At 39.5% G+C, this 72,089-nt stretch overlaps 1 pseudogene; it reads left to right on the top strand.

Annotated features, from left to right (window-relative positions):
• The first annotated feature begins 21,115 nt into the window (after nt 1–21,115).
• LOC114205829 (CBY1-interacting BAR domain-containing protein 1-like) lies at nt 21,116–46,022 on the top strand (annotated as a pseudogene).
• Nucleotides 46,023–72,089: the final 26,067 nt, after the last annotated feature.

The following is a 72,089-nucleotide window of genomic DNA, read 5'->3' as shown; positions in this document are numbered from 1 at the left end:
ACTGGAAGCTTGTATCTCCCACTACCTTTCACCCAACTTTTAAACAGCAAAAATTGGAAGCCAGAGTTACTCTAAGAAAATAACCTTTGATCTAGACATATAACCAGAAATACTATCTAAATAAAGAGTAAAATGGGCACCTGAGTGGCTCCGTTGGTTAAGCAACTGCCTTCGGCTCAGGTCATGATCCTGGAGTCCCAGGATCGAGTCTCGCATCGGGCTCCCTGCTCAGCAGGGAGTCTGCTTCTCCCTCTGACCCTCCCCCCTCTCATGTGCTCTCTCTCTCTCTCATTCTGTCTCAAATAAATAAATAAAATCTTAAAATAAATAAATAAAGAGTAAAATGAAGATGTTTTTCAGACAAATAAAAACAGAGAGGAAACTAACAACAGATTTTCACTAACAGAACATGTAAAGAGGAAAACAACAGGATAAACAACATGATCCCAGAAGAAAAATTTTAAATGCAAGAAGAAATTGTGAACAGTGAATACCATGGTGTTATAAACATATTTAAATGATTATTTTCATTAGAAAACAGTAATAATGCCTTCTGATATGGGTATAGAAAAATCAAGATAGAACTAAAGTCTTAAATAATAATTGTGTGTAAAATGAGTATGGATAAAAGTTTATACATCTTAAATACACTATTCCCTTTGGGAGAAAGAGATTAACACTAAATTTGTTAAATCAAAAACACATGGTAACATCTCTAGGGTGATTGTGGTAGGCAGAACAATGGCCATCCAAAGTTATCCATGTCCTAATCCCAGGAACCTGCAAATATGTTACATGTCAAAGGACAATGGAGGTAGCAGATGGAATTAAGATTGCTAATGAGCTGACCTTACATAGGAGATTATTTTGGATTATCCAGGTCGGCACAATGCAATCACAAGCATCCTTAAAAGTGAAAAAGGTGGTAGAAGAGTTGGTGTCTGAGTGATATAATGTGGGAAAGATTCCACTAGCCATAGCTGTCTCTTAAGGTGGAAGTGGGCTGTGAGACAAGGAATGCCAACTATCTCTAGAAGCTAGAAAAGGCAAGAAAATAGATTCTCCCTTAGAGTCTATAAAAGCGAACACAGCCGTACTGACACCCTGATTTTAGCTCAGTGAGACTCATTTGAACCATCTGACCTCCAGAAATGTAAGATAATAAATTTGTTTTGTTTTAAGCCACTAAATCTATGGTAATTTGTTATGGCAACAGTAGGAAACTAATACAGAGACAACTTGAAAAATGTAAGAGGTTATCAATCCTAAATTTGTGAAATTTAGAAAAAATATACGATACAAAATATACAGGAAAAAAAGCATACAATACACAATACACATGATAATATATACCATACAAAATATTCAGGAAAAAGAATAAGATAATAAAATAAATAAGTCTAAAAAAGTCATGAAGTGAGACAGGTAGAAAATGAGTAGAAATAGCAAAAGCAGGGCAGAGACCCCAAAATAAGATGATAGGTATAAATCCATATGTATGAAATCCATACTCAATGTTTATGTAAGAGACAAAATTTATCATACTGGACTTGACAAAATCCAGCTATATACTGTTTTCATGAAACACCCTGAAAATTAGACTTGCTTTGGTGGTAATTTTGTAATGTATATAAATATCAAATAACTACATTGTACACCTAAAACTAATATAATATTGTAAGTCAATTATTCCTCAATTTTAAAAAAACTAAAGTTCTTTGGATATACAAAATTGACAAAACTTTGGCAAAAATAATCATGAAACAAAAGGAAAGAAGACAAATAACTAACATTAGGATATAAATTACAGATGCAACAAGAGAGATTTTAACAAATAATAATCTATTATGAAATCAGTGTGCCAAAGAAATTGAAAATTTAGGTTAAACTGAGGCATTCTAAGGAAAAAACAAATGACAAAATCTTACCTAAGAAGAAGATTTAGGTTTGAATGTTTCTTTAAACATTAAAAATATTCTTAAGTAGAAATTTTCCCATAAAATAAAACCACCAGGCCTTCATAAGTTTAGAGACAAGTTCTCATAAAATTTCAGAGAACAGATAAGAGTAACAGAGATACTTCTATATTTTTACACATTTTCAAAGAACACACACAAAAAAACGACTCCCCAACTTGTTATGAGGGTAGTAAAATCTTGACGTCAAAATCAGACGACAACAACACAAGAAGGAAAATTCATAAGCTGATGTCATTTATGTAAATAGATGCAAATTTCTAAATATATACCAAGTTCAGCAATGGATTAAAAAAATTCACTATGATAAATTAGGGGGCATCCAGAAATGTAATTTAAAAAATATATATATTAATGTAATTACTACACAATCACATTAAAGAAGAAAATTTGTGTATAATCTCAATTACCAAAATTATAATCAGAAAAATGTAACACACAGTCTTCATAATAAAAACAACTTTTAGGGAACTATGAATGGAAGAAAACTCCTCTATCCAAACTATCCATACTACCTTTAAATAGATATAATTCTTAACAGTGAAATATTGAAGGATTCCTTTTAAAAAAGCAGGAGAAAAACAAAAATACCCATTACTGTCCTATTCAATAGACAACTCTTCTCTTTTTTTTTTTAAAGATTTTATTTATTTATTTGACAGAGAGAGACACAGCGAGAGAGGGAACACAAGCAGGGGGAATGGAAGAGGGAGAAGCAGGCTTCCCGCTAAGCAGGGAGCCCAACGCGGGGCCCGATCAGGACCCTGGGATCATGACCTGAGCCGAAGGCGGACGCTTAACGACTGAGCCACCCAGGTGCCCCTCAATAGACAACTTTTTCAACTTTGGTTGCATTAAGACAAAAAGAAACTAAAAAAATAGAGAAAAGAAAAATATATCATTATTGCAGATCATATGACTGTCCACATAGAAAACCCAAAAGAATCTAGAGACAAACTATTTGTATAAATAAGAGAAAACATTAATTAATTATGTTTCTGGACACAAGATAAGTATATAAAAATCAGTGCATTTTTGTACACCAGCAATAAACAGAAAATGCAAATTTCACAAAGATCCCCTTTTTAAAATAGCAACAAAGATGAAAGCCACATAGGAATGAATCCAACAAAAGATTATGAATTCCTTGCATAGAAATCTATAAAACAATTCTAAAAACTATAAAAGACTTATGTCAGTAAAGATGTAAAGATAAATGACATATTCATGAATAGAAAGACTAAATAGCGCAAAGATTCTGCCCAAATTGATCTGTAGCTGCACTGTAATTCTACTCAAATTCTCAACAAAGACCCCAAAAATAAAACACACACACCTATGAAAAGAGCATATATGAAAGAACTGGAATTGCTAGTCAATTGGGATACGATGGGTTTTTCAATTAATTTTGTTAGGAAAATTGTATTTCTATACATCAAAAAAAAGTGAATCCCTACTTTTTATCATACCCTGATAAATTAAAAACTTTAAATGTAAAATATGAAACTTTAAATTATTTAGAAGAAAAGTAATGAAAATTGTAGAGGTTGCTTTTAGGCAACAGGCTTGAGGGAGGGAATGGAGAAAGGCCCACAGAGACCCCCTGGCTGAATACAGAAGGGCCCAGCAGGTGACCCACCTCAAAATAGCCCATAGGGCCTAAGTAACCAATGGGCTACTTACCACTAGGCACAGTTACCAAGAAAGGAACAATTCCATGCATCCCCTATTTCCTCATCTTCCACCCTTTAAAAACAGCTCCCACCCACCACCTCCTGGCAGACAGCCTCTCTTTTGCCATCCTGCCCATCACCCCCTTGCCATGTAGTCAATAAACTATCTTTTGTTTTGCCTCAGATAAATTCTTTCCTCCCCTGTGCCACTGGCTTCCAGTCCATGATCTTCCCCAATCTGGGGGCATTCATCTGATTTAGAGACACCCTATTTAGACATCACAAAAATATCTTTGATTTCAGAGTGGTGAGAACTTATGAAGGAAAAAACATAGAAAAATTATTAGCATTATGGCATTTCATGTCTTCCCCGGCTCTTTCAGATTCACCCTGGTCGCCTTATGCCTTCTCACTGGTGACTTCCAGCTATGGCTGGCCTCATATTGGCGGGTGTAGCAAGAAGCGGAGTTGTTCAATTTTACCATTGAAACAGACTGTTTTCTAAAGTAGTTTGTCAGTTGCCTTCACATCAGCCTGTATGCATGAGCATTTGCCCTTCTCAGATCCTCACCAATGTTTGGTATTTTCTGACTATAAAACGCAGAAAAGGTGAGTAATCCCCAGCATCAGCCCTAAAGACTCAAAGTAGGGTCAAATCTGTCTTCCATTCCCACTTTTCTCCAAACGTCATCCTCATAACTCTTCTCCAGACCAATACATCTCCTTTTAGGTAATCAGTGTGTATACACCCTCTTCTGTCTTGAAAAAATTAACTACCGGGAATGAGTATGTTTTCAGACCTTTGTATCACAGGGTAATTGTGAGCCTGAATGTGGTACTTAGATACAGAAAGACAATGAAGGAAACTTTAAACCTGTTTCAAAAACAGCCCATAGCAGAGAAAAAGGTCTCCTTCCAATTCTCTGCTTGGAGCACAACTCACTGTTCTGAATCCAGACACAAAGCATGGGTGAGACTTCAGCAATCAGCACCAAGCTGAATCAGGGTTTTCATTTAATAGTCTAGTTTTATACAGCACGGAGTAAGAAAATTCTCCTAGATGTCAGCAACAAGTCAACTGTCAGTTCATGGGGTTTCAGTGAGTAATTTATCTTTGTTGGTGTCTTCCTAGGTATTTTCAGTACACACATGAGAGAGGAGTTCTACCCCAGGAGTTACAGCCATCCTCTGCACACTCACTCCTGAAAGGAAACTGTCAACTCAAAGAGATGACTCTTGGGCCCTACAGATTAATCCTCATCCTCAAACCAGTCTTTGAGAAGATCAGAGCCTCAGGGTCCCCTGTCAGTCCCCTCCCTCTCATTGTTCTTGGTAACCATAGGGCATTAGTTACAGGCCACGTTAGAAGCCCCCAGATGCCCCTGATTCATGGTCTTCACGCTCTAAAGAACTTAAAATATTTGGTAGACCTTGATAAACAGGGCACCCAGACCTGTTTTTCTCATCAGATGAATACCAAAACCCTTGTCAAGGTGACAGGGCTATTAAGTGTCTATTCACACAGCAATCAGAAATTGGAGCATCAGTCAGTAATCATAAAGTCAGGGGCATTTTCTCACCAAGTCAGGAATTCAGAGGGCTTTCATAAGCTAATCAGCAGGCATCAAATAGACAATCAATCTAATTAGCTGCTCACATTCGCATGGAAATAAAGAAGCACAGTGCACTTCATTAGGAACGATATTGAAAACGGTGATCTGTGCGGTATTCAGCTAGCAAATGAATATCCTTTTCTGCAAATAGGTAGGGAGGATGTGGCTGTTCTCTGTGCACCATGTGCCAGTTCAAAGATGCAGGGACCAAGAACCCAACCGATGCCTACTTTTGCTTTTCTGTGGATCTCAAAGTAAGGGAGCCAGGCAAGGGTCATTTATTGTTACGTCTGACAACAGCACATCAGTAAACTGTGGGTAATAGGGTCCACCTTAGAGGAAAAGTGCAGTAGAACAATGTGAAGGGGAGGTCATTAATTCTGGAAATGTACTCTTCTTTATGAAAACACCATCGTTTACCTCTAAGTTCAACTCCTCTTTGCCTTTAAAATCCACAACTTTTCAGGGTGCCTGGTGGCTCAGTTGGTTAAGCGACTGCCTTCGGCTCAGGTCATGACCCTGGAGTCCCGGGATCGAGTCCCACATCGGGCTCCCTGCTCAGCGGGGAGTCTGCTTCTCCCTCTGACCCTCTTCCCTCTCATGCTAACTCTCATTCTGTCTCTCTCTCTCAAATAAATAAATAAAATCTTTAAAATAAAATAAAATAAAATAAAATAAAATAAAACCCAAAACTTTTCTACTAGGAATACCTTCCTTGGATAAAATGGGCACCAAAGTACTCCATGGTAAGTATCTTAAGAATCATCTTTCTTTAAGGTAATAGCACATTTTTCCTTGCAAAGCAAGCACCAGCTAGAAAGCTGTGGGCTGCCCTCATGGCAGAAGGCCTTCTGAGACAGACTCAGTCATTCCTAACCCAGAATGACAACTGAGTATCACATATTCTGCCAGGCATTTTGAAGGCAATGAAAGGGATAGACATGATCACTCTTCTCCAAGAGCTCATCTTATCTTTGGCTAACACTAGTGAAATTAATAGCAAACATTTAAAAATAGCATGTTAGGGGCTAAATTGCTGTGTTACAGATCTTCATATTTTAGGATTTGAGAAATGAACAGAAGGAAGAACACTGATATACTGAATATCAGAAAAGCCTTCTGGAAAAAGTTAGAGGCCAGGAGCCAGTTGCTTTCAAAGCGGTATATTTCTGAATTGCCAGCGTTTCAAGAAAATTGATTGTAATTTTTAGTGAAAGTTAAAATATACTTCACAAAACTGGTATAAAATTGTCACATAAGGAACTTAAAGGGAAAAAACAATAAACTCCCACATGTTTCCTCAGTTTAGCACACTTTTAAGAGGCAAATTTCACTATGAATAATCTCCTTGGTCAATACATGTTTATGAGTGAGAAACAGTAAAAATATTCAGACACCAAGTCCTAACATATGTCAACTGGGCTCTAATTTCCTTAAAGGGAAAGTGTCCTGTCCCACAAGTCTTGGGACAACTACATCAGAGCTGGGAGTAGAGGCAAAGGGGTCTGACTAAACAACCATATACTTCAAGTCTCTGCTCCACAGTCATCTTCTCTAAAAAATCCCCCAATTCTGTTCCTCCTCTGCTGGTATTCTATCTACTTCTAACCTCCACCATACTTCTAACTCCACCCAGACCTACAACAATTTCCTACACATATTTATTTACATTTTTGAATCCCTCTGTTAGATCGAAAACCCCTTCAGAGCAAATAATGTTTCTGATTCAATTTTGCGATCCCATCCACTGATACGTGTCTGATGATTAAATTTATGAATATTTTCCAATTAGTTTTGGTTTATGTGAAAACATTGAGTTCTATGGAAGGTAAGTGCTTTAGACACTGAGAAAGCCATTATAGGAATTTATTAAGAATACTTAGTGCCCAAAAGGCTATGTATGAGATATAAAACCTCACGTCTCTGTCTCCAAGGAGTTTGTGTGCCTATGTATGACAGATCACTCATGGATTCACTCTGCAGGAAGTTTAATATGAGGGCTGGAGAGAACAAGCATTCAAAGAATGAAAAATCTGGTTTATGATCAAAAAAAAAAATCCTAAGAGGTGTTCAAGGGGCTTGTTATATAGAGAGAAAAGTTTAAAAGGCAGGGAAATAAATGAGGACATGGTATCTTAAGGGAGAGAGCAGGAACAGGCCCTCCTTTATACAAAGAAGAACACCCGAGTCTTAGAAAATATATAGTAATTCCACTGAAGATATTTAAGTTTCTACATTCCAAGAGAAAATTTTTGGATCAAAAGTGCCATAAATGAACTAGGAAATAAAACCCCCATGAGTAAAGTAATCTACGTGTTTCATTTGTTTTCTTCCTTTTTGATGTCTCACCACACAGAGCACTTGATTATATAAAGCCTGGGCTCCACAGCACCTGACAGTGGCACTGAGCAGTAGGAGTCAAGAGCCCGGCACCGACAGGCACATCAGATGCAGACCCCAGCGAGCACCCCCATGGAAGGAGGTGCTGCAGGGACTGCGCCTGGCTTGGGTTTGGATGCTAAAAGGCTTGTCATTATGATACGTCCCGAGATGAGTGACAGTTCACTGCTGTTCTGTGCAAGAAAACCTGGATGCTCTGCAGAGGGAGGCATGCGGATGAGCAGCCGCCTGGCAGACATGGAAGTGCTCCTGCAAGAGGCCTTCTGTCTGGGGTGTGTATTAGTTTGCTAGGACTCCGTGACAAAATAGCACAGACTGGATGGCTTAAACAACAGAAATTTGCCTTCTCGCAGTTCTGGAGGCTAAAAATCCAAGATCAACGTGTTGAAAGGGTTGGCTTCTGCTGAGGCCTGCCTTCTTGGGTGCAGATGGTCACATTCTCTGTGTCCTCACATGGCCTTTCCTTTGTGTGTGCGCATTCCTGGTGTCCCTCTCTGTGCCCTAATCTCCTCTTATAAAGACACCGGTCATATTAGACTGAGTTCCACTCTAACGACCCCATTTTAACTTAATTACCTCTTTAAAGGCCCCATCTTCAAACACAGTCACACTCTAAGGTACTAGGGATTAAGAGTTCAACATTGGTATAGGGGGTAGGGCACAATTCATTCTCTAGCAGGGAGGAATGAATGGTTGCCCCTCCCTCTCCACCTGCAAAATTCACTCAGAAAGCACTCTCTCTATTCTTAGAGATATATTCTTCCACTGATCCAATAAAAACAAACATGCAAACATTTTAATAATATTTTGAGAGGGTATACTACTGCCAGGCACAATTCGAAGCATTCAATATGGGTTACCGATTTCATAATCACAGTAATCTTATGAATTGGTCTCATTTATTTTGGGATTCATATATATATATGCATATTGTCATATATATGCATAAAATGTCACATAAGAATGTGACATTTTAACATTATTAATCATTTACAAAATGTAAATTAAAACTGAAATGTAATACCACTTTACATACATCAGAGTAGCTAAAATGCAAATTGCTGATAGTGCCAAGTGTTGGTGATAATGTGGAAGAAATGAAACTCACACATAACGAGCTTGTTTAACATTGTTTAAATGTTTTATATATATATATATATATATATATATATATATATTTACTGTTGCCCACTTTTTAAAACAGCTTTTTGAAGTAAAATTGATATAAACTACCTATAGTTAAAGCACATAATTTGGTAAGTTTTGATGTATCTATCCACCTGTGACTTCATCATCCAGTGAAAAGTTTCTCCCTGCCCCTCTCTAACTCGTCCCTCCTGTGCCTTCCCACAATCCACTAACCTCACGTCCAGGCAGCCATGGTTCTGCTTTCGGTCATGATAGAGTTGCCTGTATTTCATATGGATGCAATTTACAGTATGTCCTCTTTCCTGTCTGACTTCTTTCCCTCAACACAATTACTTCTAGACTCATTCATATTGTTGAGCAGGTCAGTAGTTTATAGCTTTCATTGCTGAGTAGAATCACAACTAGTAGCACCATCTTCCCACTACCACATAATGGATAGGCAACACTTTCTTCTTGATCTTGAGAAACATACTTTATCTTGTTTGGGATCCATTTTATGCTATCTTCAAGCATTGTTTCACTGTCCCTTAGAAATTCTAAAGAGTTATTCCTATCCCCAATAATAACACCACAGATAAAAAATTGTTAGATCTACTCCTATTAGTTAATGTAGTAACTAGGAATCAAGAGAGCCTACGTTGCTGCTTAGTGTGTTTTCAGTTTTCAAATATGTATGTGCTATGGAGCGAAAGGATTTGGTGTAGAGTTTTTACATTTACACATTTTTATTAATGACCTAAAATCTTCTTCCTCTTCCCCAACTCTGTTTAAAATCACTGTGCTTTTCTTTCTATCTACAGCGTAATTTAACCTCTCACTTGAATATAAAGCATAATTCAATTGAGAAGTGTGTTTATATCACATGAAACACAATAAAGCATGATGAAGTATATCTTAAATCATTTGTAAATGAATGGCTGCGATATTCCCAGGGTGTTCTCTGTTCTCCCACAAAATAAAAGCAACTGTGGTTTTTTATTAATATGTGGATCCCAAATGCCTTCTTGAGATATTTAAAAGCTGGAGGAGATGAGCACAACCTAATGGAACATTATAGAGAAAGATACTGAATGGAAGATGTATGCTGAAACTGGGAGAGAATTTTCAGGTGGGGAATAGCATACAACAGCTCTTATCTACGTAAGAGCAAGATGAAGTGGGAAAAAATGACTCAGGAACCTCAGAGAGGGTGGCCAAAATTAGAGCCAAAAACAATATCCAGGTCTCCTGACCCCACAGTCTGTGCTGCAGTGGAGGGTAAGAGCTTGAGAGACAGGAAAGCTGGGCGTCTGCTCTCTTGGTTCATAGCTACCATTAGGAGCCAGTCAGTCCTTAGTCCTTCATTATAAGGAATTACTGTTCTGCCACATTAGTTCTCTTGGTACTTCAAGTATTATATTTTCCCCCTAGTAGCTGTTTTCATTTTAAATCAAAATATATTTTTCCATTATTTCATGTTTTAATACAAGGTTACTCACATTTCTAATGATGGTAAAATATCATTTCAACACTTCCATGTAAATAGTTCTTTAAAAATCACCTTAAATGTAGTGCCACCTATTGACTACATAAACACCTCTTTTACCTCATTATAAAAATAAGGATAAAGATAATTTTATAATCTCATATTGGACAGGAAAAAGTATTTGACAAAATTCAGCATTCATTTATAATAAAAATAAAGTCTCTTAGCAGGCCAAGAAGAGAAGGAAACAAACATGATTAAAAATAAAGTATATACATAAAAATCATGCAGCAAGATCAAGAAACAAAACAAGATTTTACTCTCTTCCACCTTCTAGCCCACATTTTACTAGATGTTCTGACCAGAATAAGAAGGTGAGAGACAGAAATATAAGACAGATGGAAAAGAAAGGAAGAAACAAATCCATCATAATTCACAGATGATTTGATTTTATTAAAATTATTAAGTGAGTTTAGCAAGATTTCTATATCCAAAAATCATTTCTACTTCAACCTTAAAAGTAATCAAAAGTATTATATATAATATCACCACAAATATGAAATATCAAATAATTATATGGTCAATGTGTAAGATTTCTGCAAATCTAATGATAAAACTTTACTGACCTGCATTAAAGAAGAGCTAAATAAAGGAGATGTGTATTGATGGGCTTCGAGTATCCATATTTAAAGTTATCAGTTTTTCCCAAATATAGACTAAATGTACTAATGTTCAAAATCCAATAAGTTTATCTAAGTGTGTAACTTGACAAAGTGAGTGGTTCAACTTGTATGAAAATGCAAAAAAAAAAAAAACAAAAAGAAAGAAAGAAAAAGAAATAGCCAGGATTCACTTAAAGAAGAACAAAGTAGGAAGACTTGCTTTCCAGATATCCTATTATGTTACAAAGCTTTGATGAGAAAAGGGAAATAGACTAATGGCAGAGAATAGAGAGCCTTAAAGAGATCTGTCTCTCCATGCACACTTGGTTTCTACAGGGGTGGAACTGCAGAGCTGTGGTGCAGGAACAGGTATTTTAATAAATGTTTCTGGAATAATTGGATAAGCCATAAGGAAAAGAAATAAAATTAGAGTTTGCTTCATACCATAGAGAACATGCTAACTTTAGGTAGATCATAAACCTAAATGTGAGAGGAAAACAACAAAACTTTCTGAAAACAATAGAAAAGAATATCTTCTTAAATTTGCATATAAGGGGATTTCCTAAATAACAATGTGATAGCTATGAGTATTCATAAATATCAATATTTTAAAATTACCTATGCCTTAAAAGATACCATAAAAAGAGAGAAAATCCCAGGGAATATATGTTACAAATATAAACATAGGACTCTTTTCAAAATACATAAAGATTTCCTACAAATCAATAAGGAATAGACAAGAAAGATAGGCAAGCAAGAGTTATGAAAAAAAACACTTTATTAAAGAGGACATTAAGGAGGGCACATGATATGATGAGCACTGGGTGTTATACGCAATTGATAAATTATTGAACACTACACCTGAAACTAATGATGTACTATATGTTGGTTAATTGACTTTAAATTAAAAAGGAAGAAAGGTAAATGGCCAATAAGAATGTGACATTTTAACATTATTAATCATTTACAAAATGTAAATTAAAACTGAAATGTAATACCACTTTACATACATCAGAGTAGCTAAAATGCAAATTGCTGATAGTGCCAAGTGTTGGTGATAATGTGGAAGAAATGAAACTCACACATAACGAGCTTGTTTAACATTGTTTAAATTTGGAAAACTGTTGGATAGTATCTCCTAAGGCTAAACTATGCATCCCCTGTGATCTGGTAATTCTATTTCTTAGTATATAGCCAACAAAGTTATGTACAGATGTTCACCAAAAAACATGAACAACAATTTCATGGCAGCATTATTTGCAAGAGGCAAAAACCAGAAAGAATTAATATGCATAAATTGTAGCATCTTCATTGAAAGGAACACAAAACAGCAATGAAAATCAAAGAACCACAGTTACACACAACTAGCATGGGTAAATCTAATAAATATAAGGCTGAATGAGGAATTAAGATACAAAAGAATACACACAGTATGAACATATTTATATAAAACTCAAAAACAGAATATATTATTTAGCACTGCAAGCTTTTGTGATTAAAAAAAAAAGGTCATTCTTAACCAAAAAAAAAAAAAAGGTAGGGGATAAGGAAATAGTGATTGTGAAGGGGCACAGGGCTTCAGGGGAGATAGTAGTGTTCTATTTCTTGACCCAGGTAGTGACTACAAGAGAATATATTCTATGAGTTGTATGTTTGTATGTTTTTAAATAACATTCTAAAAAGTTTTAAGAATCCTCTTTAATCCTCATCAACAATCACTTTTTATTGTTATGTTAATCACCATACATGGGGTGGCTGGGTGATAAGACATTGGGGAGGGTATGTGCTATGGTCAACAATCACTTTTGACCCTGGATACTGAGTTTAAGGAACCACACAACTTATTCTAAGCTATCTACTTTTAAAGATCTGAATCATCTGCTGTTCTGAATGATGTGTCTTGCAACTCATACTGGTATATTTATATCTGTGAGTTCTTGGATAAAACTGCTAATTAAGCTTCATGTTTCATTTAGTCATGTAATTAAATCTCACCCAATGGGATACAAGCTTTTATTCATATTACACGGAGCATAGTGATTCTTTTGATCTGCATTCTTTGGTGGTTTATTTTTATATTTTAGTTCAGGAAATAATTTCTTTCTCAATCTTTTGATTTGCTCCAACTGTTTTTGACTTCTTCCTCAGAAGTAATGATCATGTATCTTAGATCTTGGATCACTAATTTATCTTCCATCTTCTCTCATACTGTCATTTATTCATAAATTTCCACCTAATCTAAGAGGATTTCCCAAATGTACAATCCACATTATTATATCTACTTCATATTATTGGGTCTTTCCTTCACTGCCTCTGTGTGAATTTTGTTGGTAATTATCGTTTGAATTTTCTCATAATTGTTTCCTGATTTTTTTTAAAAATATAATTTGTTGCCCATATGTTATCTTTTTTTTGTCTTCAAATACAGAACTAGAATGCCAGGTTTTGATGCATTTGATTGAAACATTTTAAACTATTTTCCTTCTGTTTCCTCTAATAAACAATCTTTAAAAGTAAGTTCTTAATCTTCAGAATGATCTTTCCTTTCTGGGCTATACAGTACATTGTCATAGGCTCCATGTTGATTTTCTTCTGTGTCCTCATCCCTGGTAAGAAACTATTTTTCCTAGATTTAATATGTGCTAAAAATCACAATATATAAAGTTCCCCTTGCTACTGAATTGGTGAATGTCCAACTGGACAGCAACTTTATGTAAACATCTCAAGACTTTCCCTAACTCCATTGCTATACTGTAAATTATGCTATATATTGATTCAATATATAGCAAACTAAAATCCCCAAATACACTGCTATCAATGTTTTCTTAACTTAATGTGGTGCTTTTTTTATAGGTTCGTGACTGCCAAAATTCAGCATGCCACCATGAGCCCTTCCCCTTTCCAAAACATACTTCATGCAGTTGTATTTTGATGATTTCAATCTTTTACTTGATGGTGAAAAAGAAGCAATATAGGTGTGAGTTGGAGATGGAGTTAGGATATGGGGGGAAAGTGGGAAATGAGAGAGAATAGCTTTTTAGATATCATAAAAAAAAAAGCTGTCCTACAGTGGAAAGATTATTGCTTACTACAAAGTTTGTGTTTCTAATCAGGAGGACAAAGAATGCATGAAGAAGGGAGGAATTTTTCAACTACATTGGAATGGGCAGATTTCTCATGAGGTTGGAAAATGGACCATCAATTGTACTTTTCAATCTACTTCAATCAACCTAATAGTAGAAATTCCTCCTAGATTTGGCAATAGATTTACTGTCAGTCTTAATTTATCCTGTTGTGAGTTACTTTGGTAGTAATTCAGATAGAAACCAGAAGTCTCTTACCTTAAATATTGTTTCTTAATAACATTTTCATTTTTTAAAACGTCAACTGACCTTATAGGATATGATATTCTAGGAACATGGTGGACTCAGGCCAACAGAGTCCTGCTTACACACACAGCAAAATGTTGGTTCAATTACATATAATTTAGAATATAACTTATATTTGAACTCAAATAAAAGAATGTGACATGCCTATGTATCATTAAAAAAAAGAAATGTAATGAAAGCATGTAAACTAAGAAGCCAAAATTACAGTGGCCTACAAAATATTGTACGGCATATTGGACTGTTGGATGTAGGACCTACAGAGCTGGGTTTTCGAAATTGCATGAGGCCAGGGTATGTGATATTTCACACATATGAAGCAGAATGCTGGAACTGAGAAACCCCAGTGATAGTGGCAATAGTACACCCACTAGCCTGGACACCAAAAAAAGAAAACGTGTCTCAGGAGCAGTGTGTAGAAATATAAAGTATGGAAAAACAACAACAACAACAACATACAGTCCAAAAAATAATGTTACAAGATCTGTAACCAAAAGGCTTTTTGTTAGGTAACATAACCTGTGTTAAGTAAAGTTGTAAAGCCTAAATTTTTTCTACCAATATGAAATTCATATCTCCAGAGTGATAACTGAATCAAAAAATTGGTTCTAGACCTATAAAGCCCCCAGATTACCGGGAAAAAAGGTTTTTAAACCCAAATAAACATAAAACTACTTCAAGTAACAGGTCCATAAGAAAGGTTTACGGGAGCAAACATCCTGGGAATAAAACAATGCTTATGAACATTAGCTTATCATTAAACAAACACAAGCGGAAATGATCCCTTGAATAATCCCAAAGAACCTGATAGAAAAATTAGGCTCCATAAATAGCATATTCAAAGTGAATACAGAGACAGAAGAAAAACTATAAGGGAAAGCTATATTTTATAGGAGATTATGGAAAAGAAATAGCCCCTCTGAAAGCAAAATTTGAATGCTATGTCTAAGAATTACATACATAAACACGATGTTTTTCAGAGAAATTAAAGATTCAGTGGATACGCAGAACCAAAGACTAAATTGGGGAACTAGAAATTCCTCATACTGATTTAAATATGGGAAGTATGAAATAAAGTTTAAGAACTATGGATGACAGAAGGAGACATCCAACCTATACTTAATGAATGTTCTACCAAGAGGTTCGAAAGAATGTTGAAAAATCAGTATTTAAAATAATAATATCTTGGGATACCTGGGTGGCTCAGTTGGTTAAATGTCTGTCTGCCTTTGGCTCAGGTCATTATCTCAGGGTCCTGGGATGCAGCCCTGCAGGGAGTCTGCTTCTCACTCTCCCTCTTCCTCTGCCTCTAACCCTGCTTGTGTGTTTTCTCTCTCTCTCTCTCAAATAAATAAATAAAACCCTTCAAAAAATAATAATATCTTAGGATTTTCCAGAACTGGTAAAAGGTAAGAATCCTCTGTACCTTAACGAAGTCAACATACTTTAAAAAAAAAAAAATCCACAATTAACACACGTTGCCACTAAATTGCAAAACCCCAAAGACAAGCAAAGAATCTTAAAGAACACCCAGAGAAAAGGCAGAATATTTACAAGGAATTAATAATAACACCTGTCATTAGCAAAAAGAGATTAAAAAAATAAATTCATGTTAACAAAATACTATAGGAAAACAATTTATTTAGAAATTTTATTTCCGGATTATCATCATTCAGGAGAGAACAACAGAGACATTTTCAGACCACCTTAGTAATTCATAGAACCTTACTGAAAGAAACAATAAAGGAGGCAATTCAGTAAGAATTAAATTGAATCGAGGAGGAAGAGTATGATAAATACCCCACCATATTTTCTTCCCATTCACATACTAACAAATTTATTGGTGTAGTAGTAAAACCAAATAATATATGCAGAGTAGTTTGTAATAAGCCGTCAATTAATGTGAGCTATTAGGAGCAGTATTTTAAAATTGTGTATTTTAACCTTCAATTGCTGGGGGTATAAAAATATAGGGGATTTTTGCAAAGTGTTGGCCACACTCTTAAGCCCTCTTATTATTTCTAATAATTTAACTGCAGTTTCTGATAAGAGTTTTCTGAGCTATAAATTGATATGACTTGAAAATTAAGGGGATATGATTACTAAGAGGTGGATTTGTCTAGGATGATTTCAGGAGCTCTGGACTGATTCAAAAGTGGATACGGGTGGGGAATTCTGAGAGGAGTTGACATCATAGGACATTTCTGCAAAATATCTGCATTGTCTGTGCTTTAGTTTCCTCATCTGAAACAGGAATACAATGATGATATCCACCACATGAATTTGTACTTCTAGGAGAGGTCCATCTCCTTCTTTATAGCCATTTCATGTCATCAGAGTGCCAAAGATGTAAATTTATTAAGCATCACATGGCACCAAGTACAGCACCAGCTCTTTATCATACAGAGAACTTAAGGAGAGGCATCAGAAGGACTTTATATTCAAGTGTCAACCATAAGGCCATAATTTGAGTTTGGATTTAACTAGCAATTCCTCGCAAATAGATTAAAGCTTTCCTCATCTGTCACTATGTTGCTCTGCAGGATGTGCCTTTGAATGCAATTAGCAAGCAACACTTTGCCCTTTATCATAAATAGCAAAGCAAAAGGTCTTCAGTGTTAGACATTAGGATGGATCCCAGGAGTCAATAGCACTTCTGCCAGACTAAGATTTCACCCCTACACCTGTTCTGGCAAGAGGCTTTCACTTCATACATGCAGCCTCTCAATGTTCCTGAGTGACTACACAGGCAAGTACAGATGAATTCCATTATTCATGAATACTCAGCCTATTTCCCACTTTCTCTTCTTGATTACGTTTCCACTTGTAGGAAGGGAGGCTGGGAGCTGAGATCAAAAGTTCCAAAAGTATCATAGGTTTCCTCATGAATAGAGATCTGAAGGATTCCTAAAGTTCCTTAAGCCCTCCTCCCTGATGTCAATCCGTTGTGGCCAGGCCCTGCATCTCCTCGGGTAAGATCCTTAGGCATAAAGATGGTTGATCCCCACTGGCTTCCACTCACACTGCTGGCTGCCACCATGCCAGAGAACTTTCTCAGAAAACTCAACACTTAGGCCAGGTCTAAGCCTCCGTTCTCCAGACAACTGGAACCCACAGTGAATATATTCTTATTTTCTGTAGAATAAGCACTCCAGCACCATAGTAGTTTCTGTGCGATTTTCTACTTCGCAGCAGGAGGCTGTGGGAAGTTTCTGGCTTTGTTTTCATTTTTCATGGTTTTAACTATGGCATCTGAGAAGAGGCTTGAAAGAGAAGAGGCTTGAAGAAAGCAGATGACACAAGTGGAATTCCTCACCTTTCTATGCTAGAGACGTTTCCAAATTGTCAACAAGGCACATATTCCCCAGAGGGAGCTATCTGTCAGCCAGTGGGACAGGAATCAACCAACTAAGCCTTGTGGTTCAGAGGAGAGCAGCCTCTATCATAAAGGTGTTCCCCCCTGGTGCCTCCCAACCTTCTCACCAGGATTTTTAGACATCCTTTTAGCACTCTCTTCCACTGTCTGAAAATCCTACAGATGCTGCAGCTGGTACCCAACAGTTAACAATTATAGTTTCGATAGATACCTGTGCTCCTTTCCAGATACAAAATCTTATTTACTAAGTTCCATCCCAGGTAGAGTGTGGTCAATGCATCTCAAGTTCCCTTTCTTTATGTTGCCAAATTGGTAATAGTAACACATCCCATTTATCTAATGATTTGCTTATCCGAGAATCCCTTTGGCTTCTATTTCTTAATTCTCAAATTGTTTTGGAATGGAAAAAAAGAAGATGAGTTGTCCATCATCCTCAAGGGGAGCTCCCACTAACAGGCGGTCCACCAGCTGCCTGCTGGTCTGCGTGGGGCATTCTGCCGGTTGGAACAGAGCCTAAGGAGGTCGTGAGGGTTCTAAGAGTCACACCATGAAAACATCTGGCTCGGGGACTGCTTGCCTGTGTTCTGTCCAGCATAGCTGACAGTTTAAAGTGATTCTTATCTCCTTCAAACATGCAACACAAATACTTCATATAAATGAGTTTGCAGGGGAAAATCATCCTTTCATCTTATATCTTTGTGTTAAAGTCATTCCTTAGAACCCCACTGTAAACTGGGGTCTCAGACTATCAACCTTAGCATTTTTATCTCTCCTCAAGGATGTTTCTACATAGATGTTTTAGAGAGGGAATTTTTGGAGGCAAGGATACCTCACTAGTCAGAGTAAGTTTAAACCTTTCTGCTTCTAGACAGTGTTGAGTGGCTCAGATGGCTATGGCAGAAAAGGAAATCTGAACAGCGGCGCAGACTGAAATTGTCCACAGAACTGGCCAATCTCGGAGGGTTTCTCCCTCTCCTTTGGAGGGCTATTATGCCCAAATTCCTCTCTGCCATCTAGTGGTCATTCCTTCTCTTGCCTCCTTCTCTTGCTCTGCCTCTTTTTCTTAACCCGTGGCTGACTCATGTGGCACCAGCCTAGATAAAGAAACACACATGTTCCCCTATAGGCCCTTTGGCCAAAACTCCTAGAAAGATACAAACTAACCTCTTTCCAGATCCCTTTGCTTTGAAACTTCTCCCCATTCTAAATTATCTGTTAAGCTGTAGGTTTTATAAGGCACCTTGAACAGTGTTTTATAAGGCACTTTGTAGGCACTGCCATGAAAATTAATTGTTTGAGTTATCATTAAAAGGGATGCCTCTGAAACAAAAATCATTCTCATCGTCTTTTTTCTCCAGAGTAGCTTATTATCCGCAGGCTTAGCATTTGCTTTAGAACCGGGGCTCACACTGCAGCCAGTGTCCCCTTCCTCTAGCCAAGTGCCTGTGTGAACAGTGTTTAGCATAGCAGTTCGTGTGCATTTCAATAAGATTTTTACATCCATACACTGTCCCAGGTCCCTCTGAGAAGCCTGAACTGGATTTAAATGGGATTTTTTTCTTTCAGACTCTGTTTTCTTTCGTTATTACTAACACCAAGATGCACTATGAATTGGGGGGCTGGAGGGCATCCAAATCTTTTAGAGCAGCCAATTTCTGGGATTCTTTTGGAAGTCATTATTTTATTTTGTGCCTCTTAACCACTGTAAAAAATCAGTCCCTGTCAGAGAGAAGCTCTAAAAACCAGGATACAATTGGGTTGAAGAAGGAGAAGGAAGGTTTCTAGGGAGGGACTGGGAATGGTGTGACAAAGTAGGTTTAGTGCTCTGGGGGACAGAGGAAAAGCGGCTAAGGGTCGCCAAGTAAGGAAGAAGACTGGGGACAAACAAGACCAAATACTGACCTCAAAATTTTGCCCTGGAGCAGTTCTGATCCCTAATCCTTCAATTAGTACCTTAAAATTTTCTTATAGGTTCATCTTCTTAAAAAGATACAGTTCTCAGGTTTATCTTCAGCACTAAATGGTGCTGCTTCCAGAACACACACTCTGGTTTCACAGCTACTCTGTGTGACTTTGGACAAAACTCAACCTTCTTCTTAACTCACCATTTCATTGTTTCTGCGAGATCACCTGTATCAGATCTTTGTTAAAATGAAGATTCCTGGGCTCTGTCACAGACCTACTGAATCAGAATCTTCAAAGGCAGTGCTCAGGGAATCTGCATTTCTTTTACAAACAGGTAATTCTTAAAAACAATGAAAACTGGCAAACCACTTATAGCATCTAAATGATCTCAAAGCATCATTTCAACTGAGACATTGGGGGAAGCACCATCTTGTCAGTGTTACCTAAAGCCCTTCCTCCCAGGTAAGCTTTGTTAAAACAACCTTGAAATGACAACATGAGAAACAAAAGTGCCATTAGGCCCCATTTAGTAACTGCAGAGTTACTGGCTAGTTTTACGTGTTTTGTTGTTTTTTTTTTTTATTCAAGCCATTGCATACAAATTATATTTTCTAATGTGTCAGCATTTTTCTAATTCAAATTTCCACTAGTAATCTGTTTTGCTGTGAATACTGGGTAAACTTCATGCCCGGCAGCTAAAATTTTTGGATGCAACAACTCATTTACAAAATTCTCATATATTCATCAAGGAATGAAAGCATGATTTTGCAGAATTGAATTTTAGAACTCTGATGCAACTGAAAATTATATGGACCAATTTCCTCATTTTAAATTAGAAACATTAACATGACTTTTCTTTTCCCAGCCCCATTCTCAGCCCCCAACTCATCATAGCTGCCTAAGCCTACACATCCTTCAGTTCAAATGCCACACTCAGCCTTGCCAGATCTGCTCTTTCCCTCTTCGGTGCTGGGTCAGCACTTTGCCTCAACCCCTCTATGGAAGGTGTGCATATATATAATCCATGCCCCTAATGAATCCTTGAAAACAGAAACTGCATCTTTTTAATCCTTGTAACTTTCAGGCAGTACAGGGTACTCAGTAAGTGAAAACTTTTAGCTGAGAAAAACTTGGCACAGGGCATGCTGGGAGGCAGTAGAAGAATTAACATGGTCATTACTATTCATTGCAGACATTTATTTAGTTCTTGCCATGCAAGGATTCTAAGTGTTTAACAGCATTACTGCACTTAATTCTCATAACAAACCATAAAACCATACATAATTGTTTTCCCATTTTAGAGTGGAAAAGACTGAGGCATTGACAGATCAAATAACTTGCCCTCAATTACATGACTAGAAAGAGAGAGGGAGAGAGAGAGAGCTGTGATTGGAAAAGGGAAGTCTGAATCCTGAGATCCTTCTCTCATTGCCCCACTAGACTGCTGCCCATAGTGGCATGTGAGGGTCTTCCTTCCACGGCCGTGCTTTCCCACCGTGCACACCCCGTCATGGTCGAGGATGGAAAAATCAATATCGTGAAAGCCCGATGCTCAAGGAAACACACTCTTACGGGTTAGAGCGGCTGAATTTCATAACACAGCCACAGAATTGTGGGGCGTCAAGAACAAACAGAACCAGAAATGGATATATTTTTTAACATCTTTATAGATTTCTCAGCTTATGAAGCCTGAGATACATGAAATCAGCCCATCAATAGTTGTTAAAGATATAAAAATACGTAAATACTCATTTTTGGTCCCACTCCAGCAACTAGTTTGGAAGGAAAAAGTTATGTATGAGAGATCCATACGGAAATGCCCAAGTCTTTCTTGGAATAAAACAAACCAGCAAATGTATATGGAGAGGGCAGGAAACCAACGCAAAAGGTAGGCATGTGTTCACCCTCCACGTAAACTATTCCAGTTCCATGACTTAATCCGAGAGCTCTGTTAACAGTTCTCTACTGAGGATTTCAGGTGTGTTCACTTGGTTTTCACCTACCAGGGCACTGCCTCCCCACCCCTGCCCCCGGGGCTTTTTCTGTTGCCACCATCTGAGTTGTTACCCGGTTTTATCCCTTCTTCCCTTCCAAATATTAAATCCATCTCATCATGAAGTACGTGGTAGGTAGTAAATTAATCCAATCGATCAGAAACCTGAGCTTACCTGATTTCTCTCTGACCCCATAACCTGCTAAGTCACATTTACGTCACCATCACCAGAGAGACACTATCACTCCAGGATTCCTTGACTCTCGCCTGAACACAACTCAAACAACCAAGTATACTAAACTCTACCACTGTTCTTGTCTAGTCCTAACAGCAACAATTTTGTAATCTTAACACACCCTACAGGCACCTTCATCTACATTCTTCCTTTTTCATATTCCTTATTGGAAAACATCACGATACTGGTGATTTTGAAGACATTATGAGGGAACTGTCTGTATGTCTGTCTCGCTTACTATAGTGTGAGCTCCTAGAAATCAGGAGCAACATTTTTTTTAACTGCTCTTCCCCACAGGGTGCCTAACATAGTAGCTTGCTTATCTTGCTTAAAGAACTTATTTAAGAAATATATGCTAATTTAATCGAACAAAAATACAGAATAAAGACCTCTGACTTGAATATGCAGTGTTTACTTCTCCTAGCACCAGCACCACTTCCATTAGGTTTTTCTTTTTTTAAAAGGGTGTTGCTGTAGAATTCAAAAAAAGCCCAGAGCCCTTCATTACTCCTAGTGGCCATACTTTTTGCAATGTGTTATAATGTGATGTTGCATCTCATTTCATCAGAAAGTGGAGTGTATCTCCTCTCCACTTGATTCTAGGCTGTGTGACTTGCTTTGGCCAACAGAGTTCCATGGAAATGATGCTGTGCCAGTTCTGGACTACCCTCCCAAGGCCTTGCATGCTCTGCTTGCTCTTTGTGAACCCTGCAACCATCATGAAGACAAGCCTGGCTGGGGCTGCTGGAGGACTGGAAACAGTGCTCATAGCCATGCAGTTGTCCCAGCCAACGGCCAAGCAACCCCACAAACATCACTGCTTGGCTGACCTACAGCTGACTGCAGATACAGAAGAGGGCCAAGATGAAACCCACACTGCCCAACTGATTCCAGCCCGAATTATAAACTGGTCAAAGCCACTAAATTTTGGAGTGATTTGTTACGCATTAGTTACAAGTTCTAAGTGTTGATATCTAGCGATTTTAATCCTCATTTGTAGTAAACCAGAACTTAGAGCTGAGGCCTCAGAGGCCCTAACTGCAGGTTGGACCCCACCCTGGCTCTTTAACAGCCCCCTGGTATTGGGTGTCAGACAGATTACCAATGCTCCCCACTGCTTTGACTTTTGATGTTGCTCTCCAGGTTTGCTCCAACTTGAGAGTTTTAATCTCATGTTAATAAATATGTGGCTGTTCAGGCAATTTGTTTGGGTATAATTATGCCAGTCTCCTAGGAAATTACTGCCACCTAAGTTATTACAAATTCACCTTGGAGACACTGCATCTGGCTGGTTCTTGTTCAGTCAAGTGCTCCCTTGCCAGAGACCAATACATAATGCTCTAAAGCTCTCTCTGCTTAAATTCCTCTTCCTTCTTGGCATGATTCTTGCTAGCAACACCCTGCATAAAACACAGCTCTGGAGAATCAAAGGAGCTGATATGTCCAGAGGCACACTGTAGCAAGGAGGTAAGAGGTTCTTAAACTTAGAAAGACAATACGAGTTTGAATTCCAGTTTTTATCTTCCTTTCCTTCTTATTTAGAAAATGATGCTGTTTGTGCTTCTATGGAATGGCCTGCCTCACAGAAGAACTGACAGAATTCAGTGTCCAGGAACCAGGCATCTGTGATCTCCAGGGATTATTCCTTCACTGGAAAGTCTATTTCTTTGTTGTTGTTGTTGTTAAGATTTTGTTTATTTATTTGAGACAGCTAGAGAGGGAACACAAGCAGGGAGAGTGGGAGAGGGAGGGGCAGGCTCCCCGATGAACAGGAAGCCCGATGTGGGGCTCGATCCCAGGACCCTGGGATCCTGAGCTGAAGGCAGACACTTAACGACTGAGCCACCTGGGCGCCCCGAAAGTGTATTTCTATTAGGTCCTTTGAAGAATAGTGATCAGTAGCTATAATAAAGTAGAGAACTTAACAAAAGAAGACCTCTGTGCCTCCGAGCAGTCGCACATCAAGGCCAGAGTACTGGGAGATGTCTACCCCAGGTGCAAGTAATAAAAGGGAATATTATCTGTAGAGAATTTAAAAACAATAATGAAATGGATCAAAAGTCAGTGTGCTTTTTATTATTACCATGAGTCAGAACTTCTAAACAATGTTAAGATACTGCTTTTTGTGGATGTTCCATCAAAATTGAACTTAGTGTACCTGCCTCCTTATGTGTGCTCTTCTCTTCAAAGGAGCCCTGTAAGGAGGTGGCAGACCTATCCCATTGATTCTGGCAAAGCTTAGACCATTTCAGGAAACTTCCTTCAGGAGCTGCCTTCCGTTGTTCTTTTCAATTAATAGTCTCAATGGTGATAAATATGTATTCTTACAGGTTGGAAGCAACTGAAAGCCAGACTGTTCTTTGCTACCCCGTCATGTAGCCAGCAGGGATTGTGAGGGTTTGGGGCCCTCTCATGCACGGGAGAGCTAGGATGGTGAACACAGCTACCGCAGCCCCATGTTTTAAATCCAGAACTACATTTGTGAAGATAAAAGGAGTCTCGATGAAAGATGGAAAATACAAAAAACAAAAGGAATTAAATAAGCAGACTGGAAATGAAAAATACATTAGAAATTAAGACTCCATTTGATGATATTAACAGTAGACTGATAGAACAGAAAAGAACCAAAGAACTGTAAATTGAAACATACAGGTAATCCAAACTGAAATTCCAAAAAAAAAAAAAAAGTAGTGGAAAAATACTGAACCCAGCATCAGAAATATGTAAGATAATATTAAATAGCCTATCATACGTGTAATGAAGTCTTGGAAGGAGAAACAGCAAAGGTCAGTAGAAATATCCAAAGAGCTGCTGGTTGAGAATTTTCAAAAACTAAATGATTTCGATCCATAGATTAAAGAAGCTCACTGAATCAAACAGGATAAACTAAGCCAGAACGATGCATACCATACTTTTAAAAACTAAAGCTAAGGAAAATTATTAAAAGAAGCCAGAGAAAAAAGATTATATACAAGGAAAAACTGGTATTAAAAAAAAAGTTGGGGCGCCTGGGTGGCTCAGTTAAGCGTCCAACTCTTGATTTTGGCTCAGGTCATGACCTCAGGGTTGTGAGATCAAGCCCCAAAAAAGGCTCTGTGCTGGACACTGGAGCCTGCTTGAGATTCTCTCTCTCCCTCTCCCCTTCCCTTCCTTTCTCTTTCTTTCCCTCTCTAAAAAAAAAAGCTATCTTGTCACCAAAAACAATGGGGGTCAGAAGTCAAAGAAATAGCATGTGTGAAAGGTTGAAAGAAAAAGCCTTGTCAGTTTAGAATTCTATCATTAAAAAAAGGCAAAATAATGACATTCTAGACAGAAAAAAAAGTCAACATAATTCAATTTCAAAAGATCTTCACTACAAGAACTACTAGGAAAATTTCTTCAGGCTAAAGGGAAATACAATGGATGGAAATTCAGGTGAACAAAAGTCATGGTAAACTTAAATAATATTAATACTAGATACCAGTATTTTATCAATGTCAATTTTTTTCAGTTTGGTATTGTACTGTGATTATAGAAGATTTTCACATTTGGGTAATTGGGGTGCATTCTTTTATTGTTTTTATAGTTTTTTGAAAGTTTGATAAGTTTAAACAATTTAATGTTAAAAAATATATTAAAAGAAGGAACAAAGTTGGAGGATTTATGGCACCTGATTTCAAAAGCTACAGAAATCAAGAAAACTCTGGTATTGATACCTTATGGATAGATCATATCTATAAATTACAGTTGATCAACAAAACAAAATGGAGAACCCAGAAAGAGATCCCCATAAAGGTGTTGATTTATTACCAAGGTACTAAAGCAATTCAATAGGGAAGGATCATCTTTTCAATAAATAGTACCAGAACAAACAGATACCTAGAAAAAAAGAAATTAACCATAACCTTTATGTCACGCCAATCATAAAAGTCCATTTGAAATGGATCGTGAGCCTACATTTAAAAGCAAAACCTATGAAACTTCTAGAAGGAAACAGAGTAATTTTGAAACCTCAGTGTAGGGAAAATTTATTATATAGGATACTAAAAGCACTAACCTTAAAATAAAACAATTAATAAATTGGACTTTACCAAAATAAAAACTGTTGCCTTTTGGAAGACACAGGTAAGAAAATGAAAAAGCAAGCACCCAGACTGGGTGAAATATTATATACGGAAAATATTATATGTATATGACAAAGAATTTATAACCAAAATATAAACCATTCCTACAAATCAGCAATAAAAAATTAAACAATGCAATCAAAATTTGGGCAAACACTTGAAGAGACACTTTATAAATAAAAGATGCACAAATGGCCAATTTGTAAACACATGAAAGATATTCAATGTGCTTAGTCATCATGAAAATGCAAATTTAAAAACTGAGCTATCATTTATGACCACTAGAATGGCTAATGGCTAAATAAGATGGAGGCTACCATATGCTGGTGAAGATCTGGAGTAACTGGAGCTCTCATACTGGTAGAAATATAAAATCATTCAATACCTTTGAAGAAGTGTTTGGTAGCTGCTAAAAAAGTTAAGGATACATGCTCCCTATGGCTCAGCAATTATATATCCAAGTTTGTACCCAGGAGAAATGAAAATACATGAGCACAAAAGACTTGCAACAGCCTTATTCATAATAGGAAAAAACTAGAAATAGGCCACATATTCCTCAACAAGAACACTAATACATAAATTCCCTTGTACTCATACAAGGGAATACTATTCAGCAACAGAAAAGAACAAATTAATACATCAATATGGATGAATTTCAAAAACATGTTAAGAGATAGAAGTCAAGTTCAAAATGTGCATGCTATATGCAGATGAAATCAAAGAACAGGCAACACTAAAATGATGGAAATCAGGAAATTGGGAGCCTCTGGACTGGGAAGGAACACAAGAGAGCTTTCGGAGGTGAAGAAAATATGCTAGATCTTATTTTGGGTACTTGTTACATAGGTGTATGTAAATGTCAAAATTCAACAAGCTGAACAATTTAGATCAGTGTATTTTATTGTATGCAAATCATACCTCCAAAAACTAAAGAGGGAGGAGGAAGATGAGGAGGAGGGAAGGAGAGATACAGAGAGAGAAGGAGAGATACAGAGAGAGAAGGAGAGATACAGAGAGAGAAGGAGAGGTGGAGGAAGAGAGGGAGGAGGGAATGGCAGGGAGGTGAAGAGAGATCACATGCTAATATCTGAACCAAAATATGCCAAATTAATCAAAATAGACATTTAAAAATCATGGTAGCTCCACCACTGGATCTTTAAAAAAAAATAACATTGTTACACATTTTTCAAGTTAACTCACCATTACATTTCCAAGAAAATTAACAATCCAACTGTAAAATCTGCTCTTTTCACGTGTAAATAGAATAGAATCCATAGACACTGATTTTTGTTTTAATGCTGAGGTCTTAAAAATCAGATCGCTGGATGAATTTCATGCCAAAATGAGTGATTATTTCAAGGTCTGAGGATGTACACAACAAGCCCTGTGCCTTCTCTCTCAGGAATCCAGTAGATAACAGAGCTTCGTTCTATACCCCAGCAGGATGCAGAAACTTTCCTCAAGAACATAAATTCAAAGTCCTATCAAGAAGCTTCTGGAAACATCCTAGTCTAAGAATTAAAATTTCAGCTTCAGCAGGCTCTTTTCTTTCATCCTTTCTCCTCTTAGACAGACAAACAAACAAACCACACACCCTAACGAAGACCTTATGCTGTTAGAGAGGTTCCACATTTGAAAGTAAATATCAGGTTTATTTATTGGTTTAATTATTTGGAGATCATGTACTTAAACTTCATCACTCATCTTTTAGCAGATGACATAGGGAAGTTAGGGGAAGATTTGCTTGAAAAGAACAGGTGGACTAGTATATGAAATAATGTTAAGGTGGTCTTCTTTATTCTAACAACGGAAGCACCACCTATTTCTCCAGGCTGTGTTTTCTTTTTTCAATTTAAACTTTCCAAAGATGACTATTATCAGTTTCTGATAATCAGATCTATAGGCTTAAGCACCTCTGTTATTTTTCTCTAAATTTGTTTATTCCTTCTTTCAATCTATCAGGGAAGCAGGAAACTTTTTTTTTTTTTTTTTTTTGGTAATGTTCAAGTAGATGTGACATTGCATTGATTTATTTAATTTTGGTCTTTTTGGAGAGACAATGTCAATTAAAACTCCTTTCCCTCCCCACTTTTTCCCTATAGTAACAGCTAAATTCTAGAGGACTTTTCCAGTATCCAGAAATCATTAGGGAGAAGAATTCTCATCTGAAACTAGCCCATGAGCTCAATTGGTATCCCCTAAGATATAACTTATCTGTCTTTGGCTGTAGACATGTCTAGTTCTCAGAAATTGGCATGCCACCAAGCACATTTTCTGAGCTAGCCCTCGTCTGCCTCTGTACTCACTGTCCACACTACCAGTCTTTGGCTGTATCCCACACTCAGTTGCTAAACCTCTTTAGACCACCAGATATCCTCCTCGGTTAACTTCAGCACCTGCTCAGGGGTGAATAAAACTGGTTTGGTTGTATTTGTTTTTTTTTTGTTTTTTTCATTTTTCATTTTTCTTCAGGGGGGAAGAAGGGTCTTCTTAGCTTTGTCAGCCCTGTGCCTTGATGATGGGTAAAGTAATATAGTATATAAAAAGGATAGAGATTCAAGCTCTCAAAGATATGGAGTCACTATGATTATAGGATTTATCAAATGAAGTTTATTGATGGAAATCATAAGTGCCAAATGTGTGACCTTTCAAATATTATTTAGTCATGCAATACATGTTCATTGGATGTGCACTATGTACCAGGTATCAACCTAAAAGCTGGGACTACACAGAATAATAACAAGGCAGACATAATCTCTGCCCTCTTGGAATTCAATTAGAAGGGAAGCCAAAGAACGGACAAGTAATTTGGGGAAAGAACCAGGGGTACCATAAGAGCACATGAAATGGCCCTAATTCTTGGGGGAAAAGGGAATATTCAACAATGTTCTCTCCCGTTTTTTCATTAATTAATTACTAAATACTTTTACACTCCATATAATGTGCCCAGAATTTCACTAGGCATTGAGATTCTTAGATTTGAAACTCAGAAGTCTTACCTTTCAACAATAACAAAATGGTGATCCTAATTACAATGTAAGTGTCAATAAGGCTTTAATTCATACATTTGCTAATGGTTATCCCTGCTGTTCAAAAACAAATACAAATGTGATTTTCTCTGCTCAGTTGCCCTCTGTTCCACCTTTCCACTGAGATTTCTCAGCAGCATCTACTTGTGACACTCACTCAATAAAAAAAGAGTTGACAGCTGTGAGAAGTTGGACTAATCGTTTAATCTTGTCTTAGCCAGGCACAGTAGCCCTCCGGGTTCAGACTCAACCAGTGCCCAGACAAGAGTAAGCAGCAGATCAAAATGCAGCAATCCCACAGGTAAAGTAACCACCACTGTGCTCCCCCCTCCTGCTTTCTGAGATGGTAGTCTGCTTCCTCAGCATAGAGTCAAGGTTATTTTCCTATAGTAAGACCAAGACAACTCCTTTTCTGGTGCTCGCACTATTCACAGCTACCGCTGACATCCCATGGTATCTGCTCCAGAGGTCAGGCTGCAACTTTTGATTCACACCATTTGATTAAAAAAATCAGAGATGTGTTGCCCTTGGAAATAGGCTGCAGTAAAAATAGATCAAAATATCCAGTGTCTCCAGGAAAGCTCAGGTTATTGTCTCTTTATCCAATTTTTTTTAATTTGTAAAGGCAGGAAGAGCTCTAGGTCTCTGAAGAAATTGTACAGCTAAGAGTAGATTTAATAATATAAACTTTTCTCCTGCACAGTAAGAGTGACTCACAAAAATCTGAACTCACAAAGCATTTAGGGTTGTGACATCCTGGGGAAAAGCAAGAAGTTAGAACTCATATTTATCTTTCCATAATTAGAATTTGCTCTAGCTGTCACAAGGAACATCGCAGGGCTCTGAGACACCAACAGCATTCAAATTTGGAGTAATGCTGAAAATGAAGGCATATTCCACTTTCAAGCAGATCAGTTTAGAGAAATATCCCAAAAGAAGACATGTCATTCAGAGTGTTGTTTAAAGTCAATGGTTTCTCTGGAGTTACTTCTACCTCCCAGGCATACCCATCCACGTGAAAGAGATACTGGCTGCACATTAAATATCTCCAAAGACCTTTTTGGAAAGAGAGATTAATGTGAGTGGTCATTAAAAGCTGTGTCAGAGCCTCGTAAACACAGGCACCATGCAGAGTTTACAGAGCTATCCATCAATCAGCAACAATCCTTGAGGGCCTGTTCCAAAGGCAGTGGGAGCCACAGAAGGTCCTTGACCAGATGACTGGCATATGGAAAAGGCTCTCTGTCTTATGGAGATGGTGGGTTGACAGTAAGGGCAGCTGGAGGGGAAAGCCAATTAGAAGACAGTGCAATGAGTAAGAGCCATTTGAGAGCCTAACCTAGGCAGGGGACAGTGGATATGAAATGTTTGACTACAAGAAGCCTTGAAGGTGTTAAACATCAGGGCCTGAAACAGGCAGAGGTGGGTCTGGAATCCAGATAACTATGTCCTGGAAATGAGGAAGGCGGGTAAGCATCAGATAGAGAAAGGTCAGAACCTAGAGCAGCCTCAGCGGGACAATGATGTTGAGGTTTACATAATGTCAGAGCAATGTGAAGAGCAAAGAGTCTTTAAGAGTCTTTCAGAACAAATTATAGCTGGGTGGCACAGAGATCACGTCTTTACTGTCCCCCACTCCCTCATTCCATACCCCTCCCCCCACTGAATTGTTCTCCCCTTAGTAACCACAGGTCTCAAAGCAGCTTCTATAAGCCTTATTCTAATTTTTGGCTTCAGGCTCCTGCACTGAATCTAAGGCAGGGCAGAGGACGTCTGCTGTGCACAGAGCCATCCCTATCTATATAACCCAGGCACTCCCAAGGGAGGAAAAGCACAAAGTGTTTTGGAAACATAAATATGTTAAGGGAAAAGTTGTCTATCGAAGCCATGAGATGTACTGCGGATCCATGAAGGCACAATTAGCAGCTTCAGAGATTACTGCCCCAGCAATGTAGCATAGAGAGACACTTGCGAAGACAAAGGGACATGCGAAGAAAATAAATTAGGGAGGCAAAGAGGAAACTTTACCCTTTCATAGAGAAGCTCTTTTCCTATAGAGTTGGACAGAGCAGATCAAAAAGATGCTTCAGTTAATTTTGTGTTGCTGCTTGTTGTTTGGCAAGCTCCCTGGGAAGCTCCCAGGCGTAATCTGAAAGCTGTCCCCATAAACAGAGGGCAGGGAGAGACCAAAGAAAGAGGCAGGTCACTCCAGACTGGTAGGTGGCAGGGAACTTACATATAAGGCTTGTCTTGCACAGCCACACAATTAGTATCTCCACATCTGCCCACCACATCTTAAAAGTTTATACTCTACAGAGGCCTTAACTGTATTCAGTCACGTATACCATCCAGATGTTCTCAATATCACATCACTATCTCAAAACTATGTCCTTAAAGTAGCCTCTGGGAGAGAAGAAGGCAAGTAGAAACCATATTCCAAGGACAGGGGAGGGGTAAGGAGCCTCTAATTGCCCAGGTCCAGCTCATGGTTCAACTGGTAGTCATATCTTCTTGATGACCTCCCCCAATACTGCTAGGATCCATTTTACCCTCTGCAGTGTGTCACATTGTCGTTCCATTATGCTTATTTTATTGTCAAGTCACTGTTTTTGTTTAATGTAACAAATGTTTATTGAATGCTCTGTGTTACATAGTACACTGCTAGATGGGGTCAGGTGAGGGCAGAAGGTGGATAAAGCAAAGTGGAAGAATGGTATATGGGAGGAGCCACAGTGCTATGGAGGGAAGCTTGGCTCAAGGTTCTAGGTTGAGTCCTTGATGTCAATTCTTAAAATCCATCATAGCAGTCAAATGGATGACAGAGAAACAAGCAATGGTTAGAGGGCAGAAAAACAAGCTTGATGAAAAAGTATGAAAAGGTCCGACTAGAAAAAAATGCGAATGAAATAGATGGACAAGTTCTGAAAATTCTCAGAGATCAGTGGAAATGTTCTCAGATCATGCAGGGCAGATTGCAAGTAACAAGACACTCTCATGGTGGAAAGGGGAATAGACTGATATGACAATATCCCCAGCTTCTCTCATCAGCTCACATATGACCTTAGCAAAACTTACTGGGCCTCAGTCTTCCCAAATGTCCAAGAAGGAAGGTAAGCTGCATACTTCCTGTCATGCCAGCATAGCACTGCCTTTTATTACTCTGTTTGTAATGCAACAGGGCTCCGCTCTTCCTGACAACATTCTTAGTGACATTCATTCTCTACTCCCCAAGGATATTTTTCATTTCATCTTTGCCATAAAACATCTTTTTCCTGATAAGTGAAAAGATCATATGATTCTCTATCTACTCCAGGTCCCTACCTGAGATCACTCATAAGCAAAATCATAAATTAAATCCACCCTAAAACTCCCCTCCATTGTCCTTCAAAAAGAGAATCACTGCTATCTAGAGTGAGTATGCATCCAAAGCTTCATAATGCAAACTTCTTTGGCTTTCTGTGGGGAAAGAGGAAGTAGAGGAAACAAGGCAAGGGCTGACTCCTTAGGTGGAAGCCAGAGCATGTTAAATCAGATATGACCTACCTTTGCAATATGTCATTCCTGAATTTGTTTGCACATATTAGGAGAGAGCAGATTTTCCTGTTATTTCATCATGAACATGATCACAGAAACCTTAAAATGAAACAAATATTCAAAGGGCTTTCTGACTCTCTAAAAGCCATTTGTTAGGGCTCAATCTTTTCTCTGGGCTACCCTATACATACTTCTACTGTTAATTTTATCAGTCTAATGCAGTTACCTCTCTGTGCAAGTATTTCAAGAAGGACAGAGACCACATGTAAATCACCTCTGTATTGCCAGTGCCTAGCACAGTATATGGCACTGGGTAGGTGCCCAATAAATACTTCTGTAGGCACCCAATGAAAATGCAAATGAATAAACATGGCAAGTGGGTAATGTCCTAGTTTAATAGGTCACCAAAGGCTATTTACAGATTCAAAGACATGTGCTATTGAATTGCTTTCTGCCAAAGAACTAATCTGTGTGCTTCACAATGATTCCTAAATAGTGTATGTGTAATAGTAAGAGCCATGATTTGAGCTTCTCAGCATGCCAGATCGTGGGCTGTTAGCTCATTTAATTCACACAACAACCCTGAAGACACTATCATTATCTTCATTTTATAGAGGAGATAACAGACACTAAGGGAACAAATACAACTTGCTCAAGGTTATTTCATGAGCCTGATTTTGAAAATCCAGAGCTAACTCCCAATTTTGTGCTCTAAACCACAATGAAATATACCTCTCTAGAGGCAACTTAACAGACTAGGTCAGTATCCCAGAATGTTACCTCACAGAGGATTTTATGTTGATGAATCAGAATAGCCAGTCAAAAGGTCACCAAAACAGCATATAATCCAAAGTCTCCCACTGACTTGCTAGGTGACCAGGATAAAATGCTTACTTTTTGGATTTTAGGCCCCTTGTTTGCAAATAATGGGTATTAAATTCTGAAATCTCTTTCTAGAATATAGTATGACTCTAATAGGCCATGTGTTTTAACACATTTTTCCCTCTATCAGCTTTTTCTCATTGGCTACATCTCCTGTCACCATTCCTTGCAAATGCAGATATACTTTTCAGTTTCAAAAAAGAAGACAACAGTAAAAACTTTAGGCTAAGTGGAGTATGAAAATGAACAGGAAAGGATTGTTAACTGAGTTTGACGTTGGAGGTGACATTGCTAATTTCTACCACATCTTCTGTCTTTATGAAATGTACAGAATGACAGAATATCTGTCAAGGAGTGGCAGAATTCCCTGTCTTATCACAGATCTGTGCAAATTTAAAAGCTATGCAGAAGGTCAGTGAAAAAGAGGAAAAAGGAAGGGTAATGTATGCCAAGTAATAATTGGAGCCAAAAAAGAAGGTTTAGCGGGTTTCTATGATGCAAAAGGAAGAAATCAGAACTATAAATAAATATTCATTTAGAAAACAAGATGTAACCACTCCCTTTGGTTTACAAGAATTTCAAAAATAATAATAAATGAGTGAATAGCACTGGCATTTACTTATGCAATTCAACTGACTGGCTACCATGATCAGTCTTTTCCTATGTGCAAAGTACTGTGCTGGGCAATGTTAGAAGATATTAGGTAAAGTATTAGCTACAACCTCTCCTCCAGGAGCTATTTCACAGCACAACAAGATCAAAACATGAAATAAACAAAAAAATTCATAACATATATGATGGAATATTCCTAGACCCAGCACCAGACTTGACAAAAAGTAAATATTCAAAGAAAGCTTGAATGGAATTGAAGTGAAATGGAAGTCTGTGTAATACCAATCCCAAGTGGTAAAGATCAGAGATGAGCTGGTCTCACAGGTTTCACAGAGAAGATGAAGTCACCCTGTGCTTTCAAGGATGGACAAGATTACAGATCAATTGATCTTTAACATATTTAGATAAGTATCTCCCGGGATTTGTGGCATCTTTAAAACTGTGGTCAATAAAACTTAGAAATTTGCACTTCTCACTTGACATTCAAATTGTATCTAACTTGGGACAGTTCAAGTACAAAGTACTGTGTGCATGACTGGTCTATGAGAGCTTGGTAGCAAGATGCAGAGGCAGATTTCCAAGTCACTTTTGGTTAGAAAGCTTTTAATACAGATTCTTTGTGGATGCTCAGTAAATAGTTGCTCCTGGAGGAATGAATGATTCCTTTCAAAATACAGTACTTCAGAGAGTTGTATACCAGCTGAAATACAAGAGTGGAGCCAGTATATCTCCTTGGGTTGGCCTGTCCCACCTGTAACCTTCTCACTGCTGACTGCTGAATCCTCCAGACCTAACTGCAGCACAAGTCCAGCCAGAACTGCATGTACAGCAGTGAATGCCACAATGGAGCCCCTTTTAAGAATTATACAGATCAACCCTTCAATGGCAAGTCTGATTTCTCATAATTTTCAGCTAGGAGAAATTGTTAAGCCCCTCAAATTAACTAGGAAGAGAGCTTCAAATTATTCCCTTTATTCTATCTGTATCAGTCACTGTATTTCTGAAATGGGAATAACAGAGCTGTTGGAGGGAACAATTATTAAAAGTGATTATGAAGAACTTTGCAATATAAAGTGCTTGTTAAAATTGAGAAGTACTCAATGTACCCTTCTCAATTCCCCCCAGACTATGAAAACCCCATTCATAGAAATATCATAAGCTTGCCTAGACAGCAAGTATTTTGAAGCTTATGCTTCATCATTTAAATCTGTCATCTTCCAAAGTAGCTCATTATTTTAGAAATATGAGCATTTTAAAGATGCTGCTGCAGTTCTCAATCGTAAGTTTTCATTGCTTTTATTCAAAATAAGCCACCTTGAAATTGGTCTCCAAATCTATGTCTTTGCACATAGGTCTTAAATAGTAGTTATGTGTGTGCACATGTGTGTTTATTTTAAATGTGATGTCTAAGTTATATCTCTTTTAATTATCCCTGTTAGAATGGTCTTTCCCCTTTAGAATTCCCATTCGGTTGAACAATAAGTGGGAGAATTCATTTTCTCATGTACACCTCATTGAAATGAGCTTTAGTGAGAAGTTAACTTAGCTAATTTGTTTGCTTTGCATAATTATTATAATCACCCTCTAAGTACTACCAGTGAGTAAGCACTAATATCCTAAAAGAACATCACGGCACTTTTTATAAATCCTCCCTTTTAATCCAAGGAATGTATTTTTGTTTCCTTCTCTATTACAGAGAGACAAAGGGATTGAGAGAAAGTGAAGTCCAGTTAAAACCCAGAGTATAAGTAAAGTCAGACTTCCCTGGGAGAGGGTAATAGCGAGTAGAAGGGTAGAGATGACAACATAAAGAAAACAGACTGTGGTAGAGGAGGCAGTTCAATGTAATGCATAATTGTTTGGGCTCTGGAATCAGACTGCCTGGATGTTTGGCACTAAAACTTACTGCATAGGCTTGGGAACATTATTTAATTTCCCTGGTTCCCAGTTCCTTCCTCGTTAATGGAGGTAATATTAGTTCATACTTCAAATTTATGCTGTTAGGATCAAATGTGATAATAGGTATAGAGTACTTATAAAAGTGCTTGACTTATAAGAAGTGCTCTAGAATGGCTAACAAGTATGAATGGCATATATTTGGAAGGACTCCCAAGAGCAGGCACCTGGACCCCTTCTCAGGAGGGAGCTACAGGAAGAGCATCAAGCCATGCCTACCCACCTGTGCCAAACTCATCTCCCACCTCTGCCCTCACAGAAGGCAGTAGGAGATGGAGAAGCATTGCCTGGGAATCAGAGAACTTGGCTTGCTTTCTAGCTCTGCTACACACTATGTTCTTATCATGTTCCAGACACCATGGTAGTTGCCTTACACTGAGACTTAATTTTGTAAATATAAAAAGAGAAAATAGTAACTCTTACCACAGGTTTGTTGTAGGACTTAATGGTGAGAATGCATGTGAAAGCATTTTGCATATTGACAAAAACCAACAGCTACAGATTGGATGGCATTAATGCTAAATACATCGGGCTGTGTTTATTTTACTACATAGTCTAGTTTCAGGTAATCCACATCTACATTTGACAACCAAGTAAAAGTTTTTATGGCCATTTTCCTAAGAGTATTCACTATAAGCTATTTCCCCCAAGGGCAGAGTGTGACACTGGGTGTGTGGAACCTTGCCCCCAAAGCCCCTGCCTGCTGCTTTCCCTGCAGAGGTCTGATGTGAGGAAGAGAAACATCAAGAGAATCTGTCCTTGCTTGTACCAGATAGATGGAAGGCATCAGAATGACTCCCATACTGCTATGGGGGGGTGAACATGTAATTTAAAAAAAGCAAATGTGTGGGGATTTCAGAATATTCATACATGGTGGTGCTCTTGTTTGCTATTCACTGATCACCTTATTCATTGTCCTCTCTGGAGTGGCTGTGCCTGGCTGTCCCAAAGATGTATGTTCCAATATTATGGATAAGGAAAGGGCTAAGGCACCATTATATTCAATCAGTATTTATAACATAACTTTGATGCGCAAGGTACTATGCAAAGATATCAGGGATATCTGTGAGCAAAACCAAAACATGCCTTGCCTTTTATTCATTTATTCATTTACCAAAGATGTCTTGGCTGTCAGCTATGTGCTGGACAATGTTCTAGGAACTAGAGCAATAACAGTGAAGAGATGCAGCCCCTCCTCCCTTGCTTCTTAGAGATTACATTTCAGTGGGAGAAAGTGATTGTAGACTGATTGTGTAATTCAAAGTTTCATTACAATTATGATACATACCATGAAAGAACAGTACAGAGTACCACGAGAGCATTTTACAGGAGACCTGAGCTGGACTGAAAAATCAGGGACAGCTGCTTGGAGAAGATGAAATTTTATCTGGGATCCGAAGTTGAGCAAAGAAGGGTAGGGGAGGAAAACTCCAGGAAACTAAAAATATGTGTAAAGTCCCTGATGCAGAAACATCATGGAGCTTCAAAGAAATATAAGAAGGCCAGTGTGGCTGGAGTGTGGAGAATGAGTTGTGGAATGACGTGTGAAGATCATGATATGATCTGAAATGATAGAGTGGTGCTTAATCCTTGGGCCACATAAGACATATTAGGAATTTTGAAATTTATGCAATGGAAATGGGAAATATCTAAGGGTTTTGTAAGGAAAATTACATAATAAAATCTGCGTTTTAAAAGAGCAATACATATCTACTATGGGAAATTGATGGGTAGGGGCAATACTAGATGTGGGAGAGTTATTACAAGAGACCCAGCCAGAAACATTGTTGAATAAGACCTAATAGTGGCTGTGAATATGAGGGCATAGGGAGAGGTGAGGGCATTTGAGAGTTGTTTAAGTGCTAGAATTTTCTGAGTTATTTTATGAATGATTGGTATTAAAAAGACAATGATGACAAGGATGACAACACACCTGGTTTGCATACCTGGGTGCATGGTGATATACCATTCACTGAAATAAGGAACTGTGAAGGAGATCCAGCAACAAGAAATGAGGAGTTTACTGCCTTTCACAGAATTTTAGTTATTTGTGGACTTCCTCTGGGAGAAGTCCAACAGGTGGGCTGGAGCTTAGAAGTAAAGACAAAGCAGCAGTTGGAGATGCAGGGGTATTATCTGTCGAATTGTGCACCCCCAAAAAACATGTTGAAGTCCTGACCCCCAGTACCTCAGAATGTGACCATATTTGGAAATAGGGTCATGGCAGATGTAATTAGTTCAGATGAGGTTATGCTACAGTAGAGTGGCCTCCTAGTCCAATATAATATGGCTGTGTCCTTATAAGAGAAGATGGCGACACAGACACATGAGGGGAGAGCACCATGTGGTGATTAAAGTACAGCAGCTGCAAGCCAAAGGAAACTTGAAGCCTCCAAGGCTGAAAGAGGAAAAGAAGGTTCCTCTGCTAGAGGCTAGAAGAGAGTAGAGAGCATGAGAGATATCTTAATTTTAGACTTCTAGAACTTTCAGACTTCCAGAACTTTGAGAGAATACATTCCTATAGTTTTAAGCTACCTTCTTTGTGGCACTTTATGAAAGCAACCCTAAGAAACAAAGACAAGGAGTTATTGGCAACTGATGGTCACTGAAGCCAAAGTTGTGGCAAGATCACCCACAAAGACAACATGGAGGGAGGGTCCATGTCTGGGAAACCACTCTTCAGGTAGAAGAGAGTGAGATGACCAAGGGGACAAAGAAGAATCCAGAGACTCCCAAAAGATGTTTGTGGTGTTTGGCATATGAAGTGACAAAGAGTTAAACTTAGAGGATCACCCAACTGGACCCAAACCTCTGATCACCACAGGCAACAGGCAGATGAAGATGAAAGGCCAAGCCCACCTACCCATAAACCTGCCTGAGGTCCACCTCCTGAACCTTAAGCCAGAGAGGACAAGCCTTCTTACTTTCAATCTTAAAAAGATCTTGCTTTTAGCAGAGAATTAAAATACGTGTCAAAGTTTAATATCCAAAGTTAATTTGAGGATTAAAATTCTCGTCTCATTAGTAACACAAAAATATGAATTATTTTCAGTCATAATATTGAGATTTCCAGCAGGTAAGTAGAGGTTATCAACCCTGTCTCAAAGTAGAGTTTCCTGCAATGTTTCTTTAAGATATCAATTCCTGGAGACTAATTCCAAAGAATTCTGATTCATTTTGTGTCAAGTAGGACCAAAGTATCAGTATTCTTAAAGCCTCCCGAGAGTATTGTCCTTCTAGCTAAGGCTGAGATCCACTGGAGAAGAGCCAGGGGGACTCCTCTGTTCTCTATCACTGAGTTATCTATCTAATGGGTACACTAACAATGTGCTCTTACCCCTTCCCCTTTTTCTTACAGTGAAGCTAAGCTGTATGTATATATGCCTGCACATTTGTATGCCTGCTTGTTTAGGTGGTTATATCTGTGTATAGGTGTGTGTATTGTACAGATTCACTGATTTGTTGATTCATCCAGCAAACATTTATTGAGTATCTATAAGGTTCCCAGTATTAGGAAAAGTGTTAAAAATAAGATTTAGGCCTTCATCTCATGAAACTGAGTCTGGGGTAGAAATGGGATGAAAACTGGCTGTAAGTGATGATTTATTGCTTTAATGATATTAGGATGAGACTAATTCTGATAGGCTGGAAGCTATGTGTAAAAGCCAATCAGCAGCATGTTGTGGGCAGAGTGCCAGGCAGGGTCCCAGAGGAGGCTGTGCTGCCTGCACCTCTCCCTCTCTCTTCTCTTAACAGCTTACCTCTAGCAAATCCAATTCCACCCAGCACTCCATGTGCTCCAACTATGTTGCACACATTGGCAATGCAGAACACATGCAAACACAGGCTTGCAAAACAAACAGATGCAGGTTTAAGCTTCAGCTCTGCCACTTTCAGGTCGGGGCTGCAGCAAACCTTCGCCCCTCTGAAACTTCTTTGCCTCTTTGCATAAGTGGAATGACCATGTTGATGGGGAAAGTAACTGAGTTAGTTCTTATTCTTTGGGTTACAATGATTACTATTTCAAACTAAACTAAAACCCATAAAGGACACTACCTGTGTCTAATATTCTTCTGTATATCCATAAAACACAGAAGTAAACTCGATAGTTTAATAAATGCTTGTTGATGTATTACCATGTTTACAAAAATCTGTAACAAGTTATTGGAATGTTCATTAATATGATAATATGTGCTTATTATGTATAAATCCTTGTAGGGAAGGGATCCCAGGGAAAGACTAATGGAGAATTCCCAATCTTTCAGCCTTTCAACCAGAGAAATTCCTCCTTTACCCATCACATTATGTAAGAGGTAATGATTATATTTTGTTTCAAAAATGATGTTCCTAAGATACAAGTTGGGGATGAGAGGAAAGGTGGCATCTGGATTACCTAATTATTGCAATTTTTTTCATGTAGTTTTGGGTCATGCCACAATCACATGGAACTTAGCTCCCAGCTGTTGGGCAGGTCAGCTGGGGTATCTCAACTTAGTCCCATGCTTAATGGGTTGCCATGAAATCCTGAACACTTTTTTTTATTTTATTTTATTATGTTATATTAGTCACCATACATTACATCATTAGTTTTTGATATGAACATTTTTTAACCATGATATGCCCCCTAGACAACTGCCCTTGTATACATACTTCCCTTACTTCCTGCATGTGAAGGGGCTGTTCCCTTACTTCCTGCACGTGAAGGGTCTGTTCCACTGAGCTCTGGAAACTAGTGACTATAAAGCAAAGGTGCTGAGAGGCCAGTGCCCCCACAGTAGGGCCTGTGGAGGATGGGCCCAGGAAAGAGAGGAAAAGAGACATGTGTCTCATTCAGCCAGTGATCACACTGCTCACCCCTATACAATCTAGATGATGAAGGGGCTGCAAAAGGATTTTGATCCTTCTCCATGAAGAATTTCACTGTCTCTATATGGTTTGCTTCTCCCTGGAGGGCCATGGTTATTTTTATAAATTTCAACTCCCTACTCACCTTTCCTCAGTGCCTACCCCCAGGAGCTGGTAAGAAGGAGATCACTTTAGTATGTCTTTTAGTTTTAATTTGTTCATAAGAATCATGCAGGACACACTGGCATTGATGAGATGTTCTCCCAGAGCTACTATTGATCAGCTTATTTGGCACAAAATGTGTGCGTTATTAAAAGGGCTACATGAGAAATAATTGCATCCAGGGGGGATTGCACGTACTTTCAATTTAGCCATGACCTGATGCAGAAATTGGCCTATTTTATCATTATAATAGCCAACAAGCTTGGCTTCTTAACTGATTTCAAATCTGGACATATGGTTATACATTTTTAAAAGTTTTACTCTCACAAGTTGAAAAAAAATCTCAGGATATGCTAAAAAAAAAAAAGTATGTAACCCTTGAAATTATTCATGGGAGCAACCCATTGTTTCTGTGATGCTGGCAGGGAGGATGAAGTGGTAATGTATAGGAAAGGCTATTCTCTGCAGAAACTCCATGATGGATCCCCTTCCCTTATCAGCATAATGCTCAAGCTTGGGCACTAAAATGTTTTAATTCCTATTCATGGAATAAAAAGTGCTGGATTAGCTTTTACTCTTATGTGTAATTGCATTTGCTCCCATCTGAACTGAAGTCAGAGCAAGAACATTATGAAATGGAGGACAGATTTGACCCAAAGACTATAGTTATGAACCATTTACAATATGGTGAACACATCATTTTAAAATGGCTATTTCTGTGAAAACCCACTGGCCTCTAGATAAAGAACTTCAAATTTAGTTTTAAAATCTCACTCATAACCTGGAGTAAGACATTAACAGCAGAAATAGACACTTCTTAAGACAATGAATATGTATCTCAAATTAAAAGCTAGATATATGCTTAACAGAAACCCTAAAAGTTGCCATTAATGTCAGAGAGAATACCAGAATGTCCACTATTTCCACACTTATCTTTAAACAAGGACATGCCAATGCAATTAGGAAAAAGAAAAAAAACAGCAATAAAGGTGTACAATTGAAATCAAGAAATGTTTCCATTATTTTGGGGATGACATATGGTTGTTATTTTACAAAACTCAAGACAGTCCAGATAAAACTCATTAAAAATTTTTTAACAAATTTATGTAATTAACATTAAAATTAAGTTTTCTTATATATAAACTATAACCATGAGAAGATACAATGGAAGAAAAGATTCAATTCAGAACGCCACTCCCAAAAATAAAATAGCTTAAAATTAATTTGAGAAATGCATAGGATCCATATGAAGCAAAATGTAAAACTACTGAGAAACATGAACTAAGATTTAATTGCATGACATGTTCTAACATAAGAAAACTCAATATTGAAAAAAAAATGTAAAGTTTCCCCAAAACTAATATACAACTTTCACAGACAAAATTAAAATACTAATGAGATTTTTTATTAGTAACATGAAATGATGCCAAAAGATCTTCAAGAAGAATGAATATAAAATATTATCCCAGAAAATTCTGAGAAAGTATAGTAATGAAAGGACTCAAGCCTAAACACATATTAAAAATACTATGATATTGTTATGATTAAAACAGTTTGGCATTGTTTTCCATATTGGAGTTAATACATGAAAAATTATATTACGGCAATTGACTAATGTTTTGGAGGGAAAAAGAAGCTCTTACCCCATACAATTCCTTATATCAATAAAATAAACAAATACATTCCTAGAAGAAAGCACATACATAATTATTGTAGCCCTAGAGTCATAAAAATATTTCTAGGCAGGATAAAAACACTTAGAAGCCATGGAAGAAAATATTGACAAATATTGGTACTTAAAAATGTATAACTTCTCTCTAGCAAAAAAAAAAAATAAAAGCCAAAAATGAACTGAACAAATTCACATACACCACAGGGAAGAGAAATTCTTTAACCTATACAGAGTTTCATAACAGTTGATGAAGAAAGTAAGCAAAAAAAAAAAAAAGTAAAGTATATACATATTCATAGAAAGAGAAATAGAAATGGCCAAAAAAGACAAGAAAGAAAATATTCAAATCCACTCATGATTAAAGCAATGCATATCAAAACAAGACACCATTTGCAGGATACAAAATCAATATATAGAAACCCAGTGCATTTCTATATACCAATAATAAAGTAGCAGAAAGAGAAATTTTTAAAAAATCACATTTACAACTGGACCAAAAGAATCAAATATTTAGGAATAAATTTAACCAAGAAGGTGAAAGACCTCTACTCTGAAAACTTAAAACATTGATTGATGAAAGAAAGTGAAGATGACACAAACAAATGGAAAGATATTCCATGCTCATGGCTTGGGAGAACAAATACTGTTAAAATGTCCATATCACTCCAAGCAATCTACAGGTTTAATGCATTCCCTATCAAAACACCAACAGCATTTTTCACAGAATTACAACAAACAATCCTAAAATTTGTATGGAACCATAAAAGATCCCAAATAGGAAAAACAATCTTCAAAAAGAAAAACAGACCTGGAGGTATCACAAGACAAGATTTCAAGATATACTACAAAGCTGTAGTAATCAAAGCAGTAAGGTACTGGCACAAAAACAGATACATAGATCATTGGAACAAAATAGATAGCCCAGAAATAAATCCACAATTATATGATCAACCAATCTTTGACAAAGCATGGAAGAATATCCAATGGGAAAAATAATGTCTGTTCAACAAATAGCATTGGGAAAACTGGACAGCTACATGCAAAAGGAAGGAAGGAAGGAAGGAAGGAAGGAAGGAAGGAAGGAAGGAAGGAAGGAAGGAAGGAAGGAAAGAAGGAAAGAAGGAAAGAAAGAAAGAAAAAGAAAGAAACTGAACCACTTTCTTACACCACACAAAAATAAGCTCAAAATGCATTTAAGACCTAAATGTGAAAACTGAAACCATAAAAATCCTAGGAGAGAGCACAGGCATTAATTTCTCTGACATTGACTACAACAACATTTTTCTAGGTATGTCTCCTAAGGCAAGAGAAACAAAAACAAAAATAAACTACTGAGACTACACCAAAATAAAAAGCTTCTGCACAAATAAGGAAACGATTAATGAAACTAAAAGACAACCTACTGAATGGGAGAAGATATTTGCAAATGACATATCTGATCAAGGGTTAGTAGGCCAAATATATAAAGAACTTCTACAACTCAAAACCAAAAAGCAAATAATCCAATTTAAAAATGGGCAGAAGACATGAACAGACATTTCTCTAAAGAAGACATACAGATGGCCAACAGACACATGAAAAGATGTTCAACATCATTCATCATCAGAAAAATGCAAATCTAAACAACAATGAGGTATCGCCTCATACCTGTCAGAATGGCTAAAATCAAAAACACAGGAAACAAGTGTTGGTGAGGATGTGCAGAAAAAGGAACTCTTGTGCACTATTGGTGGGAATACAAACTGGTGTATCCACTGTGAAAAACATTATGGAGGTTCCTCAAATAATTAAAAATAGAATTACCATAGGATCCAGTAATTCCACTACTGGGTATTTGCCCAAAGAATATGAAAACACTAATTCATAAAGAAATACACACCCTATGTTTACTGCAGCACTATTTACAATAGCCAAATTATGGAAGCAACTTAAGTATCCATTGACAGATGAATGGATAACAAAGAAATGATATGCATATACAATGGAATATTACTTGGTCATTAAAAAGAATGAAATCGGGCTCTCCACGCAAATGAAAGTCCCGCCAGCGGGCACCGGCCTCCACAGCTCACTGGCCACACTTGGCCGGCCCCTCCATCGCGTCCGCCTGGCGCTCCTGCCGACTCGGGCCCTGAGCGCGGGGATGCGCCGCGTTGCCGTAGAAAAGCCGGAGCCAGTGCGGCGGCGCGCGGGGCGGGCTCTCAGGTTCCAGGAGGCGGTGACTCGCGCCCTAGCGCATGCTCGGGCGCCTCTGAGCCCAGGTCGGTGGGCCCAGATCAGGGTCTCTGGCCGTGCGCAAGGGACGCTCAAACCAGACAACTGCAAGATGCTGTCACAAATGTGGAGAAGCATTTCGGAGAGCTGCGCCAAATCTTTATTGCGTATGTGCGGAAAATTGCCAGACTGTGAGACAAAGCTGACCTACTGGTGAATGAAATCAATGTGTATGCCTCTACAGAGACCCCAAATTTAAAGCAGGGCCTGAAAAACTTTGCTGATGAGTTTGCCAAACTTCAGGATTATCGACAAGCAGAGTTATATTTTATAATAATTTTCAATAGGTTGAAAGACTTGAAGCCAAAGTAGTTGAACCTTTGAAAGCTTATGGAACCACTGTAAAAATGAAATGAGGGGCGCCTGGGTGGCTCAGTCGGTTAAGCAGCTGGCTTCGGCTCGGGTCGCGATCCTGGGGTCCTGGGATCGAGCCCCACGTCCGGCTCCCTGCTCGGCGGAGAGCCTGCTTCTCCCTCTCCCTCTGCCTGCCACTCTGCCTGCTTGTGCTGTCTGTCAAATAAATAAATAAAATCTTAAAAAAAAAAATGAAATGAGATGACCTCAAAGCAACATTAACAGCAAGGAGTCAAGAAGCTAAACAGTTAACTCAGAAAGAACACGTCAGGGAAACCCATCTGATCGACATGTTATTGATTTTGAAGAATTTTCAGAAAAAAAGAAGAAATAGAAACCCAGGCAGAAACTGAATTGCAGAGAGCTACAATGGATGCTACCCGAACAACTCGTCATCTGGAGGAAACTATTGACAATTTTGAAAAGCAGAAAATAAAGTATATAAAGACTGTATTTTAAGAATTTATCACTATTGAAATGTTATTTCATGGCAAAGCTTTAGAGGTCTACACTGCTGCCTACCAAAACCTACAAAAGATTGTTGAAGAAGATTTGGAGGTATTCCGAAATTCTCTGTATCCACCAGATTATGCATCCCATTTAGATATCGTAAGAGCAAATTCAAAGTCGCCTCTTCAAAGATCACTCTCAGCTAAGTGTATATCTGGAACAGGACAGGTATCCACCTGTCGACTAAGAAAGGATCAACAGGCAGAAGATGATGATGAAGAGGATGAAGACTTAGCAGACAGAAGAAGAAAATTAATTTTCTTAAGTAAACTTCACCTTTCAGTTTTCATCTTAAATGACTTGGAATCCAGAATTACTACACTATAAAACTTCATACTGGCTTCATACACGTTAAACCTCAAAATGAAATCCTACTGGAAATGAAAATTAAAGGAAATTTGTGCTGACCAAAAATGAAGGTTTTAAAAAATATTACACACCAATCATTTCAACATCCTATCCAACAGTATGTGATTTTTGTATAGGTTCCATTTAAAAAATATTTATGTGTTTCAAAAGGATTTCATATTGATGCACTATACGTAGTTGTGGTTGCAGTATAAGTAGATGACCAAAAAAAAAAAGAGATCTAATATAATTTCTTTTATATTTGATTTATTAAAAGCATATATATATTTCCAATATGAATCATTTTATCACTTTCAGTGCCTACATAGGATTATATTGTAATGGTTGTAGCATAATTTATTACATTTATTTAATTATGGAACCCATTTTAGGGTTATCCAGGGAAACAGAATCTGTAAGTTAACATATCCCCAAGTATACGTGACAATCTAAATATTCCTAAGTTAGGAAATTCTATGAGGTTTTGTCTGTTTTTGGTATACCTTCCATGATGTTTACCTAAAGCACAATATTCCTTCACAATTTTAAGCCTCATATCTTTTCCTTGTCATTGTCTTCAATCATATTTTCTCTTATTGTTTTTGTTCTTCCTGTTTATACTCTCTAGGATCCCTGTTATATGTAAATTTAAGTCTATTCATTTTCATCTGTGTCTTTTTCTTCTGATTTTCTGGAGAATTTCTCACATTTGCTCTTCTAACTCACCAATTTGATTTGATACAGTGTCCAATTTGCTATTCAGTGGTCCCACTGGCATTTTTAATTTGACAAGACTGATTCTCATTTCCATCCAATCCTCCATGGTCTTCATGACTTTTTCCCTCAATGTCATCACGGTTGCAGTGAACTCTGATCTTGTTGAGAATACACATTTTCCCATTTCTTGCAGTAATATATTTCATTTGGAGGCCATTATTCTAGTTTTTAAGGGTTACCTGTTTTCCATTTTATTTTGTTTTTAAATTTGCAATATTTGTTGATAGACCTTGCTTTCCCCTGCCATTCTCTCTTTTCCAAAAGGAATCTAATGTATCCATTACCAATTTTTAGCCAAATAGGAAGTAGGTTGGCTCCTGTCAGAATTTTGTGTCACTGCTCTAGAAAAATTAAGGAGGAAGGTCACATATACAATAAATTGTAATCTTCCAGTGCAGCTTAAGTAGTCTCAACACAGTGGTGGTGACAGAATTGGGCCTGAAGGAGCACTGACTCCCTGTGAAGTGTATCTCCAAATGGTGAAAGGTTGCCCAGGAGGCAGAGACCATGCAATTCTAGGTCTCTGCGGGGTTTGGATAGCAATACTAGCGACAAAACCTGGAGCCATCCCAAGCCATAGGTGCCAAATGCCCTGGAAGTTAGAAGGTGTGGGAGGTGGTTGTACTGTCTTATTTTCCAGCTCTCTCCTATCTCAGATAAGTACAAGATGTTTCCGGCCACCATCTCCTCTACTTCCTTTCATGCTGCTTCTGTGCTCAGAGAGGAGCCACATACTCATCCTCCAAACTTCCCTAGTATGGTGCCATGTTTATATTAGTTCGCAGAAATTCCTTAAATTCCTGCCATGTAGTTGATATCTTTTCCTTGATTCTGTGGCTGGTAAAGACTTTTCATAATCTGTATATTTTCTATTGGTTATTTTAATAGGGGAGGAGGAGATATGTCATCATGTCTTGAACATGAATGACTCCTCTTCATTAATTCTCAATTTTCTCTTCTCTTTCATTTCATTGCCATCAGAAATAGAACAGTTATAATTATCTTCATTCCCTCCCTCTGCCCTTCACTTATTGGCATAACTTGAAAAATCTCTTGTCTTGGTGGAAGAATTGTCATTTTTTTTTTCACCTTCATTGAAAACACCCTGGGGATTTTCCTCAAATAATTGATTAAACTGTATTTAAAATAAGATACCCGTTTGATTTATTTCTATTTTTGATGCATCTAAATTTCCTCTTAGTTTGAATTTATATTTAGTATTTTAGTATCTTTTAATAATTGCATCTACATTTGATGAGATGTGGAAGAAGCTTATATTTATTAGATTGTAAATTATTATGCATGTGCAATTTTGATTAGTGAAGTGCACCAGAGTGTTGTTATGGATTAATAAGGGAGAAAATGTATGGTATTACCCAAGAGAAATGATTTGAAATTTTAGTTCACAAAAGTAATGGAAACAAATGGCTTGATTGTCATATATGTTAAATTGCAAAAAGAATTACTGCTAACATCTCTGTACTATGGTAACCTGGCTCTTGAGAATACCTGAATGGTACTTTGGTATTTTTTTCCCAGAATATGCAATTTATAGCTAATTAAACCACCTGTACTATTTTTCCATTATTTACACTGAATGCATATGTATTCAAATATATTACATATATTTGAGATACACACACACACACACACACATATATATTTGCTATGAATGCAAATATATACATAAAAGAATATTAAAATAATGTTTCTAAGTATGGCTTAATATGATCTGGGCTTGGTGAGTTAGGAAATGGGGTTAGGGATATTGCTATGAGTTCAGCAGGGCAGTAACCCAGTTATAAGATAATTATTCCTTTTCAATGGCTCTCACCATGACAACTCGGTTCTGAAATTCAACTATTATTCAGCTCAAATTATTGTCAAAGTTTAAAGCTTGAATTTTATTGACCTCCTTCTAATGTCTATGACATCTAATCATCTGGGTATATGAAACCAGATTGTTAACAGTAAGAGCAGCTCAAAAGATTCTTTGCTATACACACCTAGACAGTTCCTTTGTTAAGCCCAAATGATGATCCAGTCCCTGGGCTCTGTTATACATCCACCACCTTGGGGCAGAAACTCAACATGGCATTCCCATCTCCCTTACTATCAAACTGCAAATCTTTCACAGCCCAAACATCACAGTTTGTTTTATAGTCAAATAGAGGTTATCTTGTAGCATAAACAGCAAATGTCTGCTCAACTTTCATCAGAAAGAAGAAAGAAAGAGAGAGAAAGAGAGAGAGAGAAAGAGAGAGAAAGAAAGAAAGAAAGAAAGAAAGAAAGAAAGAAAGAAAGAAAGAAAGAAAGAAAGAAAGAAAGAAAGAAGGAAAGAAAGAAGGAAAGAAAGAAAGAAAGAAGAAGGAAGGAAGGAAGGAAGGAAGGAAGGAAGGAAGGAAGGAAGGAAGGAAGGAAGGAAAGAAAAGAAAAGAAAAGAAAAAAAAGAAAAGAAAAGAAAAGAAAAGAAAAGAAAAAAGAAAAGAAAAGAAAAAAAAGAATAAGAACAAGAAATATATAGGAGCCATTAGATTTTAGTGCCAATAACTCTGATAAATTCCATCCCTCCCTGGCTTAAAACTATGTGAGCAAGAATCCTATCCATTTTTTTTCTCGAAGTAACCTATCCATTTAACCCATTGTCTGATTTGGGACCCATCTCTAGAATTAAAAAAAAAAAAAAAAAAAAGTGTTGTTTTCAACCGTCCGTCAAGTCCAAAAGAAGTATTGCTCCTCAACCCCCGAATCTGGTTAGTAGCAGTTAAACAGTATATTAGTTTTCTAGTACTGTTATAACACACCACAGACTAGGTGGCTTAAAGAACAGAAATTTATTTTCTCATAGTTCTGGAGGCTAGAAGTTCAAGATCAAAGTGTTAGCAGGTTTGGTTTCTTCTGAGGCCTCTCTCCTTGGCTTGGAGACAACTTCCTCCTCACTGTGTCCTCACATGTTTACGCTCTGAGTCCGTGTGTTGTCTGTGTCCTAATCTCTTCTTCATAAAAGGACACCAGTCATATTGAATTAGAGCCTACCCATATGAGTTCCTTTTCCGTTAATTACCTCTTTAAAGGCCCTACTTCCAAATATAGTCATATTCTGAAGTACTGGTGGTTAGGACTTGAACATATAAATTTGGGGGGTGGGGGATGGGCACAATTTATAAGACTACTAAAGGAACCAAAAATAGTTTTATGATATTTGTTTTATAACTACTATTACAAGTAAATGCTATTGGCCATATAAAAGAAATACAGACTGCATCTCTAATAAACTGACAGACTCATTGGTGAGATCAGACGTACACATGAGAAAGATTAATAATTAAAGAGTATCCCAGTGAGTGGTGAGGGCTATGGAGTTACTCAGCTCCTCTCAAGTTAAGATCCACCTTGTCTCTGCCCACAGCAAGCTTACTCCCTAGAAAGGGGAAACAGATCCATACACAACTATAACTAAGCCTGCCAGTTACTCTTGATATTTGAGCAAAATGCTGTGGAAACTCAAAGAAGGGAGCTATATCTTCTGAGCTGTTGAAGAAAGAAGGCGGGATTAGAAAAATTTTATCGAAGAGGTGATGGGGTGAGTGGTCATTAGCCAAGAGTAAATCAAATCCTATCTGGGGAACAGTATGGCAATAAATGATCAAGTATGAGGTATGTTTAGTGTGTGATCATGAGTAGAGCTGCTAGTGTTTAGGTATAGGTCTAAAGATCGGAAGAGCGGTGCCCGACATAAAAAAAAAAATTTTTTCGTGGAATGACAGTCATACAGCAGGATATGGGTGAAGTGGAAGCTATGAGCAAGAATGGAGGGAGTGTAAGAAAGAGTAGCACTGAGAACAAACTTTTGGGAAACATTCATGTGCAGGAGGGAAGCAGAGATAGACAAGCTAGCGAAAGGGACTCATCAAAGGGACACAGTAGAGGCAGTCATGCTGAGCACAGCAGCTGTAAAGGGAGGCCAAAGGCAAGGAGAGCAATCACTTGAGAAGTAGGTGAATTATACACTGTAAGCAACTGAAGTTGTTAGGTGCTCAGTGCTTCAGAAAGATCAAGGAGAGACATCAGCTTTAGCAACTGGGAGGTTACAGGTGATCACACAGGCTTGGTTTTAAAGGAATAAATAGGCTAGAAGCCAGACTGGAGAGAATTAAGAAGGTAATGGTCCCAGGAGACATGGAGGTAGCAAAGCCAACCCTTGTAAAGCAGCAGCATTGAAAGGAAAAGTGTGAGTGCCCAGCCAGAGGTGGAGGGCGGCAAAGCAAGAAGAGAGGGGTAAGAAGTAGGAGTTGGCGATCCCCAACAGAGCTGGGTTCTGTGCAAGAAACTGTAAATATGTCCCCTCTGCTGGTCCTCTCAACAACTTAGGTACCCTAATTTGACCATGAGAAAACCAAGCTCAGAGTGTCTAAGTTTCAATAGTCGGTAATGGACAAATCGAGACTCAATTTTAAGCTGTAGTTGCCAGCATTTTGTTTCTCTTTGTCTCTATTAGTGGAATTTCAAGTACTAGGAGGAAAGGTTAATTAAAATATGGGGGATCAGAATCTTCTGAGACTCTTAATATACCACCTTACAGAATAGCCATCAGAGGAGCTTAGAAGCAGAGGATGCTCCGACATGTGGACGGAATTACAATAGCAAGGTTAGTGTGTGAATCTGTGAGTGTGAGTCTCCAAGAATCTGAAGTAACCACCTAGGTGATGTGATGTGCAGTGTTCAGGACAGGTCCATCACCGGTGTTGGAGAGGAGACTCTGGACTCCAGGTGTGAACTGCTGGATGCCCTGATGCTACAGATCCTTCCAGGTGATTCTCATATGATGGCGTAGGGGCTAGCGGAGCAGGACCACACTCTCTCTGTACTCCATTCGTTTCATCGGTAGCATGGAGCTATAGAGACAGCATGGAGCAGGTGTAAGGGACTGGACTTTCAACCCGATTCCCTGGGTTCAGGTCTCAGTTCTGACACTTACCAACTGTGTGACATGTACCATTGGGTAAGATTTAACCTCTCCCTTTTTCCCTATTTCATGGGATAGTTCTATGTAACAGGGTTGTTAACGGTAATTAAGTCTCCTTAATGTTTGTGAAGGGCAAGTACATTTGTTAAATAAGTCTGGGACTGATAATTGTTCAACCAACTTCTGTACTTCAGACCTGACAGAATATAAGGAGTATTAAGTTAAATATAAGTTAAAATATACATTTTAACCACTTGCAAATATGTTTTCATACATTTCCCATTAAATTTATACAGAATTTTGTTTTCCTCATTTTTAGATGAGGAAATTGAGGCCAAAACATCAGGTGACATGCCAGGAGCAACCCACGCAAGTCTTTGGGGGAGCTGGGCTGAGGCCTCCTGACTCTCCTTCCAGGTTTGTCAGCTCAGATGGACAGCTTCAAAATCTCTCTGCCGCTTCCTGCTGAAATGGTGGTGTCTGACTTTTCTATCTAACCAACTGGATGGTAGGTCCTCAAAGTATAAATGCTTTGAAGCAATGTGGCAGGCAGAATAATGACCCCCAAAGAGGTCCATAACCTAATCCCCAGAACCTGGAAATATGTTGGATACATTACCTTACGTGGCAAAAGGACTTTGCAGATATGAGTAAGTTAGGATCCTGGGATGGGGAATCTTCTGATACCAACACCAGCTGATATGGGGTGGACTGCAGTTCAATTCCGGCACTAACCACCCAGAGTTAGTGCAGACTCCACAAATTAAAGAGCACAGTACACAACAAGACTGTCCTCACTTCAGACCTACTGGCTACAAATCCAGAGAATTCTCATGACTTCTTCAGGCACAATAATCTGCTAAAATGACTCACAGGACTCAGAAAAGCATTCTACTTACCATTATAGTTTTATTGTTAAACCCATTTTGGATTTCTGCCCTCCAGAACTTCAAAATAATAAGTTTGTGTTCCTTAAGCCTCAAAGTTTGTGGTAACTTGTTAGACCTGCAAAAGCACACTGTAACAGTAAGCATGATGCAATGGTTTGGAGCACAGGCACGGGAGCCAGACTGCCTCGGCTTGAATTTTGATTGTTCTGCTCACCACATGTATGGCCTTGGCCAAATTACCTGTTCTTTCCTCTCCTTAGTGTCTTCATCATATTCCATAGAGCTAGTGTAAGGACCTAGTTTTTACGTATAAAATGCCTATAAAAATAACAAAAACTTAGTAGATATTCCGTATTATTTGATGTACAGTGTTTCAGATATATGGAAGTACTCATCAAGCAAACTTGTAAGATTTTCTAACTCGCCTTGGGAATTTTGGTCCTGACCAATAGCCTCCCTGCATTTTGGCAGCCTAAAGGCCCATTCTGCTGGAATCTTGATTCACAGTCATTATTAAAATCAATCAATCAATTTTTCTCCCTCTCCTTCTTTCTCTCTTCCTTCCTCTGTCTGAAAAAGAGCCAGGCAAATCATTAAGTATGCCAAATTTCTGCCTTTGGACCCTGGCATTCCTGGCTTCACTTGTCAGAGGTGACCCTCACATGTGCTCTTGTTTCTGCAGTGCACTCTGCTTTGCACTCATCTAGGCCATGGCTTGGTGATGGCTGAAGCAGCTGTTTGCTCTGGCCTCCAGCACTATGCTCTGGGGGCAGAGACTCTGAGGAGCTATCAATACGGCCAGAACCCCCAGTGGTTGCACTGGGGTTGCTGGTTTTGGCCAACCCTTGATGTTGCATACCCACTGGAGTACAGAAGTCCTAATCTGGTGACTTCAGATGAAATTGAGCTTCAGGAAGCAATAGAATTTGGGAGAAAAAGTGCCTTAAAGTTCACGTTGGCCCACTATCTCATTTTACAGGTAAAGAAAATAGAAACTCCAGACAACAACAGACTTAATCTTAATTTACCGAAATTGTTTTTTGGTCCAGGTCAAATATAGGCACTTTTTTCATTCTCATTTTATCACCTGTCCCAGGTTTGAGCTTTGCAAGAAAGTATCACTAAGCTTCCCAAAGGGTTGTTCTAGCAAACAGTCTCTACAGTTTGACTCTCACACTGTTGGCCTGTGGAAGCAGCAGAGCAGGGACTGAATCTTGACAGCCAAGCTAATGTCTCAATCTGGTCCTCAGGCCACAAATGATTCAGAGTGATGGGCAGCCAGCACAATCAGGGGTCACAGCTGGGAGCATGGTAAAGTAACATATAGGATATTTGGCTATAGAGTTTAAGTAGTGAAGAGTGAGTTCTAACTATTTACACAATAAGTGAATGAATGAATGCATGAATGAATGCATGAATGAATGAATGAATGAATGTTTTGGATCCTAAATTTGATTTTGATTATAAAACTCATTTCAGGACCAGCTGCTGCATGAGTTGTTGGTATAGTTTAGCAATAGGAAATGAAAAGTCAGCACATGGTCCTTAGCCTTCTGCCCTGGGAAGGAGCAAACCTGTCTTTCCCTTCAGATACCTGACTGATAGGTTAAGTGCAAGTACAACAAGGGCGATCTGCTGAGACTATAGAGAAGATAACAAACAACTCACTAGGATATCTCTGCCAGTCACGTTAATGAGAGAACTGAGGCATAGAGAGATCTGCTGTATTTCACCCTTTCTTATGAACCTCCACTGGCTTCCTACTGACTGGAGGATAAAGTCAAAACAGCTTGTTAGAGCTACAAGCTGTAGCCTTCTCAATTGTTTTTTCCACCTTATCTTCTAGCATTTTCTCTGTACACATTCCCCTCAGCCATCCTAATAAATGACCATTCCTGAAACTCACCAGAACTTCCATCTTCCCTGGGCATCACCCAGACTGACACAGCATCCCAGAATGCCCTCCAAGACCAGATTCCCCTTTTCCTCACCTAACTCATACAGACCAACTTACCCTTCATGAGCCAGCTCAAATGCCACCTCCCCTTGAAGCCTTCCCTGACCTCTTGAGGCAGTCAGTGTCCCCCTCCATCACGATTCCGCAGTTCTCTGTTCATTACTGTTTGATCACGTGTGCCATTGCATTGTAAAATTACATGACTTTTTGAGCTCCAAAGTTCAGGGAATACACTTTATTTTCTCCTTTGTAACCCCAGTTCCCAGCATGGCGTAGGTTCCTGATCTCTGTTTACTGAATGGATAAACAAGCAGCAGAAACTAATGTTTAGTGACTTCCAACCACGGTGACACACTGTGTTAAGTACCGCACCCACATTCTCCCCATCACTGCATGGACACTATACCTGGGTAATTTTGCAAGCACATGAGGCCAGTCCTGAGCCCGCAAAGCCTCATTCCATTTCTGTCATTACTTTCCTAGGAGCACTAAAGAGCAAGGAGTAAGAGTGATGGTGCATCACCATTGCCCAATTCTGAGAACTCACAAGATCCCCCCAAGGACCCAAGTGCACAATGCTGTGACCTCCTCCAGACTCCCTATTTCCCTGGTGTGTGTCTTTATCTCTTAAAGTGCATCCTTCCATTACCAGAGCAAGCTAACCACACTCCCACTTCCCCTGCCCTCCCCAGGAGCCCTGGGTTGTGGTCTGGTTGCCTTCCTGGCTGCAGCCTGACTCCAGGCTTGAGGATATTTGCTCCAGGCTTCATCCATGACCTTTCACCTCCAGTTGCCTGGCTTTTCCTGTCCTCCTTAAGGCTCTGCATTTGTTTCTTTTCCAATTTGTCTCCTGTTTCCCTCACCTACTCAGAAGTCAAAAGTTCATGATTCTATTCATTGTGAGAATAAATAACCCCAAATGAGGCACACTTAAACATTCTAAAATATCTAAGTAGGATGCCCAGCACACATAAGACCTGAAAGACATTCCTAGAACATGTTTCCATCTTTCTGAAGGCTGAAGTAAAAGTGAAGCCTCGCCAGGGGCTAGAGTGAGGTAGGAAAGTTCTAATCTTAACTAATGAGTCCAGGTACCCTATGGCCTTGCCAGTTACAGGGTACTTTTATGCACATTGGAGAAATTCAAAGGACCTCAAAATTGCTGCTCTGAAATCTCCCTCATCATTTTAAGTAGGAGATTAAGAGATTTCATGTTGCTAAAACACTTTAATGGAAGGAATCTTGAATGACATTATTTAAATCAGCAGAAAACTGCCTTGACTTCCATTTCCATCAGCCACGGGCTTGGGAAAAAATGAGAAGACATGCAGTCAAGGTCCCCTCAGAGCTGACTGACAACTGTGGCCGTATCTAAGGACAGCCAGGCACTGCAGGCAGGTAGTCAGGGTGCCCAACCTCATTGATTTTTATAATGGGTCACTTCCATGCAAATTCACTGTTCTTCCCCCTATGAACATACAGGCCCAGGGGGAAAGGGAGGTCTGTATCATGTTTCAATGAGCACCACCTGGATCCATATAAGCATATGATTCTATCTAAAACTCAATAATTCACTGAACTGGCATCCTTTTAGCATCTCCGCAGTCAATGCCTCTCAAAGAACAGCATTACAATTGAACTAGAAAATTAGAGCTTTTAGCTGGACTCCCTGGAGGTGCATATGTAAAACAGAATAATAAATGATTGTCATTTCAGTTCAGAACATAGAATTAATCATGGCAAAAGAGAGAGTCTGGAGCCCTTTGAGAAGGGCCACGTGGGTCACTGGTCATCATCACTTGCCAGCAATGGAAAAGCCCATTTTCTTTGTTACCTGGCTGTCTGTGTGGAGTATCTATAGTTGCATATAACCTTTAGAGAGCCCACCAACAGGAAAATTATTTCCCAGTATATTTTTTTTCCTGCTGAAAAATTCAAAAGCCCAGCCTCAGGCAGTAGAAACACAATCAGGCTACAAACATGATGAACACACTTGTCTCTCCAGCAGGGAGGGTGGCAAGAAAGGCGTCCCAAGCCCCCTTGGGGGGCAGGCACGATGAGAAAGGCAGAGGCTGTGAGAGCTTCTAGAAGCCTCTCTTCGACAAGATCAATTAGGTCACTGAAAGAGCATCAGTCCAGACTCTTAGACAGAGAAAACCTAACAGCAACAGGAATGGTCATGCATTTTGAGAGCCATTTGGAGTGTGTGTCTGTGGGTATGTCGGCTTAAGAGCTTGGTGCCTCTGATGCAAAAGCAGTTAGATCTATGCAATGTGTGGTCCTTGGTGTCTGCATCAGTGGAAGAAATGCAGAATCTCAGGTTCCAGCTCAGACCTACTGAATCAGAACCTATCACTGGGCAATGTTTATACATTGTGAATTGTGGTCTAGCCCTGGTTTACAGCACTGTTTCCTAGTCTTGGAGAGATATTTTAGAGCTGTGTTGGCATATGCAGAGATGAGCCCTTATTGAAGCAAAAGAGAGATGTGTTTTTGCCTAATTAATGGTTGTGTATTACAGAGACAGGCCTCTGATCTCATGGGCTTTCTGTTTGGCATAGATCTATATAAACACAGGGCTGTGGCCTATAAGTCAGTGTCATTGGAAGGAGGTGACCCCTACTCCCTAGTCTATCAAGAATAGCTCCTTGGGGCACCTGGGTGATGCAGTTGGTTTGGTGTCTGACTCTTGGTTTCAGCTCAGGTTGTGATCTCAGAGTTGTGAGATCAAGCCCCGCATCAGGCTCTGCATTCAGTGTGGAGTCTGCTTAAGTTTCTCTCTTTCTCTCTCTCTCTCTGCCCCTCTGGCCCTCCTACCACCCCCCTCCACTTTCTCTCTCTGTCTCTCAAATAAATAAATAAATCTTAAAAAAAAAAAAAAAAAAGAATAGCTGCCTAGAGAAAGGACTCAACTTGTAACTAAGTATAAAAGTGGCCAGGCTGGGAGCCCCTATAGAGGGATGATCCTAGATACAAACATTTGAAGCATCCTTTTGGAAGGGGCTACATCTTCAGGCAGTGGGTCATAAGTAGAAGCTTCCTCCAGGAAAACCAGGAAGCAGAGGAGATACATATTTCTAATTGGGCTTCAATATATCCCCTGCTCTCAGACTCTTGTTCTGTCCCCACCCCTAGGCCTACCCCCAGGCCCTGCCCCTCCATATCCCTCTCCCTCTAGACCCAGGCCTTCTTCTATACCAAAGCTCCCTTCTCCTCTGTACTGATCTAACTACTACCCCACCCAGGCTATAAAACCTCCTCCACCTCTTAAAGCCATCACACCCCCTCCACCCTTCCTGAAGGACAGCAATCCTAAAGCAGGGAGAAGTTATGGGGAAGGTCTGCTTAAAACCCAGAAACACCTCCCAGAGGCATTCCAAGCCCCCTCTCTCCCCCACCACACTGCCACCTTGCTCAGCTTGCCGGGGCTACTGCAATTGAATTGAAGGGCATGCAAAGAAGGTGAAGGGCTGGAGTTGGCTCTGCATGCCCAGACTTCAAGGGAAGAGGGTCCCTGACAAGAGGAGAGTGCCCTGCTCAGTGAGCAGTCTTTCTCTGGGATCCACCCACAAAGGAAAGTGACTTTCAGACCTCATCACCTGTTTGTAATATCATATTCTCAGGACTAGCAGGTAAGAAAGGCTGGCGGGTTACTATTATAGACTTGGGTATAACCAAATGTGCTTATAATCTTCTAAAGTCTTGATGCTTTGGACAGCACTTGGGGTCAGACAGACTGAGGTTTGAGTCCCATCTTTACCATCTCTGAGCTTTGTGACCTCAGGAAATTAATGAACCTCACTTTTGTCCTTAATTTCTCTTCTGTAAAATGGAGAATAAGAGTGATCTCATAAGGTTACTTAGATGCACAAAATAATAATATATATTCTCTGGCATATAAGAAGGTCAGTACATTTTATTCAAATTATTATATCAAAAGGATAACATATCCAAACATATTTCCTATACAATGGAAATGGTTCCTAACCTTAAATAGTTTTTAAATACCTAAGGCTAAAATTCGAACTTGACACTTTATTGGTTGAATGGTAGGAATACAGGCTGACAATGACTTCAGACTTTAGAACCAGACCAATTAAGAGAATTTTTCATCAATATAAATATTGATAAAAAAATAGGGGCATCAGAAGAATCAAAGCTGGTTGAGGAGGGAGAGGAGATGGGAACAGAAGCTTTTGTGACACTGTGTTTGTAAAATGCTGCTAACACAATGAGAACCAAAGGAAATCCAATATTAACATCATGAAACAGCAATAGCATCATTAATCTCCCTCTCTTTGCATTTCTATTATCAAAGCTAGGCATTTTGCTTACAGGTAATAACACATTATTTACAGATTTTAACCTCTTGGTACTAAATGTAGTTTCTGGGTAATGCAAACATAATTTTTTGAAATGCAAACGTATGTTCATTTACCAGTAATCCTGAATTCACTAAAAAAGAATTTTCCTGCTTCTATCAACAGCTTTGGGAAGTTAAAAAGTAGTTAAACCACTTTTAACACTTACATAAGTCAACTCCCAGCTGTACTATTTATCAGTATTTAGACTTCAGCCATAGTAAATATATAAGCTAAAATATTTACAATCAAATATATTTTTTGTAATAAATGATTAAGAGTCTCTAAAACTCAAGCACTGTACATGTGCATTCACAAAATGAACAAAATGTGACAGCTAAAAAGAGTATTTTGAAAAGTATATATATCTTGAAAACAATCCAAAGTTCAAACATCACTCTTTACTGAGTTCAGCTCAATATCAAGAAATGCCACACCAAGAGAGTCTAATTTTGGAAAGTTTTCACCTGAGGGGAAACAGAGTTGGTCTGAAAAGAAGCTTGGATGCATTTCCCACCGTAGAGTTCACTGCTGCCAACATGACAGCAACATGTTGGAATTTAAGAAGAATGACACAGAAAGAGAACATGAGAACAAATGCATCTAAGGGTTACTTAAAAACCAATACAATGTCGAGCAACCAGCGGGCATGGCGGATGGCCCTTCTGTTGCAGACAGAGTCTCAAGATAGCACGCTATGGAGAGACACAGAGAGCCAGGCAGCCTGTGCACAGAAGAACAGATCCCAGGTAGCTGCTGGTCCAAGGAAAACAGAAGATAAGTGGAGCTGACCTGAACCTGACCTGTGTCCTGAAGCAGAACTTCCCCAGACTACTCTCAGGGTTGAGAAGAAAAAAAGATGGCGTCTGCTGGCTGGAGCCATGCAGAGGGAGAAAGGGAGCATGTGAAGGTGCCTGCCAGCCTCAATCCCAGAGAACACCCCATCAGGCCCCCAGAAGTGTGTCAGTCAGATGACTGCCCCTCAGGTCAACACTCCTAGACCAGCCACTTCCTGCTGGGGCCCTGCTGAGAGACCACATTTCTAATACACCGGTATGGCCGGGGTTAGAGATTGCTGACCAGTGCCAAATGAACCATGAGTCCTCCACTGCACTATGAAGAAGTCTGAAGTCAGGAAGAGCTCCGTAAACACACTGTGCAGTGCGGCCTTTTGTAGGCAACTCTTGCGCGGGAGGAGCTATTTTTCTTAAAGACAATTCCTGATTCTGGTTTCCTAATTCCACTTTTGAGCAGCTTCTCTGCGCTGTTAATGTGTTTTCAGGAGGAGAGAAGGCCCTTCTGAAAATGATGTAACTATCCCTCTTCACTAAATAAATTCTTTGATCTTGCAAAAAAAAAAAAAAAAAAAAACAATACAACGTCACCAGCAGGTATTTTCTCTCAGGACGCAAAGAGCTAGACATGCTCTCAACCTAGATACTGAAAGAGACGTACCTAATGATGGATTTGTTGCCTTAAACTCCTGTATTCACAAATGCCTATCTCTAGGGGATGAATGGTTCCTGTGGGAGGGACCCCTTCTCTCATTAAGAACCCCATACTTTATGCAGGAAAATCAACATCTTCCAAAGGGGCTCTAAACTACACTGTGTGATGCCTCCAGCTGGAATGCACACTAGTGGATGGGAGGAAAGATATTGAAGAGTACCTCTGGGAGATTTGGGTCAACCCATTTAAAATATGCCAACCTCAAATATTCATTGAATACCTAGTCTCTAAAATGAGACTCTGAGTTGTAGGGAGCAAGGAAGAGAGAGCACCCACTGTCTACAGGGAACATGTGAACGAGTAGCTGATGGATTCTTTCTCTTGCAAATTGTATAATCAAAGAGAATTTCTAGGTATTTTGTTAAATGGGCTGAGAAAGGGTATCTTAGTCCAAGTGCAACAGATTATTTCAATAGTCACCTCTGCAAGAAAATGCTAATAGTCACCATTTATTAAGCCTCGGCCATCTTAGTTCCTAAGAGTATCATTATACCATGTAAATTAAATTCTGGTACTTCTTCAGAGGTTCATGGGGTTTTTTGGCAGGTAAGGTGTATGTTGGCTGAATTTCAGGCAAGATGTGTAGGAAAACCTGAGATAAGTTCCTTATTTCCACTGAGGACAAGGCAAAAGCTCCAGACTGGCTTTTCAGAAGCTTCAGCCAGCCCTGAGTAAAGCAGAGGCCCTGTCATCAGAGACTTTCCACCAAGAAGGCTTGGACACTTACACTGAGTTCTTTGTCCCATGCATGGCTAATCTGAAGACTTCTGACCACTCCATCCGCCCCATGTGATTTTATTCTAAAAATCACATGCTATTGTTGGACCAGGAGGGGCTTCAAAGACAATTCGTGGTAGACATCCTTCAAGGAAGAGGGAACAGCTGTTGATCAAGACTCTGCTTTTACCCAACATCTCACTGCCTCATTTGCAAGTCTAAGGGATGCATTATCTTTGGGTAATAAGCACTGCTTTTTTCTCTATTTGCAGTAGGTAGGACACTGTGCTAGGTGCTGGAAAGAAAATTCTGATGCACACCCCGTGAAATTCTGTATCTGGGAGGCTGGTTGTGCTGCTCCACCTTGGATCCAACGATCCCTTCCTCCAGGTCTCAGTCTCAATCTGTCCTGATCTACCACAATAATGCATTTGACTCACAAGCCTAAAGAATCAAGTTTTGCCTCTGCATTGAACTGCTCTAACATAATCTCTGGTAGAATTTAGTAGACCTGCAATACATTTAGAATATCACATTTTATACCATTTAAAAGGATTTGTGTTTTATATTTAAGTTTAAAAAGGACTTTGGGGTGCCTGGGTGGCTTGGTCAGTTAAGCGTCTGCCAAAGGACTCTGGGATCAGCCCCAGTGGCCTCCCTGCTCAGCAGGAAGTCTGCTTCTCCCTCTTCCCCTCTCCCTGCTCATGCTCACTCTTTCTGTCTCTCTCTCTCTCATGCTCTCTCTCTCAAATAAATAGAATCTTAAAAAAAATTTTTTAGTAATTTTAAAAAGTAAAAGGGACTTTGGAAAGCAACTGTTCAACCTCTCTACTAATGGGAAACTGAGACCCAGAGACAGGGTTACATGCCATGGTTGTCAGATCACTAGAAACTATGAATCCTAGTCTAGGGCCCTCTCCATTCAGAGACTATAAACCAAATGATTCCTCAAGATCTGGTATGAACAATAAGATGAACAGGGTATCATGAGGGAAATAGTAGCTTAAAGCCACTCCTTCTAACATGAGGGCTTTAATTTGGAAATTAGAGAGTCCTCACTACTATTTCTATAGAATATTGGCCTCTCCTTCTCTCCTACTTTCCAAATGCCATGCGAATGTTACTCCTTGGCAGATTCTTCCCTAAACCCCTAGGAGAAAGGGGAACCTGTGCAATGTGGCTCACAGCTTCCCTCTGGAAGAAAGAGGTGGTGATGTTGAGTTGACAACAGATGACCCCGCACTGATGAATTCATTAGTGTTAAAAAGTGTGATGGGGCAGGGAGGTCATGACTACTTAAGTAAGGGGGATTGTTGAGATGTTAACCAATTAACCAGGGAAGTAACTGATCAGAATGAATCTTTTCTAAATCCTCTCTCTCTCTCTCTCTTTTTTTTTCCAAAAACTGCCTGGGCCCAATTACTTAGAAAATGTCCTCCCTCGCAGGCAAGATCATGTTGAAGAAAAAGAAGTGCCATTTAGGAAGTTAGAAGCTATAGTGGGTGCTGACAATCATCCTCTGAAAAGGAAAAATAGCTGGGACGTGGGGCTGGGGTGGTGATGGAAAGGAACACACTGGGAAGATTTGAGAGACTGCCACCTTTGCTAAGCGAGGACAAACCAGGAGGAGGAGCTCTGGACTTAGATACAAACTGATCTCAAACTTAACCCAAAATGAATGATATCTTCTAATCAGAGATGTGATATGTTGTGCATTATTCCTCATAAGAGGCAAAACCAAATCAATGGACATGTTGTTTATCTTACAAATTTTCCAGGTAGTAGGTTTTCTGAGTCTCTTGTAATAATTCATTCAATCTATATTTACTGAGCACCTACTATATTCCAGGTCCTGGACTAGTAGAAAATACATAGATGAATGAGACAAAATCCCTGCCTTCAAGGATCTAGTAACCTAGTGTGGAGACCAACTTTTTTTTAAGATTTATTTACTTTAGAGCATGAGCAAGTGAGTGAGTGTGGGGGAGTGGGACAGAAGGAGAGGGAAAGAGAAAATCTCATGGAGATTCCCTGCTGAGCACAGAGCCCCCACTCTGGGGCTCTAGCCCATGACCCCAAGATCATGACCCAAGCCGAATCAGGAGTCCAACGCTCAACCAATTGCACCACCCAGGCACCCCAATGTGAAGACAAACTTAGCAAACCAGCCACTGCTATAAAATACACTACGGGCTATGACAGAGGAACAAAGGACAATGAGAAACAGGAAGGAGTAAGTGTCTGGTTCCCTCTGAGAGCGATAAGCTTAGGAGAGGAAGAAATGTCCGAACTTAGTTTTGTAAAATGAATAAGCATTCAATAGGCAGAAAAGTGTGTGCTGTATGTGAGAGAGCATGAGGCTTCTAGACAATGTACATGAGCAGACAGACATCACGTAATGGTTCAATTTTATGAGTCAACTTGACAAAGCTCTGGTGCCCAGTATTTTGGTCAAATACTGGTCTAGATGTGGCTGTGGAGATAGTTTGCAGATATGGTTATATCACAATCAGCTGACTTTACATAAAGGAGAATACCCCTGACACTGTGAGTGGGCCTCATCCAATCAGGTGAAGGCCTGAAGTGCAAAAACTGAGGTTTCCTAGAGAAGAAACTCAACCCCAATACTCAAACTCAAACCCAATAACATAGAACCCACCAGCCTGCTCTATAGATTTCAGCCTTGCTAGCTCCCCAATAACATGAGCCAATTCCTTAAAATGAATCTATGAACATATATCCCATTGATTCTATTTCCCCGGAAGACCCTGATGGATACATATCAGGTGCATGATGTGCCTAAGCAAGAAGAGGAAAGACACCGTGGCAGAGGTACAGAGGGTGGTGGCAGATGGAATCATAGGGGAGGTTAGCACCATTATGAACTTTATGCATCATGCTCAGTAATTGGGATTTTATCTATAAATGGACAGTGGCCACTGAAGGTTTTTAGGCAAGGACTGCCAAGCCTATTAGAAAAATTCCTTGGGACCCCCCAAATAGAGGAATGGCCTCACAGACACTCAGTCTGGACCCTAGGATTTACCCTATCACTATTTTTTTAAACATATTAATGTTTTCTTTATTTATTTGAAAGAGAGAGAGAGACATGAGCCGGAGGAGGGGCAGAAGGAGACGCTGACACCCTGCCATGTGGGGAGCCCAACACGGGGCTAGATCCCAGGACCCTGGGATCATGACCTGAGCCAAAGGCAGATGCTTAACCACCGGAGCCACCCAGACACCCCTAGCCTATCACTTCTTTATGTCTATTCACTAGGTCCCTGAGCTTCTTCACCTTGTTTTTGTGTGTGCAAAGTGAGGTATATGAGCAAGCCAGGTTGTGCTGGTCACCAGAATTTCAGGTCATCCACCCCTATCAAGGGCCTCAGGGAAGCCTATGAACAGAGATACTCTGCCTCTCACCTGCTTCCCCTGGCCCATCAGTATTGCAATTGTCACCATCCTGAGTGACACCCTTGGAAATTCATCACCATGTCACATTTGGCAGCTGAATCAACGGGGGCCTTTTATTTATTTATGAACTGAGCACTGGGGAGCAGTGAAGCTCTGTCTCCAGATCTATAGGGCTGCTGATTTTGAGAGAGCAGCATATTTATTCAAAACCATCCTCAGCTGCATGAGACCTTTACACATTTGTAAGTAAATAGAGTGGGATTATTCATGCTTGCTGTGCAGGCCCGCATTCATTGCCCTCCCCAAAGGCTGTAGGCGGCCCACAAGTGAGAAGGTTCCAGCCGGTCAGAAGGGCAGCATTCATCACCAGGTGATTTATTTACTGCCATTCACTAAAGGACTTCAGGCTGTGTTGTAGAAGAATCACTAATCTGCCAGAAAAATATGGCCACATTCCTACTCATGCTCTGGAGACAACCCCCTGCAGGTAGCACCAGGAATTGAGGCAGGGAGGGAATTCAATACTTAGCCCAGAGAACAGCATCACAGAGGGCCACCCTGGCTTGACTTCATAGTCAACCCAGCATGCACAGCACTGCATGCTCCTAACCCAGAGAATACACAAAATCCAAAGTGCTTCTCCTTGATTCCCAAAAGCTTAACAATTCTCCACAATGCCTTTCTTTACTCCAAGGCTCTTTAAAGAGGTAAGCCCAAACTAATTGGATTTAGGAGCTTGAAATATGAGGAACCCAGCTTAAAATCAGATTCTGATGTCAAGAAATATTCAAAATGCTCTTGGCCTGTGCTTTTCTCCACTTGATCTCCTAAAAGAAGGCTTTTATAGTTTTCTAAGGACTAGGTAATCTAGCAAAAATCCAAACTATTTTTTCAGACATGACCAAGATGCAAGGAATGACTGAAATGGGGGATTTGAAGAAGCTGGCCTGACTAATGCAGAAGGGGGTCACAGGGTGATAGAGGTGTCCCCCAAAGATTGAGATACCTGTTTTCACCAATGATATTCGGCAACTCAAATCACTGGGAAGAGAGGTGGTCTAGAGCACACAGTGGGCTTCATACTGGAGAAATTTCTTCAGAGATCTAGTCTGTGGCTAAATATTTGAAATTTTGCTCTTGTCAAGCAAACAGCAAACTCTGACTCAGGTCCTTTGATGAAGGACATGGTGGAGGCAGCGTGCCCAGAACTCCTGTATGACCCTGAGCGCATTGTAAGGGAGCAGTTAGACCTGATGTGCTCCAACATTTCAAAGAGAAGAGAAATGTGGGGCAGCATGGAGATCTGCAAACTCTGCCTCTCTTGCTCTTCAAAGCCCAAGATTTATAGCCAGTGTTTCTGTCCAAGACTTCCTTGTGGGAGAATTGCTGGCTGTGTTGTTTTAATGACCTTTTGCATACTGTTTGTTAGTGTAAACTAAAAGCAGCCCATGAGTGATGCTAGGTGATGGTTGACAAGCATTATGCTGGCTCTCAGTACTTTGTCTTAGAGACGTCATTCTCTCTTCTGGTCTAACCTTCACTGCTCCACTATTGATCTTTTCCCAGACAGAGCTCCTGCTTTGACCACAAGCCCAGAGAATACAAAAGCATAATTGATACAGACACGCCCTTTGCCTGGGAAGAGGAAGGACCCCTGTCCTTCCTTAGCCACTTGCTCCTCCACTCAATAAGCTATTTCTATGGCACTTATTTTTAACTGCCCATGGTCAGAGGTTATCAAATAAATCTAAGTGCACAGATGCCATAATCTGTGTACTTACAAAATCTTTTTAAGACCACACAAAAATCTGCCAAAGTATACTATGTTTTGAAAATGGATCACTAATAATGCAAGTGTTAAGGCACTTTTTATAAGCATAATTAACTGCAGGACCCTCTATAAGATGCATGTGAGACATGGACACCTGAGATTTCACCTTTTTTTAAAGTTTCCATATTGTGACTTTCTCAGAGAAGAGTTAATATTACTTAAAGTTGCTTATGACCCCTGCAAAGATGAGGCCAAATCAGTTAATTCAACAAGAAAATAATTTCAGAAAGGATAAGCTGCCATCCCATCTTAAAATTACCATTGTACCTAAGACTAAGTAGGAGATGGTCTGCACCAAGGCAACCTTCATCCTCACCAAGCCCTGAATCCACTTGACCTTAGCCACTGGCCATAGTTTATTCATCAGAGACAGAGGGAGTTGTGCCAAGAGATTCTTTGAAGAGTAAAGCATTAGAAAAGGAAATTTTGGATGTAAACACCTAGTAGTGCAATCACTGGGTTATAGGGTAGCTCTATTTTTAACGTCTTAAAGAACCTCCATAGTGTTTTCCAGAGTGGCTGTACCAACTTGCATTCCCACCAACAGTGTAAAAGAGTTCCCCTTTCTCCACAGCCTCGCCAACACTTGTTGTTTCCTGTCTTGTTATTTTTGGCCATTCTAACTGGTGTAAGGTGGTATCTCATTGTAGTTTTGATTTGCATTTCCCCGATGGCTAGTGATGTTGATGTAATAAAAAGGGGCACATGCACCCCAATGTTCATAGCAGCAATGTCCACAATAGCCAAACTGTGGAAGGAGCCGAGATGCCCTTCAACAGATGAATGGATAAAGATGCGGTACATACGTACAATAGAATATTACTCAGCCATCAGAAAGGATGAGTACCCACCATTTGCATTGATACAGATGGAACTGGAGGGGATCAGGCTAAGTCTAACATGTCAAGCAGAGAAAGACAATTATCATATGGTTTCACTCACATGTGGAACATAAGGAATAGAGAGGAGAACCACAGGGGAAGGGAGGAAAAACTGAATGGGAAGAAATCAGAGAGGGAGACAAACGATGAGAGACTCTGGACTCTGGGAAACAAACGAAGGGTTACAAAAGGGAGAGGGGTGGGTGGATGTAGTAGCCGGGTAATAGGTATTAAGGAAGGCACATGTTGGGATGAGCACTGGGTGTTATATGCAACAAATGAATCACTGAACACTACAACAAAACCTTATGACGTGCTATATGCCGGCTAACTGAACATAATAAAAAAAAAAAGAAATTTTTAAGAGGGTAAACGCTAAGGAAGGGGCAACAGTGGCTGAAGGAGACACTTGCCTGAAACCCATTTCATGTCAGTTGCTGAAATCTAGAAGGTTGGAACCTGACCTAAAATGGGGCACTGGTCACACTGGAAGCAGCTGTGCCCCAGAGCAACAAGGGGGAGAGGCCTGAAAATGGTTGTATCTGACTAAGACACACAGGCTCTGGCTCGCACAGCAATTGGGTCTTGTCTCCTACGTGGTAGTCACTGCTACTGATACAAGTTGTTCAGGGAGGGTGGATACAATAAAAGTGACAGAGAGAATTTAGGGGCAATTTTATTGAATATCTGCGAAGCATCTGTGGAGCAGTCTACATAAGGAGGATACTGAGAGAATAACACACCACCCTATTCTTGGGGAGCTCCCGATCTATGAAGAAAGGCAAACACATGTGCGGCCAATTGTAAAGAGACAGCAAAGTACGACAGCATTTCCTGGTTGGACCATAATGGGAATGGTAGACAATAAATACGGAAAAAGTTTGAAGACAGATGACACTGGTATGAGTTGATGAGTTAACCTTTAATTTCTTGAATCAGGGAACCACTGAATCTGATAGTTCAAATACAGAACTAGAGCTCTGCATTTATATACAATTGTTCTGGCAGCCCCTGCAGAGTTTTGATGTAAGGAGTGGGCATTTCACAGAGACGGGATTGGTAAGAGGCTATGGATAATACAGTAGACAAGGGAAAGATGATGAGTAGTGCAATGAAAGTGAGAAAGGACAAAAGACATGGGCTCCAGAATCTTTAAGGAGAAAGGTAATTCACAAGAACTTGGTGAGTGACTGTAGGTCATCTGTGAAGGAAAATTTTGATAACCTTTATGTTTCCAGCCAGGGGGGACGGTGGCAAGGGCTATTGAGGGGGGGGCAGTGGGAGGACAGAGAAGAGCAGACCCAAAAAAGATGGTGCCACCTCACATAAGAGTGACTTAGGATAATCAAGGAGAGGTATCCAGCAGGCAATTGGGTCAAGGAAATAAAATTCAGGAAGACAATCTATTTTGAAGATCAGGATTTTGGAGCTCTCAACCTACAGGCATTGTCTGCAACTGAAAAATCAAGCAACACTAAGTATACACAGCTTTGCCTAATGGCAAAAACTGGGCCAGGCTCAAGCCTTATTCTTCCCTTTCCCTCTACTGTAAAGACTAAAAGAACATAACCCCCCTGGGGTAGGCAGAACAATATTCCCCCCAAAGATATCCAAGTCCTAATCCCCAGAACCTGTGTTAGGTTATATGGCAAAGAGGAATTAAGGTTGCTAAACAACTGACCTTAAAATAGAGATTATCCTGGATTATTTGGATGAGTCCAACATAATCATAGGGGTCCTTCTGAGTAGAAGAGAGAGATAGAAGAGAAGGTCAGAACCAGAAAGAAAGCAGTGTGAGGACTCAAACTAATCGTGATGGCTTTGAAAATGAAGGGGCCAAGAGCCAAGAAATGCAAGTGGCCTCTAGAAGCTGGAAAAGGCAAGAAAATGAATTCTACCTTAGATGCTCCAGAAGAAACAGTCCTACTAACATCTTGACTTTAGCCCATTTAGTACTGCTGACATCCCAGAACTATAACTCTCTTTCTCTCACTTTATCTTCCTAGGCTTTACCTCCTTTCCACATCTCTTTCTCTCCCCACCTTCAACACTCCCCTCTCCCTGGCCAACTTCCAGGAGGAAGCTGCCAAGACACCACCACGTGGGGACTCTTCTGAGAGGAGTAGACCCTTGCCTAGAAGGAACTCTCTTGGGAGCACCTCTTGGGAGCCATCAATGGCAGGGAATCCTGCTGAGAGAATGCGCAGCCTCGCCATGTACCTACCCAGCCTGCAGGTGCTGTCAGGACCAATACCTGGGAGAGAGTGAAGACAGCAGGATTGACCAGAAGGCTGTGATACAGTCACAAAGGCCTGCAACAGTTCTTGTAAACTCAGGAGCTAGGATGGCCATGCAGGGCTGTCCCAAACTGGGACAAAGCACCAGATATTCTAAATTCTGTATCAATCAGCCACTGGATGTGGGTTACTCCCCCAAAAGGGGATAGGAAAGGCAGCTCTCTTCAGCTAAAAGTAATGGTAGAATGGGGTGAGTCTCAGCTATGAGCTGTCAGTCATTAGCATTCCCATGGCTGAAAACCTGAGGGCTTCAGCTCTGCAAGTGGGTATCTGGATGCTGCCTTCGTAGCCAACATCCCCCCACCCCAGCATCATGGCTGCTTTCATTCCCCTCCTTTTCACCTACCTCCAAGACCTAACCTAGACACTACCACCCCACTGTATACCTTCCTCAGCCACGGGGCTCTCTCCCATCCTGTAGACCCCAAATGGACACCACACTCCCCTCACCTGGAATTTTACATGACTTGCTGCCTCTGCAAATTGCTAACCAGGATACCTTCCCCACCTGCACCAGCTCAGAATGCCCTAAAGGATTTCCTTTGCTTCTTCAACCCTGACATCTTCTGATCTTCATCTGCTCAACCTGCCTCCCTACCACCACCACCACCACCACCACCACCACCACCACCACACACACACACACACACACACACACACACACACACAAGACAAAACATTGGTCAGACCATATGGCATAAGGCTAGCCATGCCAATATAGGGTTTTCTGGGGGTTTTTTAGATACTTGATTGATGCATAGGAGAAAGAAATGGTGGTGGATTTAATCCCCAAACGAGGGGAATGAGCTGGGGTGACAGGTACACAAATTTTTGGGATATGTGATAAAATTCTCCTGCTTCCAATACCCAGACTGTAGGAAAGATGCTGTTTCTTCTGACCTAGCATAGAAATCTCCAGCTGGTTTTGCTACAGAATCATCACAGTACTGCTGGATGAGCAGCAAACTCTAAAACTCACCCACCACCAGAACCAGAGCAGTTATGATATGGGACTCCTGAGTTTGCCCCTCTTCACTTCCCAGCCATGGTCCTTCCAGCTAAATTGCCTCTCAATTATGTGTGACATAAACTTTCAGGTTCTTGGTTCCCTGTTTAATAGTCAGACAAATAATGGTCTTAATTGCTTGTGAAAGACCTATAAGATTTTAGAAGGAAAAGCTAATGAAATGGGAAAAGAGTAAAACTGCTCTGGCTTGCACTATCCGAATAAAGAACCCCACTGGCTTATAGCAGGTGACCCCTGATTTTTGCTTTATCTTTCTTACCTTTTCATTTCGTTGGTTATAGCCACGGGGGTGACAGAGCAGAGAATACCACTTAGTGAGCTGTTATTGGTCTGAAACTGTCTTATTGCTTTGTGGAAAGAAATTGCAGGAAGCATTTTTAGATATTGATATCTGTTTGTCAGAGAAAGTACAGTCATTCATAGAGGGTTTCGACAGGTCAATTTTGCAGAGAGAGTCAACCACCTGGAATCTGTACTTTCTTATTTTCAAACATTGGCTGCACCCAGGGTTCACAAAATGGGCCCTGGAGTCTTTGACCATCTTATTCCCCCACCCAGCCCTGCCCCAAATTTGGGAGGAAATAGTCCCATTTGATTTTGATCTGTTAATCACTCATCCTCCAATTTATTTCATTTGTAAACGGGAACTTAGCTGATTTTATTATTCTGCATTATTAAGCATTGTCTGTTTCCAGATGGTCTGCGAAGCAGGTCTAAGCTGAGAGTGTGTGTCGTTGGGCCTCTGCTAATCTATCACTGGGGGCACATGTTCTGCAGGCTTCACTTTCAATAACTGGTCTGTGTTTTTCCAAATGGATTTATATTTTTATGTTCGACTGATGACTTCTCTAGAGACACATAACATGAACGTCTGGCTCACTATTATTACATGTACAAGTCATAAAGCTATGTAATAAGACTCATAAAAACATGCAAATAGTACTTTTCCAGAGAGGAAAGGAACACGATCACCCTTAAAATCAGAAGCTTTGCAAAACTGATTCTTCTGCTGGGAAATGACAGGAAGGAAGAGAAAACTTCCTCTGGGATGTCGATTCATTCATAGATAGATAGATAGATGACAGGCAGGCTGGCCCAACAACTGCAGATTTTTGTGTGGCTGGGGAGCAAGCCCTAGGGTTTAGGAGAAGAGGGCCCCAGCACTGTTCTGCTCTCAGCTAAAATGTGTTCTCCCTGCTCCCTGCTATGAACCCCTATGGAAGCCCCATCATTCACACTCTCCACTCCTGGCAACTCAATCTTGAGGCCTGTCTCCTCATTTAAAATTCTTTCATCAGTGCCTGCTCTCCACTGGAGCCCCCTCACTCCACACTGTTAGCTCTTG

The sequence above is a fragment of the Eumetopias jubatus genome, unplaced genomic scaffold (genome assembly GCF_037043125.1).
Source record: "Eumetopias jubatus isolate StellerSeaLion01/CBP00866 unplaced genomic scaffold, mEumJub1_p1.0 scaffold_9, whole genome shotgun sequence".
NCBI lineage: Eukaryota > Metazoa > Chordata > Mammalia > Carnivora > Otariidae > Eumetopias > Eumetopias jubatus.
The sequence above is the reverse complement of the archived record's forward strand: the minus strand, read 5'-3'. Positions and strand labels throughout refer to the sequence as shown.